The sequence below is a fragment of the Oncorhynchus nerka genome, linkage group LG25 (assembly GCF_034236695.1).
Source record: "Oncorhynchus nerka isolate Pitt River linkage group LG25, Oner_Uvic_2.0, whole genome shotgun sequence".
Classification (NCBI taxonomy): Eukaryota; Metazoa; Chordata; class Actinopteri; order Salmoniformes; family Salmonidae; genus Oncorhynchus; species Oncorhynchus nerka.
The window spans coordinates 53,987,998-54,060,086 of NC_088420.1; the positions used below are offsets into that span (position 1 = coordinate 53,987,998).

A 72,089-nucleotide genomic window follows, 5' to 3' on the forward strand; every position below is an offset into this window, starting at 1 on the left:
CTACTAAGTATTGACTTTGGGGGGGTGAATAGTTATGCACGCTCAAGTAAAAAAAAAAAGCCTTATTTCTTGTTTGTTTCACAATAAAATATATTTTGCATCTTCAAAGTGGTAGGCATGTTGTGTAAATCAAATGATACAAACCCCCCAAAAATCAAGTTTAATTCCAGGTTGTAAGTCAGCAAAATAGGAAAAATGCCAAGGGGTGTGAATACTTTCGCAAGCCACTGTATTTGTTTGGGCTTTTTGCGGTCAATTTGCAGTCTACAAATGATTTGTAATTATGTTCCGCCCCCCAACCATCCACTGAAGAAAAAAATTGGCACATGGCTGAATCTAGTTGATGATCCCTGGCCTACAGAAAGAGTATTGAAAGATTTTATTTGACTGAAATTTGATGACTTCTGAAGAGGTCCAGTAAAATGCCTCACATTTCAGAATACAGAACAACCCAGTGTCTTGTTATCGTGTGCCACTGCAGATCCATTGGCTGTTCTACAGCCTGCTGCTCTGACTGTTCCTCCCACTGCTCCTGTGCTGTTCCTGTTGTTGCCGCTTGTCTCCTTGGGCATTGATGGTGTGCTGGTGTTTCGGGTGGGTGCACTTCTGGGTGCTCTATGGTTCGGAGGGCCTGCCTCTCTTCAGAGTGTTGGACTGGGCAGACAACGTGTGTGTGGGTGACTGCATTAAATAGAGTTTAGATTGGTCATGTCTTTTTCCTGTACATGTATCCTTCACTTTCTGTTAGACGACATGTATTTGTTTAGCTGATACATTGAAACTTTGAGAAAAGAAAACTCATGCATTAAATTTCAAATCATAGCTTGTTTTTTTTACGTTAATCTAAAGCAGCAACTAAAAGCTGGAAAATGCTGCTTTCTTGACCAGGACTTTCCTGGTTAATTAAATGATAAATTTAAAAAAACTACATACCACAGGTGCTGCTGCTGATCTAAAAGTCGTCTGTTGGGGGAGGCACTGCCTCTTCCTGGATGGTGGGCACAGTGGCCAGGAGACCTGATGGACACACACACACACGCACGCACGCACGCACACACACACACACAAACACACACACACACACACACACACACACACACACACACACACACACACACACACACACACACACACACACACACACACACACACACACACACACACACACACGTTACATCACTGTTACCATGGCAGCAACTGACTGGAAATAGCCCACATAACGGCTGATGGCAGAATGAAAACATAACACAGAAAAAATGGTAAAACAGAACATCCAAAGAAAACAACAACAACATTTAACCACTAGGTGGCTCTCTCTACGTCCATAGAATAAGCCAGGAGAAGTGCTTTGTAAAAACAGGATGCAAAAAGAGTCAAATGACTAGCTAGAGGATTGTGGTGGAGTTGTGGGCCGAATCAAGAGCCAAATTGCTTCAGTTCTCAATAGGAACTGTGAGAGAGAACCATGATGTGGAATCAGAAGAGAACGAGTGGGAGAGTTGCTGGAAGACCTTCATCATCTTTTCTCTGTTGAGCCTGCTGCCCTCTGCGTGGTTGATCATGGGCTTAGGGTAGTCCATTCATGATGCAGTTAGCTGCTTTCTGGACAGGCTCTGGGGTTCTCCACGGCTCATAGATGTAGTAGTTGGGATAGTCCTTTAGTGTAAGGATGTAGCGCCTGTGAGATAGACAATCACAGATATGTTAGGGACAGGCATTGTTATTAGGGATGTGCATCTCTCCCTCCTTACAAGCACGATTTGATACACATCTAGATACATGGGCTATGATACGATACAGGAATGATACTTTTAGTTTGAAACGATTCTGTGTGATTCAATTAGATTCAATCAACGAATCGATGTGATTCGATGTACAAACAATTGTTGCATGTACCCATTCATGTTCTATTCAAAATGTTAATACGGTACTGATGGAGCTCAGGAGCTGACCTGGATCTATCTGAATTGACTTCTCTGAGCTGAGTGGCTCTGTGTGTTTGTGTGTGTGTGTGTACATCTACCACTAACAGATTAGGGGGGGGAAATTTCTGTTTTTTTGTGCCCCCACCTTGTTATCCAGCATTCTCATCACCCACTGATTAACTTGTCATATAGCAGATTCAAATGCTTTGAGCTAGTAATATGCCAAAATCTATTTTTAGAAATGAGCTATGACATAACTAGGGAATTAATATAACACAGTTTTGGATTTGACCCCCATCTCAAAAGCAAATAGTTGTGACCGTTTGGAAGTTTATGGAGGAGAGCTGCTCTCTCCCAAAAAATGGTTGCTGTCCTTGTTATGAAAATGATCATGTAAAAGTTACCAAATGCACTGGCTGTTGAAAGCAGACAAAAACCCACATCTGTTTACAATGAACCTGGCAATCAAAAAGCCCCAATCAGCAGTAAGATGTTTTCTACACTGCATTTGGTGACAATGACCCAGAAACTTACGTTGGTTGTCACTCAACGAATAAAGACTATGATTGAATATTGCGAAAGCCATTTTACAAATATCTAAATGCTGAAGGTGCCGCGCAGATGAAGCCTACGAATGTCAGAGCAGGGAAAGAGGGTAGGCCTCGTTGACACAAGCAGCTGCATCAATTATTCTGCCAAAGCACAAACGTTGTGGTAATCACGGACCAATCACCGTCTTTTGTCTGAAGCCCAGGAGGGCAGTAAAGTGAGTGTCTGTGTTTGTGTGTAGTGTGGGTGTCTATGTCAGTACCTGATGTAGTGTGTGTGTAGTGTGTACCGGAGTTTGTGTGCATGTGTGTGTGTCTACGTGTGTGTCTATGTGTGTGTATGTGTCTACGCGTGTCTATGTGTCTACGTGTATGTGTCTACGTGAGTGTGTATGTGTGTGTGGTGTGTACCCTGCTTTAGTGTGTGTGTGTGTGTGTGTGTGTGTGTGTGTGTGTGTGTGTGTGTGTGTGTGTGTGTGTGTGTGTGTGTGTGTGTGTGTGTGTGCGGGCGGGCGTGCGTGCGCGTGTGTGTGTGCCTGATGTAGTCTCCTCTGGGGTCTTTCCTTCGTCCGAAGCCTACAGGAGAGTAGCAGTAGAAGAACTGCTGGAAGAAAGACACTGCAGGAGAGTAGCAGTAGAAGAACTGCTGGAAGAAAGACACTGCAGGAGAGCCACATCCAGTGCCTGAGTTTATACTCTCGTCTGCATCCAGAGGCACCTCCTCAAATACCTGACAGGCAAAACCAACCAGCACAGAATACAGTTAGTCAGATTCTAGTGAAGCGGCACCACTACTGTCTCTCTTAAGCGTCTATCATAGTCCAAAAACGTGTATGTGTATGCACAGCAGTGTTCGAGTATATTGGACCGTTGGCTTTCGTGCTTTTAAAATTCTCAGAGGAGCTCAAGCTATTTCTCCAATGTCACCACATTAAAATGAATAGAGGATGTGTAGCGGAGCCGCGTTGGTTGGGAATTGTGGGGAGGTGAGCGTTTGTGATTTGCATCCCCCGCAGATGGTGGTCTCAAAGCAGTTTATCTATGCATTGCGTCTTATCGTCTGTGGACTATGATTTACGCTCGGTTGTCTTTATGCCATGCTTTGTATATTAAGTAAATCCCCATGTCCCCCAATGCTTTTATGTGTGTGTAAATGTCTTGTATTTGTGAGAAACATATTGGACTGTTTTGTGGAAGTAATAGGCTAAGATAAAGGAAACACTGCGTTGACATTCTGTATTTGGTAAAAGCTCTTTAAACACATGGACAAGGGGAAAACGCCCCAATAAGGAAAAGCCCCTATAGAGAAAAGCACCAATAGGGAAAAGCCCCAATAGAGAAAAGCACCAATGTTACATGCTCTAAGACACTGACTAACTGATAACATGCTTTGTGGCTTAGCCCAGATGTATATTTGCATCTGACAAGCTTTACAGGTTACTTTTATATGTCCTCCTAACAAATGTAAGCTTTGAAATTATTACGTTTTAGTCAAACTATATCTGTTTGGGTTTCTTGCAGTCAATTTGCAGTCTACAAATGATTTGTAATTCTGTTGACATTTTATATATTTTATATATTTAGTAGACGCTCTTATTCAGGCTCGGGGATTTGAATCAGTGCCTATTTACCTGATTTGTTTAATATTCATATTTAACAGTTAATATGCTTAACAATGGTATAGACATGTCTTTGGTGCCAATGCTGTGCTTCTGAGAAAGGATGGTTCATTTCTTCCACGTTCACTCCCCGCAGCTGGTCTAGGCGTGTAGTCAGGGACATGGGATAGAGATCAGCTGGTCTAGGCGTGTAGTCAGGGACATGGGATAGAGATCAGCTGGTCTAGGCGTGTAGTCAGGGACATGGGATAGAGATCAGCTGGTCTAGGCGTGTAGTCAGGGACATGGGATAGAGATCAGCTGGTCTAGGCGTGTAGTCAGGGACATGGGATAGAGATCAGCTGGTCTAGGCGTGTAGTCAGGGACATGGGATAGAGATCAGCTGGTCTAGGCGTGTAGTCAGGGACATGGGATAGAGATCAGCTTGAAAAACAGATAGACCTGTATTATTTCCATTTCTCTTTGCTTCTGAATAAGCTGGTCACACGGCATAAGACAAAGAGCCTCTGAGAAGTGACCACTGTACTTCGGCCCCTCCTGTTCTTTTACTGTCTTCCAAGGGCACAGCTGTGGGGAGAGAGAAGAGAACGGAGGCTAGCTTGGTAGAGAAGGGAGTAACGGAACCAACGTCTGCTATGACCCGATACACATAGCCACAAGATGAAAACAAGGTAGCTTAAATTGCCCTGATCTGCCAGGGAGGGTGGAACCAACCATGACTAAGCAGTTTTGTGTTTCAATATAAACCCCTTGCTTCTCTGTATTATTAGAGCACTCAATCGATTCACCTTGTATGTGTGGGTTGTATTGACCTGCTCCCTTACTAATAAGTGAATAAAGAAGTATAACCGACTTGTGTGATAAGCTTGTCTTTCCTCATTTGATAATACAGAAATAACCACTACACGGTCCACGGCTGACTCTAGTTGACGATCCCTGCTGTATAGGCTACTTGCTCAGCCCATAAAATGAAAGATAAAATCACCTGCTATTGAAATGATGCTCTCATCATTCACTTTCCTGTCAGATCGACTCGGGGCAGTATTTGTTTCATTCGGCCAGTAGCTTTCAGTTGAATGTTGAGCCCTGCTGTGTGCGGTGTGCTGTGTGCCCCAAAAGAATGTTGCAGGAATGGTAATCTTATCGGTTTCTAACGGAAACGACATCAGAACAATCTACATTTACATTTACATTTAAGTCATTTAGCAGACGCTCTTATCCAGAGCGACTTACAAATTGGTACGTTCACCTTAAGACATCCAGTGGAACAGCCACTTTACAATAGTGCATCTAAATATTTTAAGGGGGTGAGAAGGATTACTTTATCCTATCCTAGGTATTCCTGAAAGAGGTGGGGTTTCAGGTGTCTCCGGAAGGTGGTGATTGACTCCGCTGTCCTGGCGTCGTGAGGGAGTTTGTTCCACCATTGGGGGGCCAGAGCAGCGAACAGTTTTGACTCTGAGATGATGTGTGCCAAAATTCTCTTTCTTGTGCTTTTGGAGGTGGAACGACCCACATCCAATTCTGTTGTTTTAATTTTTTTTTTTTTTAAATGTCACATTTATTTAACCAGGTAGGCTAGTTGAGAACAAGTTCTCATTTGCAACTGCGACCTGGCCAAAATAAAGCATAGCAGTGTGAACAGACAACACATAGTTACACATGGAGTAAACAATTAACAAGTCAATAACACAGTAGAAAAAAAGAGAGTCTATATACATTGTGTGCAAAAGGCATGAGGAGGTAGGCGAATAATTACAATTTTGCAGATTAACACTGGAGTGATAAATGATCAGATGGTCATGTACAGGTAGAGATATTGGTGTGCAAAAGAGCAGAAAAGTAAAAAAATAAAAACAGTATGGGGATGAGGTAGGAAAAATGGGTGGGCTATTTACCGATAGACTATGTACAGCTGCAGTGATCGGTAAGCTGCTCAGATAGCAGATGTTTGAAGTTGGTGAGGGAGATAAAAGTCTCCAACTTCAGCAATTTTTGCAATTCGTTCCAGTCACAGGCAGCAGAGAACTGGAACGAAAGGCGACCAAATGAGGTGTTGGCTTTAGGGATGATCAGTGAGATACACCTGCTGGAGCGCGTGCTACGGGTGGGTGTTGCCATCATTACCAGTGAACTGAGATAAGGCGGAGCTTTACCTAGCATGGACTTGTAGATGACCTGGAGCCAGTGGGTCTGGCGACGAATATGTAGCGAGGGCCAGCCGACTAGAGCATACAGGTCGCAGTGGTGGGTGGTATAAGGTGCTTTAGTGACAAAACGGATGGCACTGTGATAAACTGCATCCAGTTTGCTGAGTAGAGTGTTGGAAGCTATTTTGTAGATGACACCGCCGAAGTCGAGGATCGGTAGGATAGTCAGTTTTACTAGGGTAAGTTTGGCGGCGTGAGTGAAGGAGGCTTTGTTGCGGAATAGAAAGCCGACTCTAGATTTGATTTTCGATTGGAGATGTTTGATATGAGTCTGGAAGGAGAGTTTACAGTCTAGCCAGACACCTAGGTACTTATAGATGTCCACATATTCAAGATCGGAACCATCCAGGGTGGTGACGCTAGTCAGGCGTGCGGGTGCAGGCAGCGAACGGTTGAAAAGCATGCATTTGGTTTTACTAGCGTTTAAGAGCAGTTGGAGGCCGCGGAAGGAGTGTTGTATGGCATTGAAGCTCATTTGGAGGTTAGATAGCACAGTGTCCAAGGACGGTTAATACATTTTCAAAGTGTGATTTTGAGAGCAAAAACCTGACAAAATGTGTTAAAATCATTTGCTTTCTCCCTGTTTTTTGTTTGTTTGTTGCCTTGGTATCATTTTGGTATCAAGTCTAGTTTTTATTAGCCTAGTTGAAATTCTATTATTTTACATGAATATTACATGGCTTAAGATCCAGTGGAACAGCCACTTTACAATAGTGCATCTAAATCTTTTAAGGGGGTGTTGATCCTGGTCCACTGAAGGTGGTGATTGTTAGTTCCACCCAGGCTTTTCTGTCTACGTGTTTGCCAGAGGTGGAGAGTCTCTCAGAGCCTGGAGGCACTCAGACTCCTCACCCTTCCACATGGTCTTGTAGCTGGGCTTCAACTGGAAGCCAGTCCTTGAGTCTTGAATCCCGGAGATCCTGGTCCACAAGTTCACCCAGGCTTTTCTGCACAGTCCGAAACAAGCATCAAATGTACATGGACACTGTGACTCTCTATTTCTCCTTGTCAACAGACAATACTGCAAACAGTACTGCACACAGTACGTGAGGAATAACAGGATGTAACAGTTCTGGATATCACAATGGTGGAAATGTGTCAAGCACTATATTATACTGTACAATCACACTGTTGTTCCACCAGGTGTTAATGAAACAAAAAGAGTAGATTTAGGTCAAAGATAAAATGACCTTCTTCCATATGGTCCCTTCTCCCTAGTCTGGATTACCCTTTCTGACAACTGCTGATGTAAAAGGGGATTTATACAGAGCCTTCAGAAAGTCTTGACTTTTTCTACATTTTGTTGTGTTACAAAGTGGGATTAAAATGGATCTCACGCTGTCGGTGTGATCGAGGCGAAAGAGCTCTGCACACCTAGATTGTACAATATTTGGGCATTATTCTTCAAAAAAATTCTTTAAGCTCTGTCAAGTTGGTTGTTGATCATTACTAGACAACCATTTTCAGGTCTTGTAATATATTTTCAAGCAGATTTGGGTCAACCCGGTAACTCGGCCACTCAGGAACATTCCCTGTCATTCTTGGTAAGCAACTCCAGTGTATATTTGGCCTTGTGTCTTAGGTTATTGTCCCACTGAAAGGTGAATTCATCTCCCAGTCTTTGGTGGATAGCAGACTAAACCAGGTTTTCCCAAGGATTTTGCCTGTGCTTAGCTCCATTCCGTTTATTTTTTATCCTCGAAAAACTCCCAGTCCTTAACAATTACAAGCATACCCATAACATGATGCAGTCACCACTATGCTTGAACATTTGGGGTGTGGTACTCAGTAACGTGTTGTATTGGATTTGCCCAAAACATAACACTGTATTCAGGACAAAAAGGTAATTGCTTTGCCACATTTCTTGCAGTATTACTTTAGTGCCTTCTTGCAAACAGGATGCATGTAAAGGTGAAATAAAAAAAATAGAAAAATGTTTTGGAATATTTGTATTCTGTACAGGCTTCCTTCTTTTCACTCTGTCAATTAGGTTAGTTTTGTGGAGTAACTATAATCTTGTTGATTCATCCTCAGTTTTCTCCTATCAAAGCCATTAAAGTCTGTTTTAAAGTCACCATTGGCCTCATTGTGAAATCCCTGAGCGGTTTCCAGAAACGGAGTTAGGAAGGACGCCCGTATCTTTGTAGTGACTGGGTGTATTGATACACCATCCAAAGCATAATGCATGCACCAAGGGTTAACCCCCTAGATTCGATGTCTGTGCCCCACAAAAACAAAAACAAATCCCCATCAAAATCAGTCTAAACTAGAGATATCCACCGCATGCACCAATGGCGACCTTCCACATCTGCGGAACATGAGACATCCCGAAAATCAATCCTCTCACCAAAATGTCTGTAGCGTTCAAACGAATACGAAAGGAATGGAAAGATGACGCTCTCACGAACACGATGGTGTTATCAGTTTTGCTCTACAGCCCCCACAAGCGTCACAGGAAACATCTGAAGCTAGCCCGGTACCAGTTTAAAATGTTTTATTCAATGCGTTTCTGTGGGTTAATAGTAGTAAGGCTAAATTCAATGTTTCATCAAATAATTGTTTTCGATACCTAAAAGGGTCCTGAAATTCAAAATCAAATGCCTTAATAAATGATCCTTGGTATGACCATCTTAAAACAACTCCATATGTTAGCTTTGTAGAACCTCCCCCCATAACAAAGGGGTTTGAATACTTATTGACTTACTTATTGGCTTACATTATGGGGTATTGAGTGTAGGCCAGTGGCACAAAATATAAATGCAATCCATTTTAAATTCAGGCTGTAACAACAAAATGTGGAAAAAGTCCAGGGTTCTGAATACTTTCCGAAGGCACTGTAAAATACATCGGATTGATTGATTACCCAGCTCTTCCAGAACAGGGGACGCTGTAGTGTCGGTCTGTGGTTGTCTGCGGTCTTCGTCTGACAGCTGTCCAGTTGTTCTTGTGCGATGGTGGGCATGGGTTTCCTAGGCAGCTCTAGCCTGTTCCCTAAGGCCTGGAACATCTTGAATGTCAGCGGAGGACTGCCGTTGTCCTTCTCAATTATCCTGATAACAGCAGAAACATGAGGGACAGTGGGATTAAAACATTGACATCTGGGCCCATATTCATGAAACTAATCAGAGTAAGTGATGATCTAAGATCAGGTCCTTTAGGTAAGGTCTACACTTACCTAAAAGTTTGATTTGATTTGATTATATGTGACAAAAAAAAGTTTGATTTGATTTGATTATCCTGTTCTTGTGATCTTACTCATTATTTATCTCAAAGGCATAACTGATCCTAGATTAGCACTTCTACTCTGAGACAGTTTCTGAATACTTGGCCCGAGGTAACTTTGTAGAAATGTCAATAATAATACTGTTGGTGTGGGGAAATGATGCTGTTAATACAAATGTCTTCTTTGGTATGACGCTACAAGCTTGGCACACCTGTATTTGAGGAGTTTCTCCCATTCTTCTCTGCAGATTCTCTCAAGCTCTGTCAGGTTGGATGGGGAGCGTTGCTGCACAGCCATTTTCAGGTCTCTCCAGAGATGTTCAAGTCTGTCTGTTGTCTGTGTGCTTAGGGTTGTTGTCCTGTTGGAAGGTGAACCTTCACCCCAGTCTGAGGTCCTGAGCACTCCGGAGCAGGTTTTCATCAAGGATCTGGCTGTACTTTGCTCCCTTCATCTTTGCCTCGATCCTGACTAGTCTCCCAGTCCCTGCCGCTGAAAAACATCCCCACAGCATGATGCTGCCACCACCACGCTTCACCGTAGGGATGGTGCCAGGTTTCCTCCAGAGGTGACGCTTGGCATTCAGACCAAAGAGTTCAATCTTGGTTTCATCAGACCAGAGAATCTTGTTTCTCATGGTCTGAGAGTCTTTAGGTGCCTTTTGTCAAACTCCAAGCGGGCTGTCATGTGCCTTTTACTGAGGAGTGGCTTCCGTCTGGCCACTCTACCATATAGGCTTGATTGGTAGAGTGCTGCAGAGATGGTTGTCTTTCTGGAAGGTTCTCCCATCTCCACAGAGGTACTCTGGAACTCTGTCAGAGTGACCACAGGGTTCTTGGTCACCTTCCTGACGAAGGCCCTTCTCCCCCGAATGCTCAGTTTGGCAGAGCTTGATGGTTTCAAACTTCATCAATTTAAGAATGATGGAGGCCACTGTGTTCTTGGGGACCTTTAATGCTGCAGAAATGTGTTTGGTACCCTTCCCCAGATCTGTGCCTCGACACAATCCTGTCTTGGAGCTCTACGGACAATTCCTTCGACCTCATGGCTTGGTTTTTGCGCTGACATGCACTGTCAACTGTAGGACTTATATAGACAGGTGTGTGCCTTTCTAAATCATGTACAATCAATTGGACTCCAATCAATGTAATGTATCAAAATGTGGAAAAAGTCAAGGGGTTTGAATACTTTTTGAAGGCACTGTAAATCTAGAGGTGGAAATGATTAAAACATAATTTCAAGATTAAAATAGAGCATAACTTTTTGAAATGCCAATTGATTCTGATCTGGCAATCTTTGCACACCAACAAACTGGTTGTTTCAAGTTAACTACACAGTACATAATTTCTCAGCACAATTCAAAACATCATAATACCAATACAGTTTTACTTTTCAGTCTTTGAAATTCTGTAGTTTTTACATTGAGTAAAATCTAAAATCCTACTGTATAAATGATTTATAGTCCACTTGTAAAGTAAACATAGTCATGGTACTTGATTTGATCATCGTTATCAAGTTGTTATTCATCTTCTCCATTACCCATATACAGGATGTACAACAAAGTACATATAAAATATATATTTAACAAATGATAATAAAATGGCAGCATCATGACTCATTATAGAACAGCAGTATCTACATAGCCATTCCCTAACCATGCCCTGATGAAGTTACAGCACGTCATCTATATCGGTGCTGGCTGGAGCCTTTCAGACCTTCCTATTGGATCATTCCCTGTTGTGGGCTGGGCCAAACAGGCGTATCAAGAGCCCCCATGAGTCTCCAGCAGAAACATGGTTTGTAATGGCTGAAAACTGCCACCCTACCGGGCCGCCACTCGCAAGTCTGCCACGGTGACTGCCTCCCTGCTTAGCTATTTCATCTTCTCACTGCTTGGCGCACACGTTGTGTGGTGTGACAGCACTGAGCTATGGGACTCTCTGCTGTAGGAAGTAAAACATCAAAACTCTTTCAGTTGGTTCTACATCAGTGAGAGCTTTTTCCCCTTTGACCTCCGGAGCTTTGCTCGCAGCATGCGTGTCTTTCGAGCATCGATCACATTTATGTAACCCACTGTGCTCTAGTTTAGTTACAGTAACATACTGACATCGGTTAGCCTACTGGATAGTAAGAAATAGGCTGAATGGAAGCTACTGTGCTGACAACAGACGTTGTGGAAATGTGAAAGTAGAAATTATAATCTTATTGATCCCTCCCGGGCAAAATACCCCACCAATACTGCACTTTACACTGTCCTGGGGTTCTGGATTTTCTGGAACCTGACTTGCCGTTCTGGATTTTTCTGCTCAGTGCTCCCACTGCTCCGCTGCCGCTTCCCTTTCATTGACATGGAGGGAGAAATGTTGTACACTAAAGATATGGTTGACATGTTCAAACTATGTATTCCGAGCATCCTCCTCCTCTCCGAAAACTCGGTGTTCACGGCCTATAATTGAACATGCTCTTAGATGTGCCGTTTCCCTACCCGTGAGCATTTTCTCAATTTACACTCTTATTTTCCAGTTGGCTCTTCTCTATCCAGCAAGCAACCGTGTTGAATATGCCACCGGAAACAGTTTGAGCTCAAAATTCAAATACTATTCAAATCACTATTGAATGTACAGTTATCGGACTAATCAGAATTGGGAGACATAACTTCAAATGACATGGGTAGGTAAGCACTAGCCTGGTCCCAGATCTGTTTATGTCGTCTTACTAACTCCTATGGTCATTGTCCTCTGGCTACAGAGCACAAACAGATTTGTGACTAGGTTTTTAAAAATTATTTTTAATTTTTTTTACTTTACCTTTATTTAACCGGGTAGGCTAGTTGAGAACATTTACAACTGCGACCTGGCCAAGATAAAGCAAAGCAGTGCGACACAAACAACAACACAGAGTTACACATGGAATGAACAAGTGTACAGTCAATAACACAATAGAAAAAAAGAAAGTCTATATACAGTGTGTGCAAATGGCGTGAGGAGGTCAGGCAATAAATAGGCCATAGTAGCAAGTAATTACAACTTAGCAAATGAACACTGGAGAGATAGACGTGCAGATGTGCAGATGATGATGGGCAAGTAGAAATACTGGTGTGCAAAAGAGCAGAAAAGTACATAAAAACAATATGGGGATGAGGTAGGCTATGTACAGCTGCAGCGATCGGTTAGCTGCTCGGATAGCTGATGTTTATAGTTAGTGAGGGAAATATAAGTCTCCAGCTTCAGAGATTTTTGCAGGTAAGCACTATCACGGAGAGAAGCATTTCACTTATTGGGCCCTTCCTACTGAGTGTGACAGTGAGTGACTAACCTGTCCAAGTTGTAGAGTGTGTTAGAATTCCCCACTATTGTCTCCACTAACAAACTCCTGGGAAGTTTTAATGATGGATTCATCTCTCTCCTTCCCAAAGGTCACCCGGGTGATGTTCCACTCCTACAGAGAATACAAAGGCAGGAGGAGGGATAGAGACGGGTATAGAGGTGGGAATTGGGGCGGCAGGGTAGCCTAGTGGTTAGAGCTGTTGGACTAGTAACCGAAAGGTTGGAAGTTCATATTCCCGAGCTGACAAGGTACAAATCTGTCGTTCTGCCCCTGAACAGGCAGTTAACCCACTGTTCCTAGGCCGTCATTGAAAATAAGAATTTGTTCTTAACTGACTTGCCTAGTTAAATAAAAGTATTTATTTTTATTTTTATACATTTAAAAAAATGACAGAGGATGAGAAATGATAACATGACATATTGTATGTACTGGGGTTGAGATCATTATCCAGTGAGGTTTTTGGGACTATCTGTTGACAGATATGCCAGACTAGCCATATCTCCCAGACATACAGATCAGAACCTAACAATACTGTTTGCGCCTGCATGATATTGACACAATTTTGTACCTACTAGGGCAGAGAAATCAATCTGAATGCGTGTTCAGGAAAACACATTTTGTATTCACCTATTGGGCCTATATCTGCTGTGTGCCCAGGCAGCATGACAGGTTGCCAGAGTGTACACGTAAGTCAATGTGTTTATTAAGATGAGGGAAAACAGAGTATTCTCCATCAGTGCTTGTTGCAACCAGTGGTTTCTTACTAGTCACAGAACCTTCTAAACATCCTCCAGGGATTGTTCTGCCATTGGGATTTCAAAATTCTGGAATGGAAAAATGCTAAAACCTGATATACGGTATGTAGAAAAGATCAAGTACCTATATGTTTCAAATAAATATATACAATCTTAGAGAACAATGTTGGAGCAAAATAATACAGCATTAACCAAAATGTTCTCTCAGCTCCATGGCAAAATGTGTAGAACCGCAAGACATTTGCCGACAGCACCCATTGCCTCGCCCCGTGCCACGCCCACCACCTAAGCCCCCTTTTTGATCCAATAAAACCCTGCTTATCTGTTGAAGCAGTGGCTGAATAGATGCAACAATCTCCTATAGTGATCACATCTCTGTGCAGAACAATTTCATCACTATCACTGCATTCACTATCAAAATAGGCAGCAGTGTGCACTGTATCTGTACTTCTGAAGAGAGGCTGTTATTGGAGTTTTATAGACATCTGATGTTGATGGCTATTCAACCATCTAGGCCCTGCTGCTATACACACAATGGTGATAAGAGCTTAACAGCTGAATATGAAATGTGCTGACTGCTCTCAGACCTGAAGGACTCTTACATAAGCAACCCTTTCTCTAACCGGCTGGTCGGTGCTTCCCCCACTACACGTTCACAACATGTCATCTAGCGCTGTCAATTGGACATCTCAAAGTTTGGCAAAGTGGCTGTTCACAAGCACATAACTTCTGAATGATTGTATTATGACAATCAGCCTAAAAGTCTGTGAGACAATCTTTGCACAACTGTCAAAAGAGTGATGTTTTCTCTCTCCTCTTAGTTATCAACCTTTCAGAGATGAATTGAGACATACAAAAGTGCCATTTCTTAGAGCATGTGAAAACAGGTGACTGGCATCAGACCACTTAGTTCTTTACAGGTTGTTTAGTGTGGCTTGATTTACTTATTAACCATAGGCTCTATTTCTGAAAGGTGGAAAACATTTTCTTCTCATAGGCACCTCACAAGACTAATGGTGATTCATCATCTTGTCTCATGCATGAACAAACTCATTGCATGGTAGAAAATATGGGTAATTAAGCAGGTTGATGCATATTCTCAGTGTTCAGTTTATTTCTTTGTGGAGGAAATGAAGGTGTCTGAGTTGTAGGCTGTGTTGTGTTAGGCCAGGCATAGTCATTGCGCAGCTCGCAGAGCCTTGATTGGTGGCTCGCGGTAATATTTCGATTTTACATGTGCAGACTACCAAATACAGCACAATTTCAAATAGTTTCCGAGCAGTCAAATTCCACAAACTCCCAACAGGTGGCAGTATAAGATAGATGTTGAGCTTTTGCATTAACATGTGCAGTCGAATTACCTTGCAATAAAGATTTAAAATGGAGCGATTTGTAGTACTCAAGCAGAAGCAAAAAATGCAATAATGAGAAACTTGCTAGCAGGGTGTGGATAAAATCACGGGGGAAGTCAATGCCCCCGCCCCACATAAAACAAATCCATATTACACATACATACATATATATATATATATATATATATATATATGTACTATAGGCCTCTGGCCAGTGAAGTCCACAAAGCATATTGCATGTAGAGTAACAGACAGATACATGACCTACAGCAGGGTCAACCAAGTTAATGTTTCCGACACTTTCGGACCACTAAACAACTATTGATTTAGACCCTTACGAAAAAAGATTGCAGTTTTGAAACTGCAGTCGACTGTGGTATTTTGGACGCAGTGATTACAGAATAACTCCAGTGTACTGCAGTTAGTTATACTGCACTGTAACTGCAGTTACACTGCAGTAAAAAACATTTTTTGGGGGGGATGCAGTATTTACAGCCTGCTGCAGTTATATTGTATTCTAACTCCAGTTAGATTACAATAGTGCATCTAGGTCTTTTTAAGGGGGGGGGGGGAGAAGATATATCCTAGGTATTCTTAAAGAGGTGGGGTTTAACTCCAGTTAGATTACAGTGTACTGCAGATATACTGTATTCTAACTCCAGTTAGATTACAGTGTACTGCAGTTATATTGTATTCTAACTCCAGTTAGATTCCAGCACCATTTCAACTTCATCAAATCACCTCTGCTTAGTCTAATACATTGACAACTAAAAGACACCAAAGACAATCAACGTAAGCTAAATATGATGTGGCTGTCCATGGTTCTGATTTCAGTCTGCGCGTGTATGTGTGTGCATTCGTGCAAGTAGAAAAACGAATCTCCCAACATCAGTGCCCAACCTCACTAATGCTCTTGTGGCTGAATGGAAGCAAGTCCCCACAACAATGTTCCAACATCTAGTGGAAAGCCTTCCCAGAAGAGTGGAGGCTGTTATAGCAGCTACGGGGGGACCAACTCTATATTGATGCCTACGATTTTGGAATGAGATGTTCAACCAGCAGGTGTCCACATTATTTTGGTCATGTAGTGTATTTACAGTTGAAGTCGGAAGTTTACATACACCTTAGCCAAATACATTTAAACTCAGTAGTTTTTCACATTTAATCCCAGTAAACATTCCCTGTCTGAGGTCAGTTAGGATCACCAGATTAATGTAAGAATGTGAAATGTCAGAGAGAATTATTATTATCTCTTTCATCACATTCCCAGTAGGTCAGAAGTTACACTCAATTTGTATTTGGTAGCAATGCCTTTAAATTGATTAACTTGGGTCAAATGTTTCTGGTAGCTTTCCACAAGCTTCCCAAAATATGTTGGGTGAATTTTGGCCCATTCCTCCTGACAGAGCTGGTGTAACTTAATCAGGTTTGTAGGCCTCCTTGCTTGCACACACTTTTCCAGTTCTGACAACAAATTTTCTATTGGATTGATGTCAGGGCGTTGTGATGGCCACTCCAATACCTTGACTTTGTTGTCCTTAAGCCATTTTGCCACAACTTTGGAAGTATGCTTGGGGTCATTGTCCATTTGGAAGACCAAACTTTAACTTCTTGACTGATGTCTTGAGATGTTCCTTCAATATATCCACATAATTTTCCTACCTCATGACGCCATCTATTTTGTGAAGTGCACCAGTCCCTCCGGCAGCAAAGCACCCCCACAACATGATGCTGCCACCCCCATGATTCACGGTTGGGATGGTGTTCTTCGGCTTGCAAGTCTCCCCCTTTTTCCTCCACATTATGGCACATTATGGCCAAACAGAAAAGTACGATCTTTATCCCCATGTGCAGTTGCAAACCGTAGTCTGGCTTTTTTTATGGTGGTTTTGGAGCCAATTTTGTTTGGCTGATTCAACTTGTTAGCCTGGGTTTGTGAGAGCCAGAAATCTTGCTTATTTGTAGGTGACCAAACACTTATTTTCCACCATAATTTGCAAATAAATTTTTTTTAAATCCTACAATGTGATTTTCTGGATTTTTTTTCTCTTTTTGTCTGCACTAGTTGAAGTGTACCTATGATGAAAATTACAGGCCTCTCTCATCTTTTTCAGTGGGAGAACTTGCACAATTGGTGGCTGACTAAATACTTTTTTGCCCCACTGTACTACCCACTACTGCGACCTGTATCCTCTCTTTGGCTGGCCCTCACTTCATATTCGTCGCCAAACCCACTGGCTCCAGGTCATCTATAAGTCTTTGCTAGGTAAAGCCCCACCTTATCTCAGCTCACTGGTCACCATAGCAGCACGCACCCGTAGCACACGCTCCAGCAGGTATATTTCACTGGTCACCCTAAAGCCAATTCCTCCTTTGGCTGCCTTTCCTTCCAGTTCTATGCTGCCAATGACTGGAACAAATTGCAAAAATCACTGAGGCTGGAGACTCATATCTCCCTCACATACTTTAAGCATCAGCTATCAGAGCAGCTTACAGATCATTGCACCTGTACATAGCCCATCTGTAAATACCCCATCCAACTACCTCACCCCCATATTGTTATTTATTTAATTTAATGTTTTGCTCCTTTGCACCCCAGTATCTCTACTTGCACACTCATCTTCTGCACATCTATCACTCCAGTGTTCATTTGCTAAATTGCCATTATTTCGCCACTACGGCCTATTTATTGCTTCACCTCCCTAATCTTACTTCATTTGCACACACTGTATATAGACTTTTCTATTGTGTTATTGATTGTACATTTGGTTATTCCATGTGTAACTCTGTGTTTGTGTCGCACTGCTTTGATTTGTCTTGGCCAGGTCGCAGTTGTAAATGAGAACTTGTTCTCAACTGGCCTACCTGGTTAAATAAAGGTGAAAAAATAAATACAAATAAAGGTATGTACAGTACATCTCTGCATTCAATAATTGCACTTGTGTGGGCTACTTAGCAAACATGTGATGACATATACCATCTAACTGTTGTCACGCCCTGACCATAGAGAGCCATTGTTTCTCTATTGTAACGGTTCTCTTGTAGTGAAGGAGAGTCGGACCAAAATGCGGCGTGTAGATTGCGATCCATGTTTAATAAACAAACGTAAAACACGAATCAATACAAACACTACAAAACAAAGAACGTAATGAACGTAACGAAAACCGAAACAGCCTATACTTGTGTAAACTAACACAGAGACAGGAACAAGGACACTAAGGACAATCACCCACGAAACACTCAAAGAATATGGCTGCCTAAATATGGTTCCCAATCAGAGACAACGATAAACACCTGCCTCTGATTGAGAAGCACTTCAGACAGCCATAGACTTAACTAGAACACCCCACTAAGCTACAATCCCAATCCAATACATACACACCACATACAAAAACCCATGCCACACCCTGGCCTGACCAAATAAATGAAGATAAACACAAAATACTTCGACCAGGGCGTGACAGAACCCCCCCCACCCCCTAAGGTGCGGACTCCCGGACGCACCTCAAAACAATAGGGAGGGTCCGGGTGGGCGTCTGTCCATGGTGGCGGCTCCGGCGCGGGACGTGGACACTCAATCAATGTCTTAGTCCCTCCTCCTCGCGTCCCTGGATAGTCCACCCTCCCCGCCGACCATGGTCTAGTAGTCTCACCCAGAACCCCACTGGACTGAGGAGCAGATCGGGACTGAGGGGCAGCTCGGGACTGAGGGGCAGCTCGGGACTGAGGGGAAGCTCGGGACTGAGGGGAAGCTCGGGACTGAGGGGAAGCTCGGGACTGAGGGGAAGCTCGGGAGTGAGAGGAAGCTCAGGAGTGAGAGGAAGCTCAGGAGTGAGAGGAAGCTCAGGCAGGTTGATGGATCTACCAGATCCTGGCTGACTGGCAGATCCTGGCTGACTGGCGGATCCTGGCTGACTAGTGGATCCTGGCTGACTGGCGGATCCTGGCCGACTGGCAGATCCTGGCCGACTGGCAGATCCTGGCCGACTGGCAGATCCTGGCCGACTGGTAGATCCTGGCAGATCCCGGCTGACTGGCGGACTGGAAGAGTCTGGTTGATTGGCGGATCTGGAAGAGTCTGGTTGACTGGCAGATCTGGAAGAGTCTGGTTGACTGGCAGATCTGGAAGAGTCTGGTTGACTGGCAGATCTGGAAGAGTCTGGCTGACTGGCAGATCTGGAAGATCCTGGCCGACTGGCGGATCCTGGCCGACTGGCGGATCCTGGCCGACTGGCAGATTCTGGCCGACTGGCAGTTCTGAAAGAGTCTGGCTGACTGGCAGATCTGGAAGAGTCTGGCTGACTGGCGGATCCTGGCAGACTGGCAGATCTGGCTGCTCCATGCTGACTGGCGGCTCTGGCTGCTCCACGCTGACTGGCGGCTCTGGCTGCCTCATATAGGCTGACAGCTCTGGCGGCTTCTTACAGACTGGCAGCTCTGGCGGCTCCGTGCAGACTGGCAGCTCCTTGCAGACTGGCAGCTCCTTACAGACTGGCAGCTCCTTGCAGACTGGCAGCTCCTTGCAGACTGGCAGCTCCTTGCAGACTGTGATCTCTGGCTGCTCCATGCAGACTGACAGCTCTGGCGGCTCCGTGCAGACTGACAGCTCCTTGCAGACTGGCAGCTCCTTACAGACTGGCAGCTCCATGCAGACTGACAGCTCCATGCAGACTGACAGCTCTGGCTGCTCCATGCAGACTGGCAGCTCTGGCTGCTTCATGCAGACTGACATCTCTGGCTGCTCCATGCAGGCTGGCAGCTCTGGCTGCTTCATATAGGCTGGCAGCTCTGGCTGCGCTGAACAGGCAGGAGACTCCAGCAGCGCTGTAGAGGAGGAAGGCTCTGGCAGCGCTGAACAGGCGGGAGACTCCGGCAGCGCAGGAGAGGCGAAAGGCTCTGGCAGCGCTGGGCAGACTGGCGGCACTGAGCAGACTGGCGGCGCTGGGCAGACTGGCGGCGCTGGGCAGACTGGCGGCACTTGCGGTGCTGGGCAGACTGGCGGCACTGGGCAGACTGACGGCACTGGCGGCGCTGGGCAGACTGGCGGCGCTGGGCAGACTGGCGGCACTTGCGGTGCTGGGCAGACTGGCGGCGCTGGGCAGACTGACGGCACTGACGGCGCTGGGCAGACGGGAAGCTCCGGCAACGCTGGAGAGGAAGGCTCCGGCAGCGCTGGAGGCCTGATGCGTGGTGCTGGCACTGGTGGTACTGGGCCGAGGACACGCACAGGAAGCCTGGTGCGGGGAGCTGGCACTAGTGGTACCGGGCCACGCACCTCCGGGTGAGTGCAAGGAACAGGACACACCGGGTTGTGAAGGTGTACTGGAGACCTGGTGTGTATAGCCGGCATCAAATCCCCCGGAACTCCAACACACGTTTCAGGCTGAGTACGAGGAACTGACACGGGTGACACCGGACAGCTAACACACTCCTCAGGGCAAATGCCGTGCATATTATGCCAAACCAACAGCTTTCTCTCTACTCTGTCCAATACATCCTCAACACTCTCAGACTCAGCACTCAGCTTCGCCGACAGCTCCAATTCCATCCATGGCGCCTTACAGTAAACAGGGGGAGTTGGCTCAGGTCTGACTCCTGACTCTGCCACACTCTCCCTGTGCCCCCCCCCCAAGACATTTTTGGGGGGTGTCTCTCGGGCTTCCAGCCGCCCCGCCGTGCTAGCTCCTCATAATGCCGCCTCTCTGCTTTCGCTGCCTCCAGCTCGGCTTTGGGGCGGCAATATTCCCCTGGCTCTGCCCAGGGTCCTTTCCCGTCAAGGATCTCCTCCCAAGTCCATTTATCCAAATAGTGCAGCCTCTCCCACTGCTGCTGCTGCTGCTGCTGCTGTTGTTCCTGCTGCACCTGTCGCTTCTCCTGCTGCTGCTGTTGCTGCTGCCTCTGTTTACCACGCCGCTTGGTCCTTGGTTGGTGGGTGATTCTGTAACGGTTCTCTTGTAGTGAAGGAGAGTCGGACCAAAATGCGGCGTGTAGATTGCGATCCATGTTTAATAAACAAACGTAAAACACGAATCAATACAAACACTACAAAACAAAGAACGTAATGAACGTAACGAAAACCGAAACAGCATATACTTGTGTAAACTAACACAGAGACAGGAACAAGGACACTAAGGACAATCACCCACGAAACACTCAAAGAATATGGCTGCCTAAATATGGTTCCCAATCAGAGACAACGATAAACACCTGCCTCTGATTGAGAACCACTTCAGACAGCCATAGACTTAACTAACACCCCACTAAGCTACAATCCCAATACATACACACCACATACAAAAACCCATGCCACACCCTGGCCTGACCAAATAAATGAAGATAAACAGAAAATACTTTGACCAGGGCGTGACATCTATGGTATAGTAAGTCAGGGCGTGATTGGGGTGTTCTATGTCGTGTTCTAGTGTATTATTTTCTATGTGGCGTTCTAGTTTTCATATTTCTATGTTGGTGTGCTTGATATGGTTCCCAATTTGAGGCAGCTGGTAATCGTTGTCTCTATTTGGGGAACATATTTAGGTAGCCTTTTTCCACCTGTGTTTTGTGGGATATTGAATTTTGTATTTTGAGTAAGTGTATGTAGCACCTCTGTAGTCACGGTTCGTTGATCATTTATTGTTTATTGTTTTTGTTAAGTTTCACTATTAATAAATTAGGTGGAACTGTAATCACGCTGCGCCTTGGTCCGTTTCTACAAACGATCGTGACAACTGTAGGACCATGATTATGAAATGGATTTAGAAATCTATGATGTCTAATCTGTCAGCAACATAAGCCATAATTACCCTTAATATTAAAGATGCCGACCTCAATGTTGGTGACTAAATATTTTAGAAACCTCTCGCTTTGGCTGGAATTCGTCAATAGGCATTCAATACATGCATAATTAATGTCTTACATCAATTAGATACAATCTTTAGTTGAATCCATATCATTTTGTGGTCAGCCATTTTGGATACAAGGAACACTGATTTCCTGTTATATGAGCCAGTCTAACTAGAATAATGCACTTACCAGCATTACCAGAGGTGACGGCAGAAGTGTGGCGAGTTGGCATTTGCCCAGCACTTTTCAATAAGGTTGAGAACCACTCAGTTTGCAAGGCAGGCTCAATGGCTCTCCGAGGGAGAGAAACCTCTCAGGTGAGTCAGCAGCCAAAATATACAGTACCAAATGAAATATCTGTACCACTACAAACCTCTTAATTGATCATATTTGAGTATTTGTCTTTCAGATAAATGAAGATTCCAGAGGATCACCACAAAGCATCTTGAGCCAAGGTTTATGGCCATGTTGGACCAGTACATCCCTAAGCTGCTGTCCTTATTCCATTCCAAGGGAGGAGCACTTGGACACAGATTGCGGGTCATGCTGGATGTGTTACTCCAGGTAAAGTATTCTCAGGAAAAATTCATTGTTTTATATTTAGCTGGCTGATGTTTGGTGCTGCAATTTAAGTCATAGCCCCTGCTTTAGTACCCAAGCACTATACACCTTTTAGTAATACGGGATACTTGGATCAGTGGATGCATAGACTTCAACCCTTCACATATGCACAGATTCAATCCAATGAAAACAGTGATTTTATTCTACATCAGGGTCATGATGTGAGTTCAGTGAGGAATTTTTGTTCAGTGTTACTGAGCAATGAGCAATAAATGGTATGTGGTTTGTGTTGAATACCTAATTTCAGAACCCAAACAGTACCCCCATTTGAGAAGACAAGAGAAGTGGTTTTACGTTGCTTTAATTGACTACCTGGCTGAAGATGGAGGTGACCTCATTAAAGACTACCATGTGAGGGCAATAAAGTATTTTCTGACCTGTATATTCTAGTGTGTGTGTGTGTGTGTGTGTGTGTGTGTGTGTGTGTGTGTGTGTGTGTGTGTGTGTGTGTGTGTGTGTGTGTGTGTGTGTGTGTGTGTGTGAAAGAGAGAGACAGAGAATGTTCACTGCATTCTGATAAAAAATAAGGGCATCTCATAATCCGGTTTGAATTAATGGAAAATTGCATGGAAAATTTTATCCCAACATTGAAAGAATATATCTGTATTTTTGTTTATTTTTTTTACAGGAAGCAGGTCATGCAGGACCTGGCACAACATGTAATGAAAATCTACAGTACCAGTCAAAAGTTTGGACACATCTACTCATTCCAGGGTTTTTCTACTTAAATGTTTGTACTATTTACTATTTTTTTTGATAATAGTGAAGACATCAAAACTATGAAATAACACATATGGAATCATGTAGTAACTAAAAAAGTGTTAAACAAATAAAAATATATTTTAGATTGTTCAATGTAGCCACCTGTCACGTTCTGACCTTTACAGTGCCTTGCGAAAGTATTCGGCCCCCTTGAACGTTGCGACCTTTTGCCACATTTCAGGCTTCAAACATAAAGATATAAAACTGTATTTTTTTGTAAAGAATCAACAAGTGGGACACAATCATGAAGTGGAACGACATTTATTGGATATTTCAAACTTTTTTAACAAATCAAAAACTGAAAAATTGGGCGTGCAAAATTATTCAGCCCCTTTACTTTCAGTGCAGCAAACTCTCTCCAGAAGTTCAGTGAGGATCTCTGAATGATCCAATGTTGACCTAAATGACTAATGATGATAAATACAATCCACCTGTGTGTAATCAAGTCTCCGTATAAATCACTTCATGATTGTGTCCCACTGTAAGCACAACCCCCACCTGTGGACATTGTGCCCTCATACCACCCTGATGGAGTCTGTTTCTGATCGTTTGAGCAGACACATGCACATTTGTGGCCTGCTGGAGGTCATTTTGCAGGGCTCTGGCAGTGCTCCTCCTTGCACAAAGGCGGAGGTAGCGGTCCTGCTGCTGGGTTGTTGCCCTCCTACGGCCTCCTCTACGTCTCCTGATGTACTGGCCTGTCTCCTGGTAGCGCCTCCATGCTCTGGACACTACGCTGACAGACACAGCAAACCTTCTTGCCACAGTTCGCATTGATGTTCCATCCTGGATGAGCTGCAGTACCTGAGCCACTTGTGTGGGTTGTAGACTCCGTCTCATGCTACCACTAGAGTGAAAGCACCGCCAGCATTCAAAAGTGACCAAAACATCAGCCACGAAGCATAGGAACTGAGAAGTGGTCTGTGGTCCCCACCTGCAGAACCACTCCTTTATTGGGGGTGTCTTGCTAATTGCCTATAATTTCCACTTGTTGTCTATTCCATTTGCACAACAGCATGTGGAATTTATTGTCAATCAGTGTTGCTTCCTAAGTGGACAGTTTGATTTCACAGAAGTGTGATTGACTTGGAGTTACATTGTGTTGTTTAAGTGTTCCATAAATTTTTTTGAGCAGTGTACTTCAGAAGAGCACATTTCCATTTTGGAGCGCTTCACAATTATCCTTTAGGATTGCACTAGCAGTCAAGATAACATAATTCTAATTCGTTTTTAGATATTCATGATGAAAGGAACAGAAAAGGACCAAATCCTCTAACAAATAATGCTTCAGTGCAGCACATCAAAATCATTCCTTACAAATGTTATTTATGTGTCCCTTTTCATAACAATGATTGTCGCAGAGTGCTTTACAACAACCCGTCCTAGACACCCAAAGAATAAGCAGCAGTTATGTGGCAAAGAAAAATAAGGAAAAGTGGGTAACTTCTGATATTTTTCTGGCCAATGCCTTTTCAGGGCTTTTCACTAAATGCTTATGACAAATCCAGCCCCAGAACCAGCCTAACCTAGCCAGCTGGCTAATCTTTTGAATATGATTTAGCAACAACAGATAGATCAAATCAAATCAAAGTTTATTTGTCACGTGCGCCGAACACAGCAGGTTTAGGTAGACTTTACAGTGAAATGCTTACTTACAGGCTCTAACCAATAGTGTAAAAAAGGTGTTAGGTGAACAATAGGTAAGTAAAGAAATAAAACAACAGTAAAAAGACAGTAGCGAGGCTATAAAAGTAACGGGGCTACATACAGACACCGGTTAATCAGGTTGATTGAGGTAGTATGTACATGTAGATATGGTTGAAATGACTATGCATATATGATGACCAGAGAGTAGCAGTAGCGTAAAAGAGGGGTTGGCGGGTGGTGGGTGTTCAGGAGTCTTATGGCTTGGGGGTAAAAACTGTTGAGAAGCATTTTTGTCCTAGACTTGGCACTATGGCACTGCTTTTCATGCGGAGTAGAGAGAACAGTCTATGACTGGGGTGGCTGGGGTCTTTGACAATTTTTAGGGCCTTCCTCTGACGCCGCCTGGTGCTGAGTTCCTGGATGGCAGGCAGCGTAGCCCCAGTGATGTACTGGGCCATGTGCACTACACTCTGTAGTGCCTTGCGGTCAGAGGCCGAGCAATTGCCGTACCAGGCAGTGATGCAACCAGTCAGGATGCTCTCGATGGTGCAGCTGTAGAACCTTTTGAGGATCTCAGGACCCATGCCAAATCTTTTTAGTTTCCTGAGAGGGAATAGGCTTTATCGGGCCCTCTTCACAACTGTCTTGGTATGCTTGGACCATTCTAGTTTGTTGTTGATGTGGAGACCAAGAAACTTGAAGCTCTCAACCTGCTCCACTACAGCCCCGTCAATGAGAATGGGGGCATACTCTGTCCTCCTTTTCCTGTAGTCCACGATCATCTCCTTAGTCTTGGTTAAGTTGAGGGATAGGTTGTTATTCTGGTACCACCCGGCTAGGTCTCTGACCTCCTCCCTATATAATGATGGTGTTGGAGTCGTGCCTGGCCATGCAGTCGTGGGTGAACAGGGAGTACAGGAGGGGACTGAGCACGCACCCCTGTGGAGCTCCATTGTTGAGGATCAGCGTGGCAGATGTGTTGCTACCTACCCTTACCACCTGGGGTGAGGATACTTGCCAGCTGGTCTGCACATGGTTTGAGTACACACCCTAGCCCGGGAGCCTTGCGAGTGTTAACCTTTTAAAAAGTTTTTCTCACATCGGCCACGAGAGCGAGATCACACAGTCATCCGGAACAACAGGGGCTTTCACGCAAGACTCAGTGTTGTATTCCTCGAAGTGAGCATTAATTACTTTTATCTTGTTTGGGAGTTCTGCATCACTGGGCATCTTATGGTTGGTTTTCTCTTTGTAATCCGTTATCGTCTGCAAGGCGTGCCACATATGACGCGCGTCAGAGCCGGTGTAATAGGATTCCACCTTCCTCCTATATTGTCCTTCTGCATTTTTTATGTCTCGTTGGAGGTCATAGCGTGCTTTCTTGTATATGTCCATGTCTATGTGTTATTTATTGTAAGCGGTAGCTCTAGCCTTTTGCCCAGCACAGATATTTCCTATAATCCATGGTTTTGGTTTGGATATGTTCGTATAGTCATTGTTGGGACGACGTCGTCTATGCACTTATTGATGAAGCCAGTGACTGATGTGGTAAACTCCTCAATGTTATCAGATGAATCCTGGAACTTATACCAGTCTGTACTCGCAAAAAGTATTATAGCCTCGCGTCTGCTTCATCGGACATTGAGCGCGTCACTGGTACTTCCTGTCTGAGCTTTTGTTTGTAAACAGGAAGCAGGAGAATAGACTCATGGTCAGATTTGCAGAACGTAGGATGATTAAGGGCCTTATGTGTTTCTGTGGTTAGAATAAAAGTAGTCTAGAGTTTTAACGCCCCTAGTGGTGCAGGAGACGTGTGTTATAAGATAGGTGGCCCATCCACCACTTCACCACCCCCCATCTTTGTAGGACAAAATAAGCATTGTTTTTACATCTTTTTCTTTTGTTGTTACATGTACATTCTACACACATTTTACGTACATGGCATTTAGAAAAAAAAATATTGACAGTAGTTACGTAGTAAGAATGAAGTAATTTGATTTTTGATGTACATTATATATCATGTTTTGGGGAAGACCCAGATGCTGACAGTGTCGAAGTAACACAAGTTTATTACTAGAACAGGTCAATAATACTATGTGGTGGGGCAAGGTACAGGACAGCAGGTAGGCTCAGGGTCAGGGCAGACAGAATGGTCAAACTGGGAAAACTAGAAAACAGGAACTATAGACAAGACAGGAGCAAGAGGAAAACCGCTGGTAGGCTTGACGAACAAAACTAACTGGCAACAGACAGAGCACACAGGTATAAATACACAGGGGATAATGAGGGGATATGGGACACACCTGGTGGGGGTGGAGACAAGCACAAAGACAGGTGAAACAGATCAGGGTGTGACAGTATATCTTGATAGATAGATACATTAAACATTGTGTTTTCAGTCATAACTATTATGGAAAGTGAGCTCAAAAACCCACCCCTCAGCTACTCTCAGTCCATCCCACCTTTCTCCGTAAACTGCCCTCTATATTTTTCAACAGTGCTGTGATGTTTTGCATAAATTCTGAACCAGTAAAATCGCATTTTTTTTAAAGATAAATATTTTTACTAAAAGTATGATTATATTGTTGATTGATAGACTATGGTTTTCCAAATATCTCAACAGTGCTATTTGTAGTGTTAATTTTATATAAATGATGTGATTTTTCAGCCATTCCTGAACCAGTGACCAAAAACAAGCTACAGTGCATTCAGAAATTATTCAGACCCCTTCCCTTTTTCCATGATTCAGATCCCATCAAGAGAGAAAATGATGGAGAAATGTACAGTTACAGTATTTTGATTTCAGGTGTGAGTTGATTTAACCACCAGGTGGCGAGTGTATCCACTTTATGGGGACAGCTTATTGATATGATCTGAGTAAATGTGACTGTGGTTGGGCAGAGCTTCAAACAGAAATAACTAATAGATGTGGCAGCATTGAGGTGGATGTGCTGCTCTAACTTCACATCCAACATGAGCCTGCATGCCAGCTGCTGTCAGTGTCATCTACTGCAAGAGAAATATATGGCTTTTGTGATTGTGACAGTATACAGTCCCTTCAGAAAGTATTCACACCCCTTGACCTTTTTCCACATTTTGCTGTGTTACAAGGTGGGATTTAGTCAACGGTCTACACAACATACTCTGTAAAGTTAATGGAGTGAAGAAAAATGTGAACAATTGTAAAAAATGTATGAAATATAAAACAGTAATATATCTTGATTAGATAAATATTCAACCCCCTAATTTCTGAATGCACTGTAGCTTGTTTTTGGTCACTGGTTCAGGAATGGCTGAAAAATCACATCATTTATATAAAATTAACACTACAAATAGCACTGTTGAGATATTTGGAAAACCATAGTCTATCATGTTAGAATCACATTTGGCAGCGATTACAGCTGTGAGTCTTTTGGGGGTAAATCTCTAAGAGCTTTGCACACCTGGTGTACAATATTTGGTCATTATTCTTTTAAAAATCCTTTGGTTGTTGTTCATTACTAGACAGCCATTTTCAATTCTTGCCATAGATTCTCAAGCCGATCTAAATCAAAACTGTAACTAGGCCACTCAGGAATATTCAATGTCGTCTTCGTAAGCAACTCCAGTATATATTTGGCCTTGTGTTTTAGGTTATTGTCCTGCTGAAAGGTGAATTTGTCTCCCAGTGTCTGTTGGAAAGCAGACTGAAACAGGTTTTCCTCTAGGATTTTGGTTGTGCTTAGCTCCCTAGTCCTTGCAGATGACAAGCATACCCATAACATGATTCAACCACCACCATGCTTGAAAATATGAAGAGTGGTAGTCAGTGATGTACCCAAAAATAAAAAGTTAATTTCTTTGCCACATTTTTTTCTGTTTTACTTTAGAGCCTTATTACAAACAGGATGCATATTTTTTTACAGGCTTCCTTCTGTTCACTCTGCCATTTATGTTAGTATTGTGCAGTAATTACAATGTTGTTGATCCATCCTCAGTTTTCTCCTATCACAGTCATTAAACTCTGTTTTAAAGTCACCATTGGCCTCATAGTGAAATTCCTAAACAGTTTCCTTCCTCTCCGGCAACTGAGTTAGGTGTATTGATACACCATCCAAAGTGTAATTAATACATTTGTCATACTTAAAGGGATATTCATTGCCTGCTTTTTACATAAACCAATAGGTGCCCTTCTTTGCGAGGCATTGGAAAACTTCCCTGGTCTTTGTGATGGAATATGTGTTTGAAATTCACTCCTTGACTGAGAGACAGTACAGAGATGAGATAGTCATTCAAAAAGAATTTTAAACACTATTATTGCACAAAGAGGGAGTCCATGCGACGTGTTAAGCACATTAATTTGACTCTTGAACTTATTTAAGCTTGCAATATCAAAGGCGTGGAATATTGGTCCTGCCGTACATACCTACACGTACGCTATGGTCACAAGACGCCGGCCTCCTTACTGTCCCTAGAATTTCTAAGCAAACCGTGGGAGGCAGGGCTTTCTACTATAGAGCTCCACTTTTATGGAATGGTCTGCCTATCCATGTGAGAGACGCAGACTTGGTCTCAACCTTTAAGTCTTTATTGAAGACTCATCTCTTCAGTAGGTCCTATGATTGAGTACCTACCTTCACACCCCTGGCCCAGGGGTGTGAAGGTGAACGGAAAGGGACTGGAGCGACGAACTGCCCTTGCTGTCTCTGCCTAGCCGGTTCCCCTCTCTCCACTGGGATTCTCTGCCTCTAACCCTATTATGGGCGCTGAGTCACTGGCTTACTGGTGCTCTTCCATGCCATCCCTACGAGGGGTGCGTCACTTGAGTGGGTTGAGTCACTGACGTGATCTTGCTGTCCGGGTTGGTGCCCCCCTTGGGTTCATGCCGTGAGGGAGATCTTCGTGGGCTATACTCGGCCTTGACACAGGGTAGTAGGTTGGTAGTTGAAGATATCCCTCTAGTGGTATGGGGGCTGTGCTTTGTCAAAGTGGGGGAGGGTTATATCCTGCCTGTTTGGCTCTGTCCTGGGGTATTGTCAGACAGGGACACAGTGTCACCCGACCTCTCCTGTCTCAGCCTCCAGTATTTATGCTGCAGTAGTTTGTGTCGGGGGGCTAGGGTCAGTCTGTTATATCTGGAGTACTTCTCCCATCTTATCCAGTGTCCTGTGTGAATTTAAGTATGCTCTCTAATTCTCTCTTTCTCTCTTTTTCGTTCTCTCTCTCGGAGGACCTGAGCCCTAGGACCATGTCTCAGGAATACCTGGCCGGATGACTCCTTGCTGTCCCCAGTCCACCTGGTCATGCTGCTGCTCCAGTTTCAAATGTTCTGCCTGCAGCAATGGAACCCTGACCTGTTCACTGGATGTGCAACCTTGTCCCGGAGCTGCTGTTAAGGACTCTCTCTCTGACGCACCTGCTGTCTCTAATTCTGAATGATCGGCTGTAAAAAGCCAACTTACATTTACTCCTGAGGTGCTGACCTGTTGCATCCTCTACAACCACTGTGATTATTATTATCTGACCCTGCTGGTCATCTATGAACGATTGAACATCTTGGCCATCTTCTGTTATAATCTCCACCCGGCACAGCCAGAAGAGGACTGGCAACCCCACAGAGCCTGGTTCCTCTCTAGGATTCTTCCTAGGGTCCGGACTTTCTAGGGAGTTTTTCCTAGCCACCATGCTTCTACATCTGCATTACTTGCTGTTTGGGGTTTTAGACTGGGTTTCTGTACAGCACTTTGTGACATTGGCATTGACATTGATACTTATTGACTCAAGACATTTCAGCTTCGTTGTAGTTTTACCAATTTCATGATATCCAATTGCGATCCAATTATGATCTTGTCTCCATCGCTGCAACTCCCCAATGGGCTCAGGAGAGGCAAAGATCAAGTCATGCATCCTATGGAACATGACCCGCACCAAGGAAACACATTTACATTACATTTTACATTTAAGTCATTTAGCAGACGCTCTTATCCAGAGCGACTTACAAATTGGTGCATTCACCTTATGACATCCAGTGGAACAGTAGTGCATCTAAATCTTTTAAGGGGGGGGGGGGGTGAGAGGGATTACTTCATCCTATCCTAGGTATTCCTTAAAGAGGTGGGGTTTCAGGTGTCTCCGGAAGGTGGTGATTGACTCCGCTGTCCTGGCGTCGTGAGGGAGTTTGTTCCACCATTGGGGGGCCAGAGCAGCGAACAGTTTTGACTGGGCTGAGCGGGAACTGTACTTCCTCAGTGGTAGGGAGGCGAGCAGGCCAGAGGTGGATGAACGCAGTGCCCTTGTTTGGGTGTAGGGCCTGATCAGAGCCTGGAGGTACTGAGGTGCCGTTCCCCTCACAGCTCCGTAGGCAAGCACCATGGTCTTGTAGCGGATGCGAGCTTCAACTGGAAGCCAGTGGAGAGAGCGGAGGAGCGGGGTGACGTGAGAGAACTTGGGAAGGTTGAACACCAGACGGGCTGCGGCATTCTGGATGAGTTGTAGGGTTTAATGGCACAGGCAGGGAGCCCAGCCAACAGCGAGTTGCAGTAATCCAGACGGGAGATGACAAGTGCCTGGATTAGGACCTGCGCCGCTTCCTGTGTGAGGCAGGGTCGTACTCTGCGGATGTTGTAGAGCATGAACCTACAGGAACAGGCCACCGCCTTGATGTTAGTTGAGAACGACAGGGTGTTGTCCAGGATCACGCCAAGGTTCTTAGCGCTCTGGGAGGAGGACACAATGGAGTTGTCAACCGTGATGGCGAGATCATGGAACGGGCAGTCCTTCCCGGGAGGAAGAGCAGCTCCGTCTTGCCGAGGTTCAGCTTGAGGTGGTGATCCGTCATCCACACTGATATGTCTGCCAGACATGCAGAGATGCGATTCGCCACCTGGTCATCAGAAGGGGGAAAGGAGAAGATTAATTGTGTGTCGTCTGCATAGCAATGATAGGAGAGACCATGTGAGGTTATGACAGAGCCAAGTGACTTGGTGTATAGCGAGAATAGGAGAGGGCCTAGAACAGAGCCTGGGGGACACCAGTGGTGAGAGCACGTGGTGTGGAGACGGATTCTCGCCACGCCACCTGGTAGGAGCGACCTGTCAGGTAGGACGCAATCCAAGCGTGGGCCGCGCCGGAGATGCCCAACTCGGAGAGGGTGGAGAGGAGGATCTGATGGTTCACAGTATCGAAGGCAGCCGATAGGTCTAGAACACATATGTCAGAGTCAAGGCCGCGGGCCACATCCGGCCCGCAAGAAGGTTTTTTACGGCCCCTGGGATGATCTTGATTTATTATTAGAACCGGCCCGCAGCAAGCCGGCAGCCCGCAGATCTTTTACACGCACCAATACTACATTTCCCACAATGCAAAGGTGACGCACCGAGCAGTAGGCTGCTTCATTTCAATATTTATTGGCACAGCAGTCGTCAGCATCACAGTAAAATTAACTTTCAGATACCCATCAAAAATGGCAAAACGGAAGGTGGATACTGAGAACCGGGGTTTCAAACAAGGTGGGAGTCGGAGTATATGTTCACGAAGGTAGCTGGAAAACCTGTGTGTCTTCTGTGTGGAGAAAGTGTGGCGGTACTGAAAGAGTATAATCTGAGACGACATTATGAAACGAAACACGCGGACAAAAACAAGAATATGGACATGGAACAAAGGCTACAAAAGGCAGAGGAATTAAAACGAGGCCTCAAATCTCGACAGGCTCTGTTCAAAAAAGCCAAATCACAAGGCCAGGCTGCTGTCAAGGCCAGTTTTATTTTGGCAGAAGAGATCGCTAAATCAGCCCGGCCATTTACGGAGGGGATTTCATCAAAAACTGCATGATTAAAGTTTGTGACGAAGTTTGCCCAGAAAAAAGGCAACTCTTTTTAAATGTGAGTCTGAGCAGAAACACCATTGCCGAGAGAGTAGACCAGTTGTCCATCAATCTAAAAGAGCAGCTTGTGAAAAAGGGAAAAGATTTTATTGCATATTCCTTGGCTGTGGATGAGAGCACCGACATTTCTGACATTGCCCAGTTGTCAATTTTCATCCGCGGAGTGGACTCCAACCTAAGCGTGACAGAGGAGTTTTTGGCTTTACGTCCTATGCATGGCACAACTACGGGGCATGATTTGTATGAAGAGGTGTCAAGATGTGTAAATGAGATGGAGCTGCCTTGGGAAAAACTCGTGGGTTTGACAACCGACGGAGCACCTGCGATGTGTGGACACAGGAGCGGACTGGTGGCGAAGATACGGGAAAAGATGCAAGAGGAAAACGCGACAGGTGAGCTGACAGCTTATCATTGTATCATACACCAGGAAGCGTTGTGCGGTAAAGCCTTGAAAATGGAGCATGTAATGAGCATCATCACGCGCACAGTTAACTTTATCAGAGCCAAAGGTTTGAATCACCGCCAGTTCAAGGCATTTCTGACGGAGTTAGAAACGGAGCATGGTGATTTGCCTTATCACACAGAGGTGCGATGGCTAAGCCAGGGAAAGGTGCTTCAAAGATGTTTCGAGCTTCGTGAGGAGATTTGTCTGTTCTTGGACAGCAAAGGGAAAGACACAACACAACTCCGAGACGAAATGTTTCTGTGTGAAATTGCTTTTCTGTGTGACATTACGAGTCATCTGAATGCAATAAACTTGCAGCTGCAGGGTCGGGATCGTGTCATCTCTGATATGTACAGTACAGTGAAGGCATTTAAAACCAAACTGACTCTGTGGGAGACGCAGATGCGGAAAGAAAATTTGAGCCACTTTCCCAGCTGCCAGACCATGAAAGAGAAGCTCTCTACCAGTGCGTTCCCGAGCACACAGTTGGCTGATAAAATAGGTATGCTTGCCGCTGACTTTCGACGCCGATTTGCTGACTTTGAAGCACAAAAAGCAGGTTGGAACTGCTCGGTAACCCATTTGCTGTTGACGTGGAAAGCTCACCACCAAACCTCCAAATGGAGTTGATTGACCTCCAATGCAATGATGCACTGAGGGCAAAATATGCGGCAGTGGGTGCTGCGGAGTTCGCCCGTTTCCTCCCGGCACAATGCCCCAGCTGCGCATCCAGGCTGCTCAAACGTTGTCTATGTTTGGCAGCACATACCTGTGTGAACAACTGTTTTCTTTGATGAACCTGAACAAAACATCACACAGAAGTCGACTTACTGCTGAACACCTCCACTCAATTCTGAGGATTTCTTCAGCTCAGAGCCTTACCCCGAACATTGATGAACTTGTGGAAAAGATGGGACACCACCAAGTATCACCCTCAACCTCAAACAAGTGAACATTACTGTGCAATCACATATTTAGAGTTTTTACTCAGTTCAAGTTTAAAAGTTAAAATTTAATATTTGTTTTCACTGCATGTTACTTCTCCTTAAACAAAGTGTTGTTTTTGATTAATAGATTTTTGCACTTTATTTTTTTGTATTTCAATCCAATTATATTTTAAAAATATTTCAGTTGAGTGGATGATAGAAAATTGCTATTATTGTTTTTTCTTTGAAGTAAATTTAGCCCACTTTTGCTAAAATAGAAAATATAGTCTACTGATGGTGCCTTGAATACCGGTTTCTTTCATTTAATGTTCATGTTATGGGGATATTTATATAAAGGAAATTTGTCTTTTGTGTCTGTTGAAAATTAAAGATTACTGACAGAGCCATAAGAAAATATTGCTTTATTTATCTGATCATATTGTAATATATTTGTTAGGTTTTCAGTAGGTTCAATTAGGTTCACTAGACTATATGCGTCATTTAAAAATTTTTCAATGAACATTCGAACAGTCCGGCCCTCGTCTTGTAGCTGATTTTTTTATTTGGCCCTCCGTCCATTTGACTTTGACACCCCTGGTCTAGAAGGATGAGAGCAGAGGAGAGAGAGTTAGCTTTAGCAGTGCGGAGCGCCTCCGTGATACAGAGAAGAGCAGTCTCAGTTGAATGACTAGTCTTGAAACCTGACTGATTTGGATCAAGAAGGTCATTCTGAGAGAGATAGCGGGAGAGCTGGCCAAGGACGGCACGTTCAAGAGTTTTGGAGAGAAAAGAAAGAAGGGATACTGGTCTGTAGTTGTTGACATCGGAGGGATCGAGTGTAGGTTTTTTCAGAAGGGGTGCAACTCTCGCTCTCTTGAAGACGGAAGGGACGTAGCCAGCGGTCAGGGATGAGTTGATGAGCGAGGTGAGGTAAGGGAGAAGGTCTCCGGAAATGGTCTGGAGAAGAGAGGAGGGGATAGGGTCAAGCGGGCAGGTTGTTGGGCGGCCGGCCGTCACAAGACGCGAGATTTCATCTGGAGAGAGAGGGGAGAAAGAGGTCAGAGCACAGGGTAGGGCAGTGTGAGCAGAACCAGCGGTGTCGTTTGACTTAGCAAACGAGGATCGGATGTCGTCGACCTTCTTTTCAAAATGGTTGACGAAGTCATCTGCAGAGAGGGAGGAGGGGGGGAGGGGGAGGAGGATTCAGGAGGGAGGAGAAGGTTGCAAAGAGCTTCCTAGGGTTAGAGGCAGATGCTTGGAATTTAGAGTGGTAGAAAGTGGCTTTAGCAGCAGAGAGAGAAGAGGAAAATGTAGAGAGGAGGGAGTGAAAGGATGTCAGGTCCGCAGGGAGGCGAGTTTTCCTCCATTTCCGCTCGGCTGCCCGGAGCCCTGTTCTGTGAGCTCGCAATGAGTCGTCGAGCCACGGAGCGGGAGGGGAGGACCGAGCCGGCCTGGAGGATAGGGGACATAGAGAGTCAAAGGATGCAGAAAGGGAGGAGAGGAGGGTTGAGGAGGCAGAATCAGGAGATAGGTTGGAGAAGGTTTGAGCAGAGGGAAGAGATGATAGGATGGAAGAGGAGAGAGTAGCGGGGGAGAGAAGGCGAAGGTTGGGACGGCGCGATACCATCCGAGTAGGGGCAGTGTGGGAAGTGTTGGATGAGAGCGAGAGGGAAAAGGATACAAGGTAGTGGTCGGAGACTTGGAGGGGAGTTGCAATGAGGTTAGTGGAAGAACAGCATCTAGTAAAGATGAGGTCGAGCGTATTTCCTGCCTTGTGAGTAGGGGGGGGGAAGGTGAGAGGGTGAGGTCAAAAGAGGAGAGGAGTGGAAAGAAGGAGGCAGAGAGGAATGAGTCAAAGGTAGACGTGGGGAGGTTAAAGTCGCCCAGAACTGTGAGAGGTGAGCCGTCCTCAGGAAAGGAGCTTATCAAGGCATCTAGCTCATTGATGAACTCTCCGAGTTGAACCTGGAGGGCGATAAATGATAAGGATGTTAAGCTTGAAAGGGCTGGTAACTGTGACAGCATGGAATTCAAAGGAGGCGATAGACAGATGGGTAAGGGGAGAAAGAGAGAATGACCACTTGGGAGAGATGAGGATCCCGGTGCCACCACCCCGCTGACCAGAAGCTCTCGGGGTGTGCGAGAACACGTGGGCAGACGAAGAGAGAGCAGTAGGAGTAGCAGTGTTGTCTGTGGTGATCCATGTTTCCGTCAGTGCCAAGAAGTCGAGGGACTGGAGGGAGGCATAGGCTGAGATGAACTCTGCCTTGTTGGCCGCAGATCGGCAGTTCCAGAGGCTACCGGAGACCTGGAACTCCACGTGGGTCGTGCGCGCTGGGACCACCAGATTAGGGTGGCCGCGGCCACGCGGTGTGGAGCGTTTGTATGGTCTGTGCAGAGAGGAGAGAACAGGGATAGACAGACACATAGTTGACAGGCTACACAAGAGGCTACGCTAATGCAAAGGAGATTGGAATGACAAGTGGACTACACGTCTCGAGTGTTCAGAAAGTTAAGCTTACGTAGCAAGAATCTTATTGACTAAAATGATTCAAATGATACAGTACTGCTGAAGTAGGCTAGCTGGCAGAGGCTGCGTTGTTGACTATGTAGGCTAGCTGGCAGTGTCTGCGTTGTTGACACTACACTAATCAAGTCGTTCCGTTGAGTGTAATAGTTTCTACTGTGCTACTGTGCTGCTATTCGGGGCTAGCTGGCTAGCTAGCAGTGTTGATTACGTTACGTTGCGTTAAAAGAACGACAATAGCTGGCTAGCTAACTAAGGAAATCGCTCAAGACTACACAATTATCTTTGATACAAAGACGGCTATGTAGCTAGCTATGTAGCTAGCTACGATCAAACAAATCAAGCCGTTGTACTGTAATGAAATGAAATGAAAAATGTGATACTACCTGTGAAGCGAAATGCGACCGGGTTGTTGAGTGAGGAAGTTCAATTCGGTTGCAGTGTCTCCTACGTTAAGGACGACAAATAGCTGGCTAGCTAACCTCGGTAAATTAAGATAATCACTCTAAAACTACACACTCTAAGCTACACAATTATCTTGGATACGAAGACAGCAAAGACAACTATGTAGCTAGCTAACACTACACTAATCAAGTCGTTCAGTTGAGTGTAATAGTTGTGCTGCTAATCGGTAGACGGTGGACTAGCTAACGGTGGACGTTAGCTAGCTGGCTAGCTGCGGGGCAGTGTAGACTGCGTTAGGACGACGAAATACGATAATTACGCAATTATCTATGATACAAAGACGGCTATGTAGCTAGCTAAGAAGAAATTGCTAAGATTAGACAAATCAAACCGTTGTACTATAATGAAATGTAATGAAATGTAATACTACCTGCGGACCGAGTGCAGATGCGACCGCTCGCTCCAACCCGGAAGTATAAACACCACTCAACAGCTTGCAGGTGCCCTTTCCGCCACAAGGAGTCACTAGAGCGCGATGAGCCAAGGAAAGCCCCCTGGCCAAATCCTCCCCTAACCTGGAGCAAGGCCAATTGTACGACACCCTATGTGCCTCCCGGTGACGGCCGGCTGTGACACAGCCTGGGATCAAACCCCAGGCTTTAGTCATGCCTCAACACTGCGATGTAATGCCTTAGACTGCTGCGCCAGTCGGGAGGTCTCAACTTTTCATTTTTAATAATTGTGTAAATAAATTCAAAATTTCACTTTAACGTGTTTCCACTGCTACAGAGTCCAATGGCGGCGAGCTTTACACCCCTCCAGCCGATACATGGCATTGCACATCATTATCTTAGGCTTGTGTGCGGCTGCTCGGCCATGGAAAGCCATTTGATGAAGCTCCTGACGAACATTTCTTGTCTGGAATTTTCTTCCATAGGCAGTTTGGAACTTGGTAATGAGTTTTGCAATGAAGGACAGACGATTTTTACGCACTAAGTGCTTCAGCATTCAGCGGTCCCGTTCTGTGAGCTTTTTTGGCCTACCACTTTGTGGTTGAGCCATTGTTGCTCCTAGGTGTTTCCACTTCATAATAACAGCACTTACAGTACAGTTGACCGGGGCAGCTCTAGCAGTGCAGCAATTTGACTAACTGACTTGTTAGAAAAGGTGGCATCCTTTGACGGTGCCACTTTGAAAGTCACTGAGCTCTTCAGTAAGGCCATTCTACTGCCAATGTTTGTCTATGGATATTTGGCTGTGGCTGTGTGCTCAATGCATGGCTGTGTGCTCAATTTTATACAATTGTCAGCAATGGGTGTGGCTGAAAATATCCTCATACTTTTCTGTATATAGTGTACATTGTGCCCCCTCAGATTTTGGGGGTGCATGACACCCCTGCTATGAATATAGTTTGCTTAAAAACCAATGTAATCACAAATACAAATCTACTGTATAATCACTGGCTGTATAACTATATGACTTGATGGCCCACTTAGGCCCCCTTATATGACAGTGTTCCTCTGTTGAGAAAACAGAGCATGCTGATTGTCACTGTTTAATTACTAAACAAGGATGCCTCAAACTGTCAATCAAATGTTGTCTAATACATTCAGTTGAGTTTAAGCATATATATTTTTGTGTATTTGTGTATTTTAGTGTATTTTATGATGTATTTCAGGTCCATGTGTATTTTATATGCATTTTAATATGACTTTGTCTTCGTCATTGAAACTTTACTTTTTTTTTGTGTATTTGAACTATCAGGGATGATGATATCTCTTCAATTTTGTTAATCCTTCAATTTCGGTAATCCCTTTTTAATGCATTGGGCTATATCAAGAGTGAACAGAAAGTACAGTATCTTTCAATGCATGCTAATACTGTGATTCCCATAATCTCTCTGAGATTGGCAAAATGGAGAATGAAAAGTACACAGTCACAACCTCTCTGCTTCTTTGCAAATATATTTTTAATACCAAAAATGAATTCCCAAAATTCCTATCTTGAACCATAAGATGTTATTGATTTTCAGACTGTGCCCTTTTCCTACACTTCAAAGAGGGAAACATTTGAGGGATATTGATCCCATTTAGTAACTATATTCCTCCCACCTATTCCCTCCATCCTGAACTAATAATATATTCCACGGTGGATTATGATGAATAGCTTGTCATATAAAGTCAGGAGATAAGGCGGTCTCCTTATTTCTGTAACACAGTTTTTTTTTCAGAGCAGCTAAACACTGTGAATTAAACTTGATTTCACAGATCCTGGAGCTGATGACATTTGGACTTTTATCTGAGATGCGATCACATTATATAATAGTAAATGCAACTTCTCTGAATGTAGTAGATGAAAGGCAGAGTTTAAGGTACATTGGGCTGCCCTGTACGACAAGATAAGCATAACTTGTTAGATAAAATTCAGTGCAGAGCTGTCTAAGAATTCAGTAATACTCAACAATTGGTGCATTTGGCTAGTCTTCTTTATGTATTTTTTTATGTAAAAGCAATCAGTATGCGGGGAATATTGCAAGCCTATGCATGCACTATGCAGGTTTCTATTGTTCCTTTTGCGAGACAATCTGCTGTAGATCAAAGAGTATATGCAAAGCAAAAATATTCCCTTATCTCAGCAAGAACAATCACTGATGACAATCACATATTATATGAAATTATGCATAATTAAATTTTATTACAGGAAACAGTGTGTGATTTTCAAAGAACAATGTGATTGAACACAAAATGACCTTGAATTCCACACCTTAAAGTTAAGATTCCTCCAACTTCTCTCCTCTCTCCTCTTTCTTCCTTCTACCTCCTCCTCCTTGTGGGAGAACAGGTGCTAGTGTTTCCATGCTACATTAGCTGTATTTCATGTCCTGCCAGGGTTGGGTTGTCTTTGCCAGGGAACACATAGGTGATTTATTACATGTCTCTATGACAGAGGTTGTCTATCACTAAAAACATATGCCGTTTCCAGTGGTTAAATTGAGACGGACCATACGGCGGAGCACAATTGGCCCAGCGTCGTCCGGGTTAGGGGAGGGTTTGGCCGGGGTAGGCCTCATTGTAAAGTAAGAATTTGTTCTTAAAACTGACTTGCCTAGTTAAATTAAGGTTCAATAAAAAATAAAAAATAAATAAAAGGAGAGCCAGGCAGAGGCGAGCTCCAGCACCTTACAGGTCTAAAGAGAAAAGTAGGTTGAACCGTGATCTGGATATTAAGCTAGGATTAGTGTAAGGGTTGTGGTTGAGGCTAGGGTTAGGGCTGTGGTTGAGGCTAGGGTTAGGCCTGTGGTTGAGGCTAGGGTTAGAGCTGTGGTTGAGGCTAGGGTTAGGGCTGTGGTTGAGGCTAGGGTTAGGGCTGTGGTTGAGGATAGGGTTAGGGCTGTGGTTGAGGCTAGGGTTAGGCCTGTGGTTGAGGCTAGGGTTAGGGCTGTGGTTGAGGCTAGGGTTAGGGCTGTGGTTGAGGCTAGGGTTAGGGCTGTGGTTGAGGCTAGGGTTAGGGCTGTGGTTGAGGCTAGGGTTAGGGCTGTGGTTGAGGCTAGGGTTAGGCCTGTGGTTGAGGCTAGGGTTAGGGCTGTGGTTGAGGCTAGGGTTAGGGCTGTGGTTGAGGCTAGGGTTAGGGCTGTGGTTGAGGCTAGGGTTAGGGCTGTGGTTGAGGCTAGGGTTAGGGCTGTGGTTGAGGCTAGGGTTAGGCCTGTGGTTGAGGCTAGGGTTAGGGCTGTGGTTGAGGCTAGGGTTAGGGCTGTGGTTGAGGCTAGGGTTAGGGCTGTGGTTGAGGCTAGGGTTAGGGCTGTGGTTGAGGCTAGGGTTAGGGCTGTGGTTGAGGCTAGGGTTAGGGCTGTGGTTGAGGCTAGGGTTAGGGTTGAACCAGGATGTGGATGTGAAGCCTCTGATAGTAAAGATCAGGGGACAGTCTTATCACCATGTTTTTGTTGTAAAGAGGGACAGGCCAATGTAAGTCCAGTTTACATTAAACCAGATATTAGTGGGCTAGAGTGTGGTGAGTAACCATGACTACAGAGAAAGTCAGTATGTTAGCCTCAGGGGGGAACGACTGCCCCCTCTCATTGAAGCCATGGAGGTACTAGGCTGACCATGATACTGCAGACGTTGTTAGTAGGAAACAGGATCCCCTGAGAGTTTCTATTGGACAAATTCAGGTATTTTTATCCCCGTTTCTTTTGCTTCTGTTTAAGAAACATTTTTCGACAGAATTGGCAGAATGAATATACCCCTGATCACGCATATATTCTACCGTGGCCAATAATCTGCTCTTTTTACTCTCTGTTCCAAACGTACTAGGCGACCAATTCTTATAGCCTTTAGCTGTACCCTTCTCCTACCCCTCCACTGTTCCTCTGGTGATGTAGAGGTTAATCCAGGCCCTGCAGTGCCTAGCTCCACTCCCATTCTCCAAGCACTCTCATTTGTTGACTTCTGTAACCGTAAAAGCCTTGGTTTCATGCATGTTAACATTAGAAGCCTTCTCCCTAAGTTTGTTTTATTCACTACTTTAGCACACTCTGCCAACCCGAATGTCCAAGCCGTGTCTGAATCCTGGCTTAGGAAGACCACCAAAGACCCTGAAATCTCCATCCTTAACTATAACATTTTCCGACAAGATAGAACTGCCAAAGGGGGCGGAGTTGCAATCTACTGTAGAGAGAGCCTGCAGAGGTCTGTCTTACTACTAACAATTTGAGCTTCTACTTTTAAAAATCCACAATTTCAGAAACAATTCTCTCACCATTGCCACTTGCTATAGACCACCTTCTGCCCCCAGCTGTGCCCTGGATACAATGTGTGAATTGATTGCCTCCAATCTATCTTCAGAGCTCGTGCTTTTAGGTGACCTAAACTGGGACATGCTTAACACCCCAGCCATCCAACAATCTAAGCTTGATGCCCTCAATCTCACACAAATTATCAATGAACCTACCAGGTACAACCCCAAATCCATAAACATGTGCAACCTCATTGATATCATCCTAACCAACCTGCCTTCCAAATACACCTCTGCTGTCTTCAACCAGGATCTCAGCGATCACTGCCTCATTGCCTGCGTTCGTAATGTGTCTGGGGTCAAACAACAACCCCTCTTCCCTGTCAAACGTTCTCAAAAACACTTCAGCGAGCAGGCCTTTCTAATCAACCTGGAAGGATATTGACCTCATTCCGTCAGTAGAGGATCTCTGGTTATTCTTCAAAAAACATTTGAACCAGGAACAGATATAGCCCATGGTTGACTGTCCTTAACCAGCACAAAAATATCCTGTGGCGTACTTCATTAGCATCGAAAAGCCCTCGCGTAATGCAACTTTTCAAGGAAGTTAGGAACCAATATACACAGGCAGTTAGGAAAGCAAGGCTAGCTTTTTCAAATAGAAATTGGCAGTTCTGGGACACTGTAAAATCCATGGAGAATAAGAGCACCTCCTCCCAGCTGCCCACTGCCCTGAGGCTAGGAAACATTGTCACCACCGATAAATCCACGATAATTGAGAATTTCAATAAGCATTTTTCTACGGCTGGCCATGCTTTCCACCTGGCTACCCCTACCCCGGTCAACAGCCCTGCACCCCCCACAGCAACTTGCACAAGCCTCCCCCATTTCTCCTTCACCCAAATCCAGATAGCTGATGTTCTGAATGAGCTGCAAAATCTGGAACCCTACAAATCAGCCGGGCTAGACAATCTGGACCCTCTCTTTCTAAAATGATCCGCCGAAATTGTTGCAACCCCTATTACTAGAATGTTCAACCTCTCTTCTGTATCGTCTGAGATCCCCAAAGATTGGAATGCTGCCGCGGTCATCCCCCCTGTCATGTTATGTCTTGTCCCTGTGCTTTCTCTTCTCTTCGTTTCCCCCTGCTGGTCGTATTAGGTTACTATCTTTCTCTCTCTCTTTCGTTCCATTCCTGCTCCCAGCTGTTCCCCATTCTCCTAACGACATCGTTTACTCTCTCACACCTGTCTCCTCTTTTGCCCTCTGATTAAGTCTCTATTTCTCTCTCTGTTTCTGCTTCTGTCCTTGTCGGATTCTTGTTTGCTTTGCCCTTGTCCCGTCCTGTCGTAATCTGCCTCTTTGTTAGATGCTACGTGTGAGCAGGTGTCTTTGTCCTCTACGGCCCGCGCCTACCCTGAGGGACCTGCAGTCTGTTGCCGCTAGCCCTGCAATTCTCCTCTACTACTAGAAGGAGGACTCTCCTGCAAAGATAGAGGATTTATGTTTTCCCTGTTTGGACATCTCCTGTAACGATTGAGGATTTATGTTTTCCCTGTTTGGACATTAAAAGACTGTTTCTGTTGAATCGCTGTTGGGTCCTCACTCATCTGCATAACACCCCCCTTCAAAGGGGGCGACACTCTAGACCCAAACTGCTACAGACCTATTTCTATCCTACCCTACCCTTCAAAGGTCTTTGAAAGCCAAGTCAACAAACAGATCACCGATCATTTCAAATCCCACCGTACCTTCTCCGCTATGTAATCTGGTTTCAGAGCTGGTCATGGGTGCACTTCAGCCTTGCTCAAGGTCCTAAATGATATCATAACCGCCATCAAAAAGAGACAATACTGTGCAGCTGTATTCATTGACCTGGCCAAGGCTTTCGACTCTGTCAATCACCACATTCTTATCGGCAGACTCAATAGCCTAGGTTTCTCAAATGACTGCTGCGCCTGGCTCACCAGGTTCACTTCTCAGACAGAGTTCAGTGTGTCAAATCGAAGGGCCTCTTGTCCAGACCTCTGACAGTCTCTATGGGGGTGACACAGGGATCAATACTCGGGCCGACTCTTTTCTCTGTATACATCAATACTGCTGGTGATTCTCTCATCCACCTCTACGCAGACAACACCATTCTGTGTACTTCTGCCCTTCTTTGGACACTGTGTTAACCAACCTCCAGACGAGCTTCAATGTCATACAGCACTCCTTCCGTGGACTCCAACTGCTCTTAAATGCAAGTAAAACTAAATACATACTCTTCAACCGATCGCTGCCCACACCTGCCCGCCCGTCCAGCATCACTACACTCTAGACGGTTCTGACTTAGAATATGTGAACAACTACAAATACCTAGATGTCTGGTTAGACTGTAAACTCTCCTTCCAGACTCACATTAAACATCTCCAATCCAAAATTAAATCTAGAATCGGCTTTCTATTTCGCAACAAAGCATCCTTTACTCATGCTGCCAAACATACCCCGTAAATCTTACTATCCTACCAATTCTTGACTTCGGCGATGTCATTTACAAAATAGCCTCCAACACTCTACTCAACAAACTGAATGTAGTCAATCACAGTGCCATCCGTTTTGTCACCAAAGCCCCATATGTTACCCACCACTGCGACCTGTATGCTATGGCCCTTGCTTCATATTCGTCGCCAAACCCACTGGCTCCAGGTAATCTGTAAGTCTTTGCTAGGTAAAGCCCCATCTAAATCTTCTTTGGGATAGGGGGCAGCATTTTCACTTTTGGATGAATAGTGTGCCCAGAGTAAACTGCCTCCTACTCAGTCCCAGATGCTAATATATGCATATTATTATTAGTAGTATTGGAAGGAAAACACTCTGACGTTTCTAAAACTGTTTGGATGACGTCTGTGAGTATAACAGAACTCATATGGCAGGCAAAAACATGAGAAACAATCCAAACATGAAGTGGGAAATCTGAAGTTTGTAGTTTTTGAACACAGCCCCTATCGAATTCATAGTGGGATATGGGTTATTTTGCACTTCCTAAGGCTTCCACTAGATATCAACTGTCTTTAGAACGTTGTTTCAGGCTGCTCCTGTGAAGGTGGGCCAGATGAGAGCTGTTTGACTAAGGGATCTGGCAGCAGCCTCGTTCTCAGTCACGTGCATTTCACATGAGAGGTATCTCTCGTTCCATTGCTTTTCTACAGACAATGGAATTCTCCGGTTGGAACATTATTGAACATTTATGATAACTTCCTAAAGATTGATTCTATTCTATGCAAATTAATTACTTAAAATCATACAAATGTGATTTTCTGGATTTTTTTTCTCTCACCGTTGAAGTGTACCTATGATAAAAATAACAGACCTCTACATGCTTTGTAAGAAGGAAAACCTGCAAAATCAGCAGTGTATCAAATACTTGTTCTCCCCACTGTATATATATTTCCCCTTTATTTAACCATGGAAGGATTCCAGACCTTGGTGGAACGCCACGACTGTGCATTCCATACATTGCTGGAGCAAGTCCACAGATTGTCTGTTAGACAGCCAGACACTACCGTAACCTCCCAGCCTCTCAGTACCCCTGCTGTCAGCAGCGCATCCCCCCCAGCCCACCCCAACTTCCCGAGAACTCTGCTCACCTCGTCCGGGATGCTTCGCTGGAGATTCAGGGACCTGTCGGTTGTTTCTCTCTCAGTGCTCCCTATTATTTGAGCTACAGCTCTTTTCTTTTCCCTAGGACTGCTCGAAGGTAGCGTACCTTATAACACTGTTGTCCGGGAGAGCTCTCGCCTGGGTTACTGCGGTGTGGGAGCAACATGCCACTGTGTGTTTCAGTTTATTAGTGGGGGTGAAGAAAGTGTTTGATTCTCCATTATCAGGGAGAGAGGCTGCTCGGAAGCTACTCCGGCTACGCCAAGACTCCTATAGTGTGGCAGACTATGTGGTCGATATCTGCAATTTGGCCGCCGAGAGTGCCTGGAACCTGGAAGCCATTCGATAACCATTCAATTCTTCACAGGTTATCGGAGGAGGTGAAAGATGAGCTCGCAGCCCGGGAGCTGCCCATCAATCTCGACTCTCTCATCGCCTTGACCATCCTGATAGATGGGAGGGAGAGGAGGTCTGTTCCCACTCCCCCTCGCTCATCCATGGATCCCATCTCATATCGAGGAATCCCGGAAGTCCTTGGCGTCTACATTGCGAATCCGAGGTTACCCGAGATCCTCCGGGAATCAACTAGGTCTGCCGACTCGCCTCCTCCGGAACCTATGCAACTTGGGAGAGCTAGATTGTCTTCTGCCAAACGGTTACACAGACTGAACACCAACAGCTGTCTGTATTGTAGGACTACAGGACTTCACATTTCTACCTGTCCTGTAAAACGACCCGGCTCATCAGGAGGTGTGAGTACGCTGATGGGCATTACGGAGGATGTCCAGTCTCCCCTTACTCGTATCCCTCTCCATGCCATCCTGCTGTGTGGTGACCGGTCCAAATCTCTCCGGGTATTCATTGACTCTGGGGCCGATAAGAGTTTTATGGACGCTACCCTAGTGCCTGAGCTGGGAATACCCACTCAGCCCCTTTCCATTCCCATGGACATCAGAGCGCTGTATTGTCGTTAGTTTGGCAGAGTGTTAAAGGAATTATATTCCTATTTGTTCATCAACCAATTCAATTTAAACACTGTGCCCATTTCTAAGAATTTGTAAGATACTTATTTGTATAAAATGGACAGAGACCAGTCTCAAAATCAATCAATAGCGTTTATTCTCGAGAGTACTGATCATAATATTATGTACATTGGTTTATATCACATTTTGTCATAGCGTTTTGAATGCTGCTCCTCCTTCTCTCCGATATAATGGCAATATAGTTCACAAGCCTTCCCACATTGTCTGCCGCCTGTTAAACAATCTACTACAAGCTCTCCCCTCGCTGGGTAGAGACAGGATGTCCTGTAAGGAACACAGCATTCCAGCCAGTCTGACGATAGCTCCATTCGTTTCTAACAAGGAACAGACAGTCCTTCTAATTCTGGATGAAAACTACACACATTACATTCAGTATTATGATTATAATAAGATTAATACATCCATACAGTAACATAGTAGTATTCTGTTTAGTCATAGTTCTGATTTTAAAATGTATACATAATTGAGTGCTTATTGATAAAAATCATCTTAACACAGAGTCACCCAAAACACGGTTCCTATCAACCTGCGAGTGTCAGGCAACCACAGCGAGTCGATACAGTTTCTACTTATCGAATCCCCTCAGATACCAGTGGTGTTGGAGTTTTCATGGCTCAAGAGACACAATCCCCTTGTTGACTGGACTGGGGGTTCGATCAAGGGTTGGAGCCCATTCTGCCATGCTCATTACCTGAAGTCAGCACAGCCTGCCCTGGGATGTCTTCCTGTGGGCCTGGGAAAAGTCCCGGACTTCTCCGCCATTCCCACGGAAGTATCCAGGACCTCCATGAGGTTTTCAGCAAGGCCCATGCCACCTCGCTAACTCCACATCGGCCCTATGACTGTGCCATCTACCTTCTACCGGGCACAACACTGCCTCAGGGGGCGGCTTTATTCCCTGTCGGGTGCGGAGACCAAGGTGATGGAGACATACATTGAGGACTCCCTGGCTGCAGGGGGTATCCATCCTTCAGCCTCTTCAACCGGCACAGGGTTCTTCTTTGTGGAGAAGGACAAAGCCCTTCGCCTGTGTATCGTCTACCGGGAAGTGAATGACATCACAGTTAAAAAACATTACCTGCTTCCACTTATCACCTTGGCTTTCTAGCTTCTCCATGGGGCTACCATTTTCTCCAAGTTGGACCTTCGGAACGCCTATCATCTGGTACGGATATGGGAAGGGGACGAATGGAAGATCGCCTTTAACACGGCTAGTAGGCACTATGAGTACCTGGTGATGCCATTCAGACTGACCAACATTCCTCTGTTCCAGGCCCTGGTTAACCATGTTCTCCATGACATGTTGAACCGGTTCGTGTTTGTCTACCTCGATGACATTCTCCTTTTTTCCCACTCCCACTCGACTCAAGAACATGTCCTCCAGCGTATTCTGGAGAAGCAGCTGTTCGTCAAAGTGAAGAAATGTGAATTCCATCGCTCCTTCCTTGGATACATCATAACTGCAGGCAACATACAGATGGATCCTGGGAAGTGGAGAGCGGTTGTGGATTGGCCGCAACCCACCCCCAGAGTGCAGTTGCAACGCTTCCTGGGGTTTGCCAATTTCTACCGCCTGTTAATCTGAGTTACAGTCCCCTGGCTTCCCCCCTTTCAGCACTCACCTCTCCAAAGTTCCTGTTTATGTGGTCTCCAGCTGCATACCGGACACACCTCAAGTACCAATTCATTACCGCCCCATCCTAATCCATCCGGATCTGTCCCGGCAGTTCCTGGTGGAGATCGACGTCTCAGACATTGCAGTGGGGTCTGTCCTGTCCCAGCGTTCAACCCAAGACCAAAAACTGCATCCCTGTGCTTTTCTCTCCAATTGTCTCAATACAACGGAAAGGAGTTATGACATGGATAACCAATAACTACTCACTGTGAAGATGGCGTTGGGGGAGTGGAGGCACTGGTTAGAATGGGCGGAACACCCATTCATAGTATGGACATATCACAAGAACCTGGAATATCTCCGCACCGCCAAGTGCCTCAACTCCACGCAAGCTCGAAGGGCCCTGCTATTCACCCGATTCAACTTCACCACCTCCTACCGCCCGGGATCCAAGAATGTGAAGCCGGATGCGCTGTCATTTCTCTATAGCCCCGCTGCTACACCATCGGACCCAAGACAATCCTCCCTACCGCTTGTCTCGCGGCTGCACTCATCTGGGGTATAGAGAACCAGGTCCGTGAGACGCAGAATTTTCCAGACGGTGGGGTCTGGCTAACCGGATGTTTGTCCCGGACTCTGATCGTTTCCCGTTTCTGGAATGGGCTTATTCCTCTCGACTGGACTGCCATCATGGCTCCCATTGGACCCTGGCCTTTGTACAACAATGTTTTTGGTGGCCCACCTTGGTTCCTGACGTTTCCGCGATCATTGCCGCCTGCATCGTGTGTGCCCAGAATAAGACTCCTCGGCAATCTCCGGCTAGCCTCATTCAACCACATCCTGTCCCTCACCATATGGTGATAAATTCATAAATTCATTAAAAATCCTACAATGTGATTTTCTGGATTTTTTTTCTCATTTTGTCTGTCATATTTGAAGTGTACCTATGATGAAAATTACAGGCCTCTCTCATCTTTTTAAGTGGGAGAACTTGCACAATTGGTGGCTGACTAAATACTTTTTTGCCCCACTGTATCTAGCAGTGGCAAGTGGCAACATTTTGATCACAGAACACTGTCTAAGAAATTACATCATCATTGCTCTTTTTAACACTGGATAAATGTACAAAGTCAACTTTTCAAAGAAAGTCTTTGTATTGGCAATATAATAGCACATTGGAAATAGTCGAAGGGTTTGATGTAACAACAAACAATGTTCTTTGAGCAAACAGCCTTATTAGTCTGCTGTTTTACCAATACCAGACAGACCTAACCACTGCCATTCAATGTATTTTTCTACAAATTGTTTCAATGCAGAAACAATATGAGTGTGGTGATAGCTAGTCATTATTTCGAAAGTGTTGCCATTCTTCTATCCATTACTTTTTACAGCAGCATGTATTGAAAGGAATAACTTTAGAGAGATGTATCAATGCTTACATGTGGGACAACACTGTGCAACAAATTATTCGGTAACACTTTACTAGACACCCAGTGTCATAACATGTCATGTCAAAATATGTAATAACAGCTGACATAATTTGTCATAAACTGTCATTATATGGTCATAACAGTGTCATGACCAATATATTTACTGTTGGGACATATATTATTTTATGGCTGGTTATGACACCAACCAAAGAGAGTCAAAACCCACATTGTTTTTAAACAATATGTTTATTGATTTTTCTTCTTTATGAAGACAAATATAAGCAGAAATATTACGTGAACAAAATAACAGCAAAAAAACCAGCAAAAGTTAACAGCAAAAAAATACAAATAAAATACAACTTATGAAACATCTAAGACAAAATAAAAGAGTTACAGAAGCATAAAACCACCTAAATTACATTTCACAGTGGTCTGATCCAATAGGGTAGAACATATTTGGGACAAATTTCAGATGAAACACCACGCCACAAGCCAATCGGATATCTCTCACCCCCCCCCCCCCCCTTCCCCTACATGCACACAAATCATAGTACACAACCCAGAGTTCCCTTCATTAGCCAATATTTCACCCACAATACTCTGCTCAACAAAATCCCCAAAATGGTCCCCAAACCTTTTCAAAAGTGTCTCGTTTAGCCATGTTATCCTTTCCATTGTTAGGCAAGACGACATTTCCCTAAGCCATTGGGCAATACTGGGCCTACTCACACTTTTCCAGGCATGAGCTATCAAGAGTTTCGCTTGCAACAAGCACATATCTGTAAGTGTTCGTACTTGGTTCTTTAGATGAGGATTGATTGTGTACAACCCCAGGACAAACACTTTGGGATGGAGAGGCAATTTTACTGATACTATTTGGGATATCATATGTGATACCTACTTCCAAAAACCTTGAATTTTCTCACAGTCCCACAGACAATGAAACGGAGTCCCTTTAGGGTGATTGCACTTGTAGCATATCTCTGGAATTGTACTATTAAACTTATTTAATTTAGCATATGTTTGCTTCAACCAATTGTATTGCAATAGTTTTCACCGAGTATTCACAGTCTGTGTCTGAGCCTTAGTACATATACTACTCCATTCATCCAAGACTATGTCCTCCCGAATATCTTCCTTCCAAGAGTTCAGTTTGTGTGCAGAGGATTTGGTTGAGCCAGACTCTAGCAAATTGTATAGAGCTGAAAATCTACCCTTACCATTACAATGGGTTGAGATCGTAATTTTCTAAAGTGGACGGACTGGGTTCTGTTAGGTTTTGGTTTTGGGCAGCCGTGGGGAAGCTCCTTAACTGTAAATATTTGTAAAAAATATATTCTAGGATGTTCCTATTTAGGTTCTTCAAATGACGTAAAAATACCTTCTTTAAACAAGTCTTGAACTTTCCTTAAACCCTTGCTGGCCCGTAGTTGGAAACCGGATCAGCTCTCCCAGGAGTGAAACTGTGGTTACCCCAGATAGGACAAAAACATGACAAAGAATCCATTTCACCAAGGAGCTTCCGCACCTCATACCATATGTTGATCGTATTAAAAACAAATGGATTCTTCTTTTTCTTTTTTTGTGTGTCTTGAAATCAACTGAGTAAATGTAGAGGCTAAGGGGTAATTTGGGTACAACTGGAGACATTTAAATCTCCATGCACGAAGGGAGAGACTCGGTGGTAAAATAGTACACAGCAGTGCGAAGCTGAGCTGCCCAGTACCACTGGATATTAGGCAAATGGAGCCCCCCCTCTGTCACACGGTAGGTACAATAAGGACAAGTGAACTCTGGGACGTCTGTTATTCCAGATAAATATAGTGAGCATATTTTTACGCCTTGTAAAGAGGGATGGTGGCGGCGGCAAGCAAGGGAATGTTCTGAAATAGATACAACAGTTTTGGGAGGACATTCGTTTTCAGAATGCCAATCCGGGACAATTAAAAATATAGGTAAAGATGACCATCTATCTATTGATTGAGTTATTGAATCTACAACATGGTCCTAATTAGTTGAGACTATGCGGTCAATCTCTGGCACAATACAAATGCCGAGATATGTAAAGCATTCCGTTGCATTAAAAAATAAGTCAGAGGTGTAGGTCTACGTCTTTCCTCCTTTAGCATCATAATGGAGGATTTTGCACTATTTATTTTGTTTATTTTGTTTGTTTATTTTATTTTATTTTTTATCACGAAAACACCCCAAAACATTTAGATTAGGTCCATAAGTGCGGGAATGGAATTTCACAAGTCTGTAAGAAACAAATGACATCATCTGCATAAAGGGCAATTCGATGTTCCATCTGATCTATTCTGATACCTGAAATATTGGGGTGGGACCTAACAGCTATGGCTGAAATATTGGGAAACTCCAATGTATCTAAAAAGCTAGCCTGTGTATCAGTTTCAGGAGGATACTCTTATGCGTATAATTATTCATAAAAGGATTTAAAGGTATTGTTTATCTCCCGAGGGTCTACTGTCACAGCTCCCCCTGCATCCTGAATTGAATTGATTGCTCTCTCTGCTTGCTGCTGTTTGATTCGCCAGGGTAACAGCTTCCCAGGTTTTTCACCCTGGTCATAATATGATTGGTTTAGTCTCAATAAGCTTGCTGCAGCTCTACCCGCAGAAATGATGTCATATTTGAGCCCTGAGCAAGAGCAACTCCTTGTATGCACCTGTGGAATTAGTGAGGAAAATTTCTCTCTCCAGTTTTAATTTTGGTTTCAGGTAATTTCATTTTTTGATGAGTATTTTTTGACTTGGAGCTAGTGAAATGTATAATTTGACCACTTATGAAAGCTTTAAAGGCTTCCCATCTAGTACAAGCTGAAGTCTGTATTGTATTAATTGAAAATTATAGGTCAATTTACTGTTAGGTTGGAAGTGCCATTTTGGTGGGTCACCTGCTAAATTAGAATCTGAATATATAAGAGATGCTGGCGCATGGTCAGAGAGGACAATGCTATCATGAAAACAATCCCAATGCTGCTGAGATTGTTGAAAATAAATAGTTGATTCGGGAATAGGTCTGGTGAGTGCTAGAGTAACAGGAGTATTCCACATCATCTGGTTTCATTTATCTCCAAATCTCTGTTAAGACTAAATCCTTCACAAAAGGCTGTATGGTTTTCCTAGACCCCGAGGTCCGATCTTTAACAGGATCCAAAGTGCAATTAAAGTCTCCTGCAACAATGTAATTACCTGGAAGTGTGGAAAGGTTTAAAAACAAATCATTAAAGAATTTAGAGTCATCTTATTTGGGACCATACATTAAATTCAACTGCTCGGACAACAAGGTACCTCATAAAATAATATATCTGCTGGCGGGATCACAAATTGTTTGCAATATCTGATATGGAATGGACTTATGGATAAGAATAATAACTCCCCTTACATGGGAACTAAATGAGGCTGCAATGATCTGCCCACGCCGCATCTTGTGAGGAAGCGACGAAGGAGATGAGACGCAGGTACAGGGAGCGAAGGTGTACAGGAACAGGAACAGCGTCTGGACAGGAACACATAACAAACACAATACCGAATGATGCGGACACAGGGAACACATCCAAGGAACAGACAGATATACAGGGGGTAATCAACAAAGTGAAGGAGCCCAGGTGAGTCCAATGAGCGCAGCTGCGTGTAATGTTGGTATGTAACGATGACGGGTAGCCTGGCGCCCTCGAGCGCCAGGGAGGGGGAGAGGGAGCACCTTATGCGTACCTTATGAATGTCGCAGGATAATAGATGATAATAGATGAGATTCTTACAAAAATATGATCTTCACCTGAAGTTGTTTTTAAATCTACTTATTACCGGTTTTATTTAGGAGATTTGATTTAATCCCCTACAGTTCCATGATGTATATTTAACCTTAACACTATGAGTCATCGAATTTACCAGGGACACTTGAACTAAAACATTGCCCCATAAGAGCACATTGGATCAGCCTAATATACCAATAGACCTCTGTCACCACCATAAACAAACACACAAAAGACGCTTTAAAGCACATCATTGTACAAAAAAACATGTCCAACAATCAACCATGAATGTGTGATTAACCCTCTTACCCCAAAGTCTGTATCAGACTTCCCCCTCCCCACCTCAGTGACACTCCGTATAAGGTGCTCAACAGATCCACACACGTGAGGAGCCGCCTCTGCCTCTGCGTTCCCCCCTCTGTACACCTTCTACTTGTCATTACACTATATTGTGTTCACCATTTAACAAAGAACCAAACAAAATACCAGGAGTGAGCCAGAATATAAGACCACCGTGATCTAGCTTCATATAGGCCTAAATTAATCAAACCCGCACCCAGAAGTTCCGATGCATAAAAGCTAAGTTTCATGGTACATAAAATTATGATAAGGCTTACTTGTAAACTGGGCATGTTATTATAGTTCAATAGATAGTGCTACTACAGTGGCAATAATAAGTATGTGAACCCTTTGGAATTACCTGGATTTCTGCATAAATTGGTCATCAAATTTGATCTGAACTTCTTCTAAGTAACAACAATAGACAAATGCAGTGTGCTTACACGAATAACACAAAAATGATTGTATTTTTCTTGTCTAAATTGAATACATAATTTAAACACAGTGTAGGTTGGAAAAGGTATGTGAACCCATAGGCTAAGGACTTCTCCAAAAGCTAATTGAAGTCAGGAGTCAGCTAACCTGGAGTCCTGAACTCAACCCGATTGAGATGCTGTGGCATGACCTCAAGAGAGAAGTTCACACCAGACATCCCAAGAATATTGCTGAACTGAAAGTTTTGTAAAGAGGAATGGTCCAAAATTCCTCCTGACCGTTGTGCAGGTCTGATCCTGCACAACGGTCACCCCCCCTTAAAAGACCTAGATGCACTATTGTAAAGTGGCTGTTCCACTGGATGTCATAAGGTGAAAGCACCAATTTGTAAGTCGCTCTGGATAAGAGCGTCTGCTAAATGACTTAAATGTAAATGTAAATGTAAATGTACAGAAAAACGTTTGGTTGAGGTTATTGCTGCCAAAGGAGGGTCAACCAGTTTTTAAATCCAAGGGTTCACATTCTTTTCCTACACTGCACTGTGAATGTTTACACATTGTGTTCAGTAAAGACATGAAAATGTCTAATTGTTAGTGTGTTATTAGTTTTAAGCAGACTGTGTTTGTCAATTGTTGTGACCTAAATGAAGATCAGATCAAATTTGATGACCAATTTATGCAGAAGTCCAGGAATTTCCATAGTGTTCACATACTTTTTCTTACCACTGTATGTTACTAGGTAAATTATAACACGGTGAACTGGCTTAAACTTTAAATACCTGCTTAGACAAAACTGAAAGCAACAGTTCGAAAAATGTTTAAAAAATAGGTCAAAGTTTAACTTTACGTTGCTATTGCCTCTTCTTCAAGGTTGCTCCGCTTCCACACCTCTGCCTAGCTTCTCAAGAAACTGCTCCGCTGTTTCAGAAATGTAGGAACGATCGCTGTGGGAGACCCTCAGGTGTGCTGGAAAGATGATTCCATAATGGATAGCCTTAGCCCGTAGCCGCTGCTTGACACTATCGAAGCGTTTCTGCTGCTTGTGGACTTCAAATGAGAGATCTGGGAAGAACATCACTTGCCAATTATTGTAGAGTACTCTCCCTTTCACCCTGGCTGCATTCACCACGTGGATCTTATCTTTATAGTTTAAGAACATAATTATCAGAGCTCTTGGGGTGCGTTGGGGTCGGATCGTGGTCCAGAAATCCGATGTGCTCTCTCAATGATCAAAGGACAGTGGAGTGGCTCCATCTCCAGAGTCTCGGGAAGCCACCGCTCTAGGAATGAGCAAGCATCACTCCCATCAGCGCCTTCATGGAGATGTACTAGTCTCAAGTTCGATCTCCTGCTGCGGCCCTCCAAATCAACTAGTTTAGAGGTAAATGATTCAACCTTTTTCTTAAGAGCGGGGTGTCGTTGCTATAATGTTGTCTTGGGTTCCAGAGATGCGTACCTCAGCCTGAGAGATTTGCCCAGCACATTCTTTGATTTCCTTTTTAACGTTGTCCACTGTAGACAGTACATTTTCGAATTTAATAGAGAATTCTGCATTCATATCTTTGATGGCCTTGAGGATATATTCGGAGCTAATGTCACTGCACGTGTTTATCGCCTCACTCCTGCTTTTGGTGTGATTTTTCTTTGTCGGCATTGTGGGTTTCGGAAGCTAATAAACTATTACTGCCTTTCCTGGTACAGTAAGGTTAAGGTTGAACATTTTTCAGGATTTATTTCAAATTTGTAACGGAGCTAAAAACACTGATCCGACTGATCAGCTCTGTGTCATACTGGAAGCCCAAAAGTTTCCCTGACAAGAAGTTTCCTTAAATCCTTTGTTGTTGTTGTAATTCATTATTTTCATATTTGAATTATTTTCATATTTTAAATAACTTGTAGGAAATACACTTCATGACACTGTCAAGAAGCATTATGACCATCATAACCATATAAGCCAGATATGCCTATCACATTCCCTCATGTCAGTCATCAGTCAAAAAGAGGGTGTCTTGTCCTACTCCTGAAATCTGCTCCGGCATTCATCCAAGTCATCAGCAACAGAGCTGGTATGTGCCGCATGCCTGACATCAATGTGTGGACCATTACAATGATAATTTAAAATGATCCATTTATGTGGGTGTCATAAACAGCCATAGAATAAATACCGTGGTGGGTTTTGTGGGTTTTGTGGATCTTATGTAGGTGTCATAACCAGCCATAGAATAACTACCGTGGTGGGTTTTGTGGGTTTTGTCGATCTTATGTAGGTGTCATAACCAGCCATAAATAACTACCATGTAAGTTTTGTGCGTTTTTACACTCTTATGTAGGTGTCATAACCAGCCATAAAATAAAACAAAATATGTCACAACAGATGATGATATATGTGTCATGACAGTGGTATGGTCGTATTATAACAGATTATGACAAGTTATGACATGGTTATGACATGACGCTGGGCATCAAGTAAAGTGTTACCAATTATTCTAAAGCCTTGTGAGACACAAATAACTGAGATTGTATAATGGACCATTGTTTGCCTTTCAATGATGATGATTTTATCAATGTCTTAGAGTGTTTTGTGTCACATCCAGGGCTTTGGCTGAAACAGTACGTACAGCTAGATCGATACCATCTGTGTTCAATAATTCTTCTTGTTCCCAGATCCTCCAGGAGGGAGAGGGATGGCGGGTTGGAGAGAGAGAGAGAGAGAGAGAGAGAGAGAGAGAGAGAGAGAGAGAGAGAGAGAGAGAGAGAGAGAGAGAGAGAGCAGTTATTAGGTGTGGAGCTCTGGAGCAGATGGTACAAAGCCAGACTCTGGAGATGTCTGTCTGGCTGCTGTGTGTGTGCGTGCCTGCGAGCATGGCTGCTGTGTGTGTGTGTGCGTGCCTGTGAGCATGGCTGCTGTGTGTGTGTACGTGCCTGCCTGCGAGCATGCCTGCAGGCGTGCATGCGCATGCGTGTGGGGTGGACCTGCGAAATAGAACAGAGCCATCTCTACAATGACTCACAATAATGGTCTGGTGATGAATGGAGTTTTACCCTGGTCCCTGGGACTGCTAAACGGCCACACCATCTGGATAGGGCCAGAGGTATTGGTCTCCTTCCTCTGGCTTTCTCTGTACCATCTTCATCTCTGTCAATTTTTTTCTGAAAAGTCAATGGCCTCCAAGGCCTTTACCCCTTTCCTGGTTGGTTCCTACACTGGCTGCAGGGTGCTACCCAAGCAAGACTGGCAAGCAAGACTATCGTCATGTCAAATCTCGATGTAGGACAAGGATGCTGTTGTATAGGCTTCTCTTACATGGCAGAGGTTGCGGTTGGGGTTTGAAGAGGACTGTACTTTTATGTTGTGTCCAGAACATTGAGCCCAAAGCCTAACACTCTGATATCCCTCCCCAACATCGGACTAGGCACTGATTCTATCCTACTGGGTCAACCAAACTCGTTGGAAACTTTTAAAAACAGCACAATAGCAATCAACTTTGGAAGTGTTTCAATACTTTCCACTGATATGGCTTGAGGGAGGTGTGGCTTGTGAGCAATGTTCCCTCTAAGCTGCACCCGTGTGCCGTATCAGACCACGGAGAGAAGCACGAGATTGAACCAAGCTTTCCCACTTAGTTAACACTATCAGCGTTTCCCTCTAATTTGGCAATTGTGATCTAATCAACACAATATTATCCGCTTTCAATGCAACATACCGAAAACAAAAAAAACTATGCAAGGGATTTTGTTCTAGGCAGGAGACATAGGAGTGGGATTCTATTGCACACGACTCAGCTTGTACTACACAGACTGGTGTGGCGTAGCCAATCAGAGCTCCAGTAGGCCTATATGCAAATAGACCATTGCCATATATGGATCTGTGCCATTTACTTTGAACTGGACTGTGTTTGCAGCTGTGGTCGTAAGTGGATGCACTTGTTTCGAGATCAAAGCAAGAGCTGCATGTAGCCACGTGTGAACATTTTGTTCATATCCTTTGCTAAATGAGTTAGTTAGTTATTAGCCCAGTTATAGATCATTTGTAGTCAGCTATAGGGGAGTGATTGCTTCCAACAAGAGCACAAAAGGTGTACATTTCTAGACATCTTTGAAAAGCGAGTCAGGTAAAGAGCTTTTTTTTGTCTTAAAGGGGCAGTGTTGTATTTTGAGACAGGCTTGAATAAGCTAAGTAGCCAACAGGCAGAGGGTAGGATCATTTCTCTGACTCTCTGTGATAAGGGTATGGAAATTATAATGCATTTTAAACAACAAAACAACATTTTCAGTCATAAACAGGTTAATGTTAGTTAAGCCCTGCATGTTTTTTTCAAAAGTCTAATGTAATGTAAGGCTACATTGAACACCACACATTGGCTGCTACTGTAGGGTGAATGATAGAACAGCTATTTTCCTGTAAAAAAATGATGGGATGCATTTTCTCCATTGTTTTTGATGGTAGGTCACTCTGGTAGGCCCACATGATCAAATAGACACAGTAGCCTACATGGCCACTGTTGAAACTGTAACTTAAAGCGGGTACAGCCTCAGTGTTCACAGTAAACGCCCGCTGGAAGTTGCACAGATTTTCCACAACGTTCAAGTTTGCGCTCGACAGACCTGAAATATGCTGAGAAATGTGGTGAGGGAACATTTCTCGTGAGTGTTCAGGGAGGCCCAGCTGGTTAGGCATTTCTCTCCAGCTCTTTAATGAATCCGGTCATGCTGAGGTATTAAAGCCACTGCACAGGCAGACCAACGATTAAGGCGTCAGTACAAAGGCCTGGCCGGGATTCTAGAATGCAGTATTGAAATTGGAATTCCCTATTTGCAGAATTAGAATGAGCAAACCTGGCTCGCCTTGGGCAGACTATTGGTCGACTTGTGGCTTGTGATAATGAGGAAGCACGCGTGTTGAATGTGAACTCTTGAAGATGATGTAAAAAATAAAACATTGTCAATCAACCAAGCTCTGCTTCCCCCCGTGTGTAATTTCTTAAAATGATGCTTGTGATCCTTTTGGAGGTTGCTTGCAGCGTGCCGACTTCTCATAGTTGACCATTCAATACCTGGAACACATAACTGTTTGACTTCAATAGAGGACACCTTGAATAGCTAATGTGTCTGTCCAGAGACAATGGGGTTCAATGGCTGCCTTTAAACATGGTTATAACACTTTGAAATCAAAACGATCCTTGACACAACCTTCAGTTGCCTTCAAAATATTGTCACAATAATACTTGAGAACCAGCCTTGATGACACAACCTTTTCCACAAACAAAATATTCTCTCTCGTTGCTCATTGAGTCATGTTTTTTTCAGAGCATGGTAAGTAAAGCATGTATCAATTTCAGGTAATAAAGTTCATTCGGATTGAGAAAAAAAAAGAAGAAAAAAAAGAGGTTCTCTGAGTCCTTTGGTCCCCTCTCAATCTCTGGTAACAGACACGGCGCCCAAAAAGAAGGGGTATTTATTCCACGCAGTAAATACTCATCCTCTACTATAACACAGACTCTTCTGTCTCAATCACTCGATTCCATGACAACCTGTAATACAGTGGACTTGAAAGGGGATGGGATTTCCCGGCAGCACAGGCTGTTTTTTGTTGTTGAGTTTAGTCATTGGCCTCCTCTGTGGAGAAACTCACGGGAGTCTATGACTGCATCCCAAATGGCACCCCATGAACAGAGAAGCATGATGTTGTCCTTTCCTGCAGAGACCTCAATTGGCCATTTGGTGCTCTCTCTGCAATCAGATGCTGTATGCACTCATAAAAAAAGTACTACTGAATAACAACTCAACCCTACTACACAGCAGCTACACAAAACCAACGGGTTTTACTGCTTGATTGTTATTAAAATGGGACATTTCACTACTGGTGAACACTTTTTCCTATTCAAATCACGTCATAATTCTCCCTGAATGACTGCTATGTAACTACTGAGCTTTTGGTTATCTACTACTTACAGTTGAAGTCGGAAGTTTGCATACACTTAGGTTGGCGTCATTAAAACTTGTTTTTCAACCACTCTACAAATTTCTTGTTAACAAACTATAGATTTAAGCAAGTCGGTTAGGACATCTACTTTGTGCATGACACAAGTAATTTTTCCAACAATTGTTTACAGACAGATTATTTCACTTATAATTCACTGTATCACAATTCCAATGGGTCAGAAGTTTACATACACTAAGTTGACTGTGCCTTTGAACAGCTTGGAAAATTCCAGAAAATGATGTTGTGGCTTTAGAAGCTTCTGATAGGCTAATTGACATCATTTGAGTCAATTGGACGTGTACCTGTGGATGTATTTCAAGGCCTATCTTCAAACTCAGTGCCTCTTTGCTTGACATCATGGGAAAATCAAAATAAATCAGCCAGGACCTCAGGAAACATTGTAGACCTCCACAAGTCTGGTTCATCCATGGGAGCAATTTCCAAATGCCTGATGGTAACACGGTCATCTGTACAAACAATAGTACGCAAGTATAAACACCATGGACCACACAGCCGTCATACCGCTCAGGAAGGAGACGTGTTCTGTCTTCTAGAAATGAAAGGACTTTGGTGCGAAAAGTGCAAATCACAACAGCAAAGGACCTTGTGTCCTATATCGACATAACCTGAAAGGCCGTTCAGCAAGGAAGAAGCCACTGCTCCAAAACTGCCATTAAAAAGCCAAACTACGGTTTGCAACTGCACATGGAGACAAAGATCACACTTTTTGGAGAAATGTCCTCTGGTCTGATGAAACAAAAATAGAACTGTTTGGCCATAATGACCATCGTTATGTTTGGAAGAGAAAGGGGGAGGCTTGCAAGCCAAAGAACACCATCCCAACCATGAAGCACGGGGGTGGCAGCTTCATGTTGTGGGGGTGCTTTGCTGCAGGAGGGACTGGGGCACTTCACAAAATAGATGGCATCATGAGGCACGAAAATGATGTGGATATATTGAAGCAACATCTCAAGACATCAGTCAGGAAGTTAAAACTTGGTCACAAATAAAGTGGTGATCCTAACTGACCTAAGACAGGGATTTTTTTACGAGGATGAAATGTCAGGAATTGTGAAATACTAAGTTTCAATTTGCTTGGCTAAGGTGTATGTAAACTTCAGACTTCAACTATACAGCTAGCTATCAATAACCAACTACTTCCTGCATTGTCTCGCAAAAAGCTGGTGTGACTACTTATTTGCTACCAACATCAAGCAGTAAAAACTATACCTGCTTACAACTGGAAACACTACTGTTTTCCTACTGAACACTACAAAACTCTACTTGTGTGTCTTGAGTAGTGCATAAACTACACACTCACTACACAATCATTACACGTCTCTACATAGTCACTACTACGCGAATAGGTTTTGTGTAGTAATTCAGTAGTACTTTTTAATAAGGGTGGTGGCTATATTACACGTTTTAATGAGCAGAGTGTAGGACCTCTGTGAAAAGCTCACCTGTTTGAAGTTAGGGAGACAAAGAGACCTCACTGCTCTGCCCAAACCTCCTATAGCTCTCTCTTTCATGATAGTACACTACTGTACTCATGCTGTGTGGAAGTATATCATGCCTCTATAGTACTCAAGGGACAGAGAGAACCAAATCCTTGAAATCTGAGTAGGTCCTGCAGTGATTTGTTGGTTTGAACATCTATAGTATTGTAGCGACCTTAACCCAACACCAAGCAACCTCGTCAAGGGAGTTTGATCCCTTGGCGCAACGGTTAAGGTTGACAGTAACTAGACCTGGGTTTGAGTCCCAGTTGGGGCTACCCCTGAATTTGCTGCAGTATAATGTATTATAAAACAAGTATAATATCCCATGGAACTACTCACTCATTAGTCTAACTGTCTGATTGTACGGTGGTCTATCTATCGGCCTATACATTACCCAACTACCTGGCAGTCTGCTCAGCTGTCAGTTAATCCATCAGGTTGCCTTAGAGCAGTTGCAGTTGGACGGGTCTAGCAGTAACAGATGCTGTTGTCTATGGACAGACGAGGTGGCAGATGTTGGGTGCCAATAAAGATACTTGATGTGGATCTGTTCTGCTTAAAGGAGAGTAATATGCATGGGATTTTATCACCACCATTATTACAATGAACTGCTTTATAAAAGGAAATGGGAATTGCCCCAATGGTGAGAGAGATATAACAGGCCTCCTTCAAGGGCTTATTATTTTTTTATAAGCCTTTTTAACACCAGGGAAAAAAGGGCATCAAGAGAGTTGACTATGCCTGGCCTATTTAAGTTTAATCTTAATAAGACCAAGCCTGCTTTCATGGTGATTCAATGGGAAAGGGGAAAGAAGGAGAACAGAACATGTAAAAGCTCTGCTTACAACAACCTGTTTCTATTGGCTCATTGTAATGCCAACCATTGATTGTGTCATAGAATGCTGTTTTCTGATCCGTCCTCAACTTAACTCATGTAAAAACAGAGATCCACTTATGTCAGTACAGAGAGAGTTGGGTTGAACCAATTTGCAAGGACACGGGCTTGCTAGAGGGAAATACGGTGGTGTGTTGTACTTAGACACACAGAGGTGAGAAGGAACATGAGTGTCTCAGCTTACCACCTATCTACAGTATTTCAGAGAGCTGACCCACTGGGCACAAACTGGTTGAATCAAAGTTGTTTCAATGTAATTTGTCAATTTATTGTTGAATCTACGTGGAAAATATATTGGGTTTGAAAAAGGTAATCAATGGTTTGATTTGAGCATGACCTTTCAACCACAGGATTATGTCATCATGGTAACCACTTTTTAACATAGACAAACGTATGCATAACATACTGTATGTTGAATTTATACCTTTGAAACAAGGTCAGATATTTAACGTTCTATCCAGTATCAGAAAAAAAATGTCTGGGCAACACCTCCTACTGGTTAATCTTTCTACAGCTATTCATTTGGATGCCCATCCAGGGTTTTAACCAAGCCCAGCTCTGCTAAGATTTGATATTTGTCACTGACTATTACCAATGTGCTATCAAGAAAATTATTATTGAGAGATCTCATAATAACTAAATAGATTCACTGTTGCTATCAAAGTCATTCCAAAGGGAAAGTCTAACAGAGCAAATGCAACTGAACCATACTTTATAAGTGAGATATCATGTTGATGATATTTAGGTCTACATAGCATTTACAAAGTCATCAACAGCTTTTGTTTCAATTCAACCCAGGGTTCAACTAAAAACCAACAACACATATGGGCCTAGAGTTTCAAGCTTTGGTTGATTTCTAATTTAATCTTCCTAGTTAATAATTAATATGTTGGATTCACATCTCCATCTCACTCGAAAATCTAAGTCAAAGATTAAATCAAATGCACTTTAAATAAAGTTTGATTTGATTTAGTCCTATACCATAACTTCGACATTTGGTTGAGATGGAGACGTGAATCTAACATTTTATATTATATTAAATAGACAACACATAAAGTCCTAGGGTTTCAACCTTTGGCTTATTTCTAATTTGACCTTAAAGTTAATAATGTTAAAAACTAAGACTAAATCAAAACAAACTTTAAATTCACTTTAAATCAAATTTGATTTGATTTAGTCCTTTTGTTTAGCCCTTGTTTTTGAGATGGAGACATTATCCAACATATCAATTATTAATTTGAAGACAAATTAAAATTAAAGCCAGACTAAGTCAGTGGCACAGATGGAACTATCCAAGCAGAAGATGCATCTCCTTCAAATGTTGATATTTGGTTGTTTTGACAACCAAACACAATTCAATATCAATAAATATCATTACATTTTAAATCAACCAGAGCTTGAAACCCTATCGTCTATTTTTAGTTGAATTATGTGGTGAATTGAAACAACAGTTGTTGATGACTGTAAATCCTATATAGGCCTAAATAGTATCAGTGATGTTATATTAGGGATAAAGTATGGTCACATTCCACTTGCTCTGCTAAACCTACCCTTTGGATTGACTTCGATAGCATTTTTAAGAGGAGATCTCTCAACAACCATTCTCACGATAGCACATTGGTAATAGTCAGTGACAAATTTCATAGCTGGGTTTGGTTAAATCCCTGGATGGGTGACCAAAAGACACTGTAGCTGTTCTCCAGTAGGAGGTGCTGCCCAGCCTATTGTTTTTTTTCTGATAGTAGATCGAAGATCTGATGTTGTTTTAAAGGTACAAATTGTATCATATTTCATACAGGGGTTGGTCTATGTTGGACTATATTGAAATTTCATCCTTAAAACAACAGTTTATGTTGTTGACTTTTAAAAAAATCCAATGTATGTTGGCAAAAATGTTGGCACATTACATTGAAACAAATTACACTGAAACAACGTTGATTCAACTAGTTTGTGCCCAGTGGGTAGTTAGTTTAATTAATAAATCTTCTTCGGGATCAGTGTCCCTTCCACAGGACGGTTGAGCTAACATAGGCTAATGCGATTAGCATTAGTTTGTAAGTAACAAGAACATTTCCCAGGACCTAGACATCTCTCATATTGGCAGAAAGCTTAAATTCTTGTTAATCTAACTGCACTGTCCAATTTACAGTAACTATTACAGTGAAAACATACCATGTTGTGGTTTGAGGAGAGTGCACAATATTGAACATGAACAGTTATTAATAAACAAATTAGGCACATTTGGGCAGTCTTGATGCAAAATTTTGAACAGAAATGCAAGGGTTCATTGGATCAGCCTAAAACTTTGCACATACACTGCTCCCAGCTAGTGGCCAAAATCTAAATTGCACCTGGGCTGGAATAATACATCATGGCTTTTCTCTTGATGATGGTACAAAAAAATACAAAAGAATGGTTGTTTTTTTCTTTGTATTATATTTTACCAGATCATTGTGTAATATTCTCCTACATTCTTTTCACATTTCCACACCTTTCAAATGATACCAAGAACATGCATATCCTTGCTTTAGGGCATGAGCTACAGGCAGTTAGATTTGGGTATGTCATTTTAGGCAAAAATTGAAAAAAAGGGGCTGATCCTTAAGAGGTTTTAAGCACACTCTCCCCCACACAATCAGAAATTGCAGTGGTGGAAAAAGTACCCAATTGTCATACTTGAGTAAAAGTAAAGATACCTTACTAGAAAATGACTCAAGTAAAAGTTACACAGTAAAATACTACTCGAGTTAAAAAGTAAATGTAATTGATAAAATTGTAACAATACAGAGGCGGATGCAAGATGCAAGCAACGATGGTTTAATGAATATAGGTTACAGCAGCAACAGGACAGACAGACTGTACTCAGACGGAATCCGACCCAGGGACTAGGGCACATCCTCCTATGTGAGCGTGCTGAGAAACCCAGGGGAGAGAGTCCGGATGGGTAGGAAGGAGCACAGCAGATAATCCACACAAGGGCGGCGAGAGATGAGTACGGACACACGACACAACCTCAGGGAAGTAACAACGATCTGACAACAAGAAACACTGGTTACAGAACATATAAAGGGAAGATAAGTGATTCCAGCTGGCGCAGACAATCAGGCCGAGATTGGGAACCACGCCCACACAAACACGGGAGAGAGAGAGAGAGAGAGAGAGAGAGAGAGAGAGAGAGAGAGAAAAGGAGGCAGTGGATTCATGAACCGTGACAATACCCCCTAGGAACGCCTCTTGGCGTTCCCAGGATAATTTACCTGTCGATTGAAATCATCGATAAGGGAGTGATCCAGAATGTCCCTAGCAGGTACCCAACTTCTCTCCTCCGGGCCGTAACCTCCCAGTCCACCAGGTACTGGAATCCGCGTCCCCTCCTTCTAGAGTCCAAAATACGATTGACAGAAAAGGTGGGTTCCCCATCAACAAGTCGTGGCGGCGGGGGAACCGGGACCGGTGGGTTAATGCGTGCCTGAAACACAGGTTTTATTTTAGACACATGAAAGGTAGGATGAATTCTCCTATACGCCGGAGGAAGCTGGAGCCGGACCGCCACCGGACTAATGATCCTGGTGACTTTGAACGGGCCGATAAATTTGGGGGCAAGCTTGTTCAAACGGATCGGAGTGGAATGTTCTTAGTAGAAAGCCACACTCTTTGGCCAACGACGTATACCGGAGGCTTCGACCGGTGGCGATCGGCCTTAGTCTTGGTGCGCGCCCCCACCCGGAGAAGAGTCTCACGGGCTCTGCTCCATGCGTGACGGCACCTCTGGATGAAAGCGTGAGCGGAGGGAACAGACACCTCGGACTCCGTACTGGGAAAGATAGGTGGCTGGTAACCTAAACTACACTCAAACGGAGAGAGACCCGTGGCTGCCACTGGCAACGAATTGTGAGCGTACTCAACCATAGAGAGTTGTTGACTCCAGGAAGAGGGATTCTTAGAAACCAAACATCGCAACACTCTCTCCAAATCTTGGTTGGCCCTCTCCGCTTGACCGTTGCTCTGGGGATGAAACCCTGAAGACAGGCTGACACTCGCTCCCAGTAACCTACAAAACTCTTGCCAAAACTTGGACACAAATTGGGGCCCCCTGTCAGAAACTACGTCCATCGGCAGACCATGTAAGCGAAAGACGTGATCCACGACAGTTACCGCTGTCTCCTTGGCAGATGGTAATTTAGGCAAGGGAATAAAATGAGCCGCCTTCGAGAACCGGTCCACCACGGTCAAAACAACCGTCTTGCCCTGGGAGGGCGGGAGGCGGTAACAAAATCTAGCGCGATGTGGGACCAGGGTCTCGAAGGGACCGACAGCGGTTGGAGTAACCCATCTGGGGGTCGATTAGAAGTCTTCCCAGTGGCACAAACCGAGCAAGCCAAGACAAAACTGTGAATGTCACGAGCCATCAGTGGCCACCAAAAGCGTTGCTTAACCAAAAAGCTAGTGCGACTGACTCCTGGATGACACGCTACGTTGGAGCAATGCCCCCACCGAATAACATCGGACCGACACCCCTCCGGCACAAACAACCGATTAGGCGGGCAACCGGGCGGAGGCGTTACCCCTTCTAAGGCCGTTTTGACCCTCGATTCAACCTCCCATGTGAGTGTGGAGACCACTAGGGTCCCGGGTAGGATGCACTCGGGAGTGGATGGGCGTTCGGAATGGTCAAAAATGCGAGAAAGGGAATCGGGTTTGACATTCTTGGAACCCGGGCGATACGAGAGAGAAGTCAAAACGTCCGAAAAGAGTGCCCACCGCGCCTGCCTGGAGTTGAGTCGCTTGGCGGTTCTGATATATTCCAAATTTTTGTGATCGGTCCAAACTATAAAAGGTACCCCGAACCCTCTAACCAATGGCGCCACTCCTCCAGTGCTAACTTCACTGCCAACAACTCTCTGTTGCCAATGTCGTAGTTGCGTTCCGCAGGTGATAACCGATGGGAAAGGAACGCGCAAGGGTGCATCTTGTCGTCAGAAGAGGAACGTTGGGAAAGTACCGCACCTACCCCCACCTCTGAAGCGTCCACCTCCACCACGAACTGACGCGAGGATCGGGAGCTATGAGGATGGGAGCCAAACAAAGCGGCTCTTGAGTTTGACGAATGCAGCCTCGGCTGTATCGGACCACCTGAACGTCACTCTGGGGAGGTTAAGGCGGTAAGAGGAGCGACTATCTGGCTAAAGTTGCGAACGAAACGCCGGTAGAAATTGGCGAATCCCAGAAACCTCTGTAGGGCCTTACGGGAATCTGGGCTTGGCCAATCCACCACAGCCTTAACCTTGTCAGGATCCATGCGAATACCTTCAGTCGAGACGATGTAACCTAGGAATGGAACGGATTGTGCATGAAAATGCATTTCTCCGCCTTGACAAAAAGTCCATTCTCCAACAACCTCTGAAGCACTCGTCTGACGTGCTGAACGTGTTCCTGGAGAGAAGAAGAAAAAATCAGTATGTCATCCAGGTAAACATATATGAACTGATCAATCATATCTCTCAGCACGTCATTTACGAGTGCCTGGAAACCGCTGGGGAGTTGGATAGCCCAAAAGGCATGACCAAATATTCGAAGTGCCCTCTGGGGGTGTTAAACGCGGTCTTCCATTCGTCCCCCCCCCTTATGCGAACCAAATGATATGCATTACGTAAATCCAACTTAGTGAATACGGATGCTCCCTGTAACCTTTCAAAGGCTGAGGACATCAACGGTAAGGGATAGGTATTTTTCACTGTGATGTTATTCAACCCACGGTAATCAATGCAAGGACGCAGAGATCCGTCCTTCTTCTCCACAAAGAAGAACCCCGCCCCGCTGGAGAAGAGGAAGGACGAATGAATCCAGATGCCAGAGAACCAGAGATGTATCTCTCCATAGCCTCCCTCTCAGGAACAGAGAGTGAATATAACTTGCCTTTAGGCGGAGACTCACCTGGCAATAATTCTATTGCACAGTCATAGGGACGATGCGGAGGAAGAGAAGCAGCACGGGACTTACTGAACACCTCCTTCAGGTCGAGGTATTCAACGGGCACGTTAGACAAATCCACCGCCTCCTCTAGAAACACAGAATCAGACACAGACGAACAAGCAGACACTAAACAGGACTCAAGACATTTGTTACTCCACATGGATATAGAATTGTGACCCCAGTCAACTCTGGGGTTGTGTTGGGTGAGCCAAGGGTGGCCGAGAACTAATGGTGCAAGGGGTGAGTCCATAAGTAGAAATGATAGTGTCTCAGTGTGATTGCCAGAAGTGATGAGTGTGATAGGTTCAGTGGTGTGAGAAATGTTGGGTAGTTCTTGACCATTGAGAGCGTTGACGGATATCTTGTGCGTGAGTGAGGTGATAGGAATCTGGAGTTTGTGAGCGAGCTTGAAGTCCATGAAATTACCCTCTGCTCCTGAGTCCAGTAAGGCTTGGGTGTCGTGCGTGTGGTTGGCCCATCTTAGTCTTACCGGGAGGAGAGTAGATGATGAGGTCTTCTCTGTGGTGACACCACCCGATAGTAGCCTCATTCTTACTACCGGGCCTAATCTTTTACCGGGCAGGAGTGGATAAAGTGGCCCGCTCTACCACAGTAGAGACAGAGTCCTTGGGATCTCCGCCTCTCCCTCTCTTCCCGGGAGAGGCGAGCTCTCCCCAGCTGCATGGGTTCGTGAGCGGAGGTTGAACTGGCCGTGTTCCCGCCGCTGGCATGCCAGCCCTCCGTGTCGTTATACGGTGTGTTAGGGCATGCTCGGCGGCCAACACGACTCAGACGAGCGTCGACCCTCAAGGCTAGTTCCACTAGTCCATTTAAACTCCTGGGAAGGTCCAGAACATAAATCTCCTTCTGGATCCGGTCCTCCAGCCCATGCAGGAACATGTCCCACTGCGCCTCCTCGTTCCACTGACACTCTGCGGCCAGAGTGCGGAATTGGATGGAGTATTCCGATACTGAACGGTCTCCTTGGCGAAGGTCAAGTAGTCTGGCCGCCTCCCTACCCGCCACGGCCCGATCGAAGACCCTTCTCATCTCCTCGGAGAGTGTCTGGAAAGAGGTGCAGCATGGGTCCTGGTTCGCCCACACCGCCGTTCCCCAAAGAGCCGCTTTGCCTGATAGCAGTGTGAGTACGAATGCTACCTTAGACTGTTCACGGTTGAAGGTCCGTGGCTGCAACGAGAAATGCATGGAACATCTCGTAAGAAAAGCTCTGCAATAGTCAGGATCACCTGAATAACCCTCTGGTGTCGGTAGCCGTGGCTCTAGCTGGGAATCCGGCTCTGGCGGGGCGGGTTGAACTGCCGGTGTAGGTGGCGCAGCGAGCCCCTCAGATGTTGTAATTGTTGGGTCAGCTGGGATACCTGCGTCGCAATGGCTTGTACTTCCCGACCTGTGCTGGAGATGTTCTCCTCTTGTTGATCCATTCTCGTGATACTACGGGAAATGAATTCGGTCAGACTCGTTGAACTCGCTGCATCCATGGTCTGGTCAGATCGTTCTGTAACAATACAGAGGCGGATGCAAGATGCAAGCAACGATGGTTTAATGAATATAGGTTACAGCAGCAACAGGACAGACAGACTGTACTCAGACGGAATCCGACCCAGGGACTAGGGCACATCCTCCTATGTGAGCGTGCTGAGAAACCCAGGGGAGAGAGTCCGGATGGGTAGGAAGGAGCACAGCAGATAATCCACACAAGGGCGGCGAGAGATGAGTACGGACACACGACACAACCTCAGGGAAGTAACAACGATCTGACAACAAGAAACACTGGTTACAGAACATATAAAGGGAAGATAAGTGATTCCAGCTGGCGCAGACAATCAGGCCGAGATTGGGAACCACGCCCACACAAACACGGGAGAGAGAGAGAGAGAGAGAGAGAGAGAGAGAGAGAGAGAGAGAGAGAAAAGGAGGCAGTGGATTCATGAACCGTGACAAAAATATACTTAAGCATCAAAAGTAAAAGTAAAAGCATAAAAAATTCCAAATAATTTTATATTAAGCAAACCAGACGGCCAAATATTCTTGTTTTTTAATCTATTTACGGATAGCCATGGGCACGCTCCAACACTCAGACATAATTTACAAACGAAGCATGTGTTTAGTGAGTCCACCAGATAAGAGACTATAGGGATGGCCTTTTAAAAAGTGTGTGAATTAGACCATTTTTTTGTCCTGCTAAGCAGGGAAAATGTATGGAGTAAAAAGTCCATAATTTTCTTTTGGAATGTAGTGAAGTAAAAGTTGTAGAAAATATAAATAGCAAAGTAAAGCACAGATACCCCCAAAAACTACTTAAGTAGTACTTTCAAGTATTTTTACTTATGTACTTTACACCACTGACAAATTGTCTTTATTCCTCTCATACAGCAGTGTGCTGGACCAGATGTTATATGTCGCTGGAGCTCCAATAAAAGACACTACATTTCATTTCTGTTTTATAAGCTCTGTACATCGTACTGTACTATCTCACACATAGATTTAGCAAAATAACGTTGTTCTACATTTAATGCCTGTTTTCAGACAGACTGGCCAACAGACAGACAGACAGACATACAGACAGTTGGATACATACTACCCTGAACAAAAATATAAACGCAACATGCAACAATTTAAAATATTTTTCTGAGTTAAAGTTCATATAAGGAAATCAGTCAATTAAAATAAATAAATTAGGCCCTAATATATGGATTTCACATGGCTTGGAATACAGATATGCCTCTGTTGGTCACAGATACCTTAAAACAAAAGATAGGGGCGTGGATCAGAAAACCAGACAGTGTTGTAATGAACACGAGGGGAGACAGAGAGCTGGTTTCAAGCGCAGGGCGCAGCAGGTGTTTATTGAAAAGGACCACAGGAGGAGGCAGATAGCTGGGTCCAGGGGCAGGCAGAAGGTTATACACAGGGGGTCCAAATGGGCAACAGTACAGGCAGGAAAAAGGCTAGTAAACGTAGTCCGGGAGAACAGACAATAGGTAGGCAACAGGAAAACCAATAGGCTAAAGTACAGGCAGGGAATAGGCAAATGGAGTCGTTAGTGAAGCAGGCAAAAACTATTATACACGGGAGGAGTAAATCACGAGAAAAACAGAGTTCTGAAAGACGTGTGTCACAAAACAAACAATACCTCAGTGATGGGGTGCAAAGAACTGAACTAAATAACGTGTGATGACCTACAGGTGTGTGAACAGGTGATTAGAATTCAGGTGATTGGGATCTGGAGAGTGATCTGCGTTAAGGGGATCTAGGTGTTTGAGGGTGAGAGTTGGAAAGTGGATTGGAAAGTGAGTTGCGTTCAGGGGATCTACGTGTTTGAGGGTGTGAGTTGGAAGCAGATGTTACAAGTATCAGGTGTGACCACCATGTGCTTCATGCAGTGTGACACATCTCTTTTACAGAAAGTTCATCAGGCTGTTGATTGTGGCCTGTGGAATGCTGTCCCACTTCTCTTCAATGGCTGTGCGAAGTTGCCGGATATTGGCGGGAACTGGAACAGACAGTCGTACACATCGATCCAGGGCATCCCAAACATGCTCAATGGGTGACATGTCTGGTGAGTATGCAGGCCACGGAAGAACTGGGACACTTTCAGCTTCAAGGAATTGTGTACAGATCCTTGCGACATTTAAAAAAAAATGTTTCCTCATTATCATGCTGAAACATGAGGTGATGGTGGAGGATGAATGGCATGACAATGGGCCCCAGGG

The 72,089-nt window shown here is 44.2% G+C and overlaps 1 pseudogene; it reads right to left on the reverse strand.

The window, feature by feature from the left end:
* Nucleotides 1–1,433: 1,433 nt before the first annotated feature.
* On the reverse strand, nucleotides 1,434–47,171 carry LOC115108940 (cryptochrome-2-like; annotated as a pseudogene).
* Nucleotides 47,172–72,089: the final 24,918 nt, after the last annotated feature.